Genomic DNA, 70,547 nt, shown 5'->3' with positions numbered 1-70,547 from the left:
CCTGCAGAGCTTATATTTCTGTTTCAGATATAAAGACCCTTTCTCCAGCAGACTGTTTGCTTTGAAGTCTTTCTCTTAAGAAGTAGAGATATAACCTTTTCATTACTTAGGAGATTGCCTGTCCATTCTGTGACTGACCTTTTTAGGTGTGGATGAACTTTGAAAACCTTGAGAAAGGGACTTTTAATACAGTCTACTTTCAAAGCTTTCCTTTAAGGTTGTCTGGATCATTAATTTTCATTCAATGATGACAGTGTTTAGAATGTGTCAGTTAGGGATCATCAGATTTAGAACATCTTTTCTGACCTGAGTTTCTGGTGCCTTATTTAAGGACAAAGTCAATTCAGTTTGGCTCCCCGTGGCACAAGTGGATTCTAGAGGTAGAAAATTAAATAAATAGAAAACAGGGAGCTTACAAGTGACTGATGATTATATCAGTCAACAAAGCAAAAGTTTAGAAATTACACAAATACAGTAAGACTGATAGAATTAGGCACAGGGGAGAAAGACAATAAAAAGGTGGCTGAATATCCATTCTGACAATTTTCACTCATTTTGATTATCATGGAAATCAGTTTTATTTTCATTAACACTTTGATATGCCATTTAAAAAATAAAAGGTGGTGAAGGGCATTGCTGCATTCTTCAGAAGGCCAATGTAACTGAAGTAATAGGAAGGGGCATGCCTGAACAGTATATGTTTCATTTTACTGTTCTACCATATTTACAAGTATTTTATCCATATTTATTTATTCATGCAATACAAAGAGAGCTCTGTTTGTCATATGTGATAGAACATACAGAGAATTATTTGTGCAGAAGATAGCAGAGTCTGTGAAATAAAATGTACTATATGAACATCACTTTCTTCTCTCAGGACTGCAGAATTTCTTCAAAGGCGTTTTGAAGCTCAACAGTACAAGATTAAAGTGGAAAAACAGCTGGTAAGTAAATACCTAATCACAGAATAAAATCTGTAAAAGGAAGTGAATGAAAATCCAAGGATGAACTGATGTCTTTCTAACATCAAACAAACTCTGACAGGTAGAAGGCTTTGCTCTAGTGAATTCCCTGACCTGCTCTGCAATGCTCATCTCGAGGTTTTATTTTCTAATACAAAACTATAACAATGTAAAGTTCTACTGTAACTTTTTCCTCTAAAGAAGTCCACTTGCCCTATACTGCGTTCCTCAGTGGAACAGGGGGAGTGCACCGAGTGAGCACTGAAGGAGAGGATTCTAAATGACAGTTCCTTCTCTCTGGGATTCATTTGTACATCCATAGGGGCTGAGACCATCCTCTGCTGACCCGTGTCATGACAAAATACGGCAGCAGAAAATAAAGGAAGAGGGTCTCAAAAACCATCAGCAGGACATATCTAGAAAGAATGAAATGAAAGAACAGGTAAATGTAGTCTCTTCCTTAGCTGCTTAAAGCTGTCTTTGTACACTCCTTAATAGTAGTAATCTTTGCATATTAATTTGTTTTTTTAATCAGATTCTCTTTTCCATCATTGATTCTTTTCCATTCTTTTTCTATCTTTTTATAGAGAAACAACATACTTTTCTAGTTTTGCTTTTGGGAGACAGAGAAAACAAACTGATACTTATTTCTTATGTGAGCATATGTAAACAAATTTAATCTTTCTGTCTTTGATTTATTAAAAAAATGTCAGAATAAATATGAATATATTAACTTTTACATAATGGTCAGACTTTGGAACATACTCATCATTTACACACTCTCCAGAAACCGTTGCTGTTTAGTTCCACAAATACTGTATTAAATATGCAAAAAAAATATTTTTTTATGGATTTGTCCATTTGTAATGTGGGCAAATTGGGGTAGACTGTCATATAAACAATAACAGAGGTGTCCTTTATAGAAAAATTAAATTTTGGCCAAATTTGAAGTTTTTGCTTCAAAGCATAGGAATGTTAAAGGTCCTTCAAGAAAAGGTTACCAGAGTGTGTTTTGTTATGGGTAGCAAAATGCTATACAACAAATATTACATAATTTTTTTGTCTTCATAATTTCTAGTCCTCTATTTTTGGATTGCAACTTTAGCATCAGCACTCAGACAGTTCTAGGGTTATTCTTAGCTGGTTTAGACATAATTCTAAACCAAAGCATGAAAGAGTCTGGAAAGCTTAAAGTCTGGAAGAGTTTTAACCCCCAAATATCGTCTAACAGAAAGTATCAAGCGTTCTTTAAAACTGTCAATAAAGGACACACGATCCCTTTTTTAATTGTTTATACATGATTTGATAGAATATTTTGTTTAGCTACTGTTATTTTTGTATGTATTTGTAATATATATGTGTTCTACTGTACTGTTCTTTAATAGGAGTATCTGAAACAATTGCAGAAAATTCGGGAAGAATACCACAACCATATAAAAGAATTCAGATTTAGAGCAGGAGTACTCCAGGTAACAAACCTCAAACATAGAGGCAATCATATTTACTTTTTTCTTTTTTATGCTAGAACACATAAGCCAGTGACAGACATTACTACCTTATTGCAGCCGGATTGGCCAAAGCTGCCGTGTCAGTAGGATCCTCTTCAGTGATCCTGGATCTGGCTTTTACTAAAATAAATTTACACCACTTGATGAGATGAAGTGGGTTTTAGGCAGCTGGAGCCACGCTAGGGGAGAAATTATATTCCAAGTGATTTAAGGGGAAATGCATGAAAAGGAAACATTAGATTTTGGACCTGCTTGATGTCACCCTATTTTCTGGGCTCTCCATCTACTGGAGAAACCGCATAGATGTTTTAAAAAGAAAAATCTGTTGTGGTTTTGCCTGAGGTTGAAGACATGCACTAATCACCATAGATCACTGAAGAAGCTGTATGCTGTTCTTTACTTTGCCTTTATCTGTCTGGTCCTAACAGAAGACATAAGAACATGAAAAGGAGTCATTAAATGTATTTAAGGTGTTACCAGAAAACAAAATACTAGGAAACATGGCTATACTTTCTATAGGCATAGGTTTCCACTAAAATCTTGATTTTCAGAACTTCCAAAGTCTTCCGGAATGAAATGACCCTGAGTCATCTTGCATGTGATCATAAAAAAAATAAAACATGTATTATTTATTTCTTGACACAGTACTGTATCTTTCAAACATAGGTTTTTGGAAAATCAGAGGTTTGCACTTTATGCAAGATTTTCTGTTTTTCTTTTTGCCAGGTAAGTCAGAATTGCCAACAAATAGCATATTCTTACAGATATATATACAAGGGAGATTAATGACTATATTTGCTACTTAAACAAGTCTCTTTCTTTACAGAGTATACATATATTGTGGTTACAAAGAGTGTATTTTGAACTGGGGTTTTTTTCTTTCCTTCCAGGACATGGAAGAAAACTTTGAACAAGTCCATCTCCAGGATATGCAAGACCAAAATGTCTTAGAAAAAAAACATAACAGAAAGGTATGCACCCTTACTGTTATTCCTTTTTCCATTTTCTTCTTATATCTGTGCATTTCAAATTATTGTGTTATTATGGTAGCTCTGGAAATCAAGTTATTTGAGAGTCAATTCAGAGAGCTGGTCTACTGTTTGTTAATAGTTTATATGGGAAAACAGAATCACTAAGAAAATAAATGAGTTTTTCTGACCGTTTGAGGGAGACTCTCTTTAGATATTCCTACACAGTAATCAATCCCTACCTACTCTTCTTTATATCAAAGTGTATTAGTAGTGCATGGGAACTCATGTTTATTAAAAGTTTAAGTGAAGTCAAGTCAGGCTGCTAAGTTTTAAACATTTTGGTATAAAAGATTGTTCTGTGGTGCTTTTTAAATTATAGAAGGAGATAAGAATTGAGTGGAGATGCATATAAGATATCAGGAAGGTTTCTGACCATAAGCTCATTGTGGACTATAGGTATTCTGTGAAATATTGCACGAAAGCAGTACAGTACTCAACTTGTAGCACTGGTTGAGAACCAGCTGTAAGAACCATGGCTGTGTAATGCAAGGATTTGAATGAAATTATTATCAAAGACACTCTTCCTTCAAATTAAAAGTGGATACAATCATTTCAAAAAATCACTAAAATAAAATAATCTATATCTAAGGAAGTCTATTTTTGTCCAGTTTGCTCAACTTTGATCTTGTTAAATAGAAGGAAAATATTATTGAATAAATGTTATTTCCAATAGAAGAATAATTTTCAAATTTGTATTTCAGTATAAACTGTGTACTTTTAATTAAATGTTTTTATTTCATGAGCTAAATTAATGACGTGTGAGTTTTCTTTAGGGAGGAGTAAAGTTTGAAATTAATTTAGATGTTTGTGTTCCTGAAGAAGACAGCATTCAAGAAGCAGAGGTACGTTATAATTATATTCAAAGAATTTACATTAGTTATCTGAAACCATGGCAGCTCCATAATCTAAGATTTGTTTCCATTGCCATCATCCTCTACCTTTGCTATCATTATTACAATATATATACATGTTATATATATAAGCATATATATAAACTTCCTACTGAGGATTTGTTGATATATTGCATATATCTAAACTTCTTCAAGAGGATAATTGCTTAGAAGAAAATTGGGTGATAAGTGGGTCAATCATGGTTAAAGACAAAGGATCGCAGGTATTTATATTTCATAAATTGGACTTGAGAGGAAGAACTTATCTCAAAACAGAGTTAGTCTGCAAATGACAAATTTGATTTGTAAGTTGTTTTGGAACATTTCTGTTTCTTTTCACTGGTATTGTATCCCAAAGCAAGAATAACATTGATAGGAAGCAGCTGTTTTGTATCAAAAGTAGAGGAGAGACTAGAGACAACATTATGTGATTTCATTTATTAGAATGACATTTGTGGCTGATCATCATGTAATAGCTACCTATTAAGTTTTGTATTAGTACATTAATTTTTAAAAAATATTTCTAACAGCAACATAGAAAATACATGGTATTTCTAGTATGTGTATTTTTAATTTATAAAGCACGACTTTGTCATTCTGTTTTTTCACATCTCTGCAGAGCCCCATGCAGCCCTCTGATTCCCAAATCACAATGTGACTTCTGAGATCTGCTGCTTCACTTTTTGTTACACAATTTTCCTGTGCATACGTGAGGTTGTCTGGCAAACAGTAAAATGAGGAGTGATTAGTTATTGTACCATATTTGTTTTCTGTTTCCAGAGTAACCTATGTTTTTTTGCAGATACTAGATAAACTCAGTGAGACTTTAAGTTTTGTGGATGGTGAGAATCTTAAGGAGAAATTGGTGGAAGTTCATGAAAATCATATGGACAGAGCTTTGGAAGAACTGTCTGGATACCAAACAGGTATTTCTTGGGGGAATGCAATGCTGAATATTAATACTCAAATGTAATGAAAATTACATAGGAGTTAGGTAAATTCAGTAACTTAAGGCTATAGAAAGTTTATCTGATGAGTGCTCTCTTTACGTCACATAATATTATAATCACATTGAAATCTACTTAAAAAAAAATTAAATAACTTTGCCTCCTCTTTTTCTACCCCTTAAGAGTCTAATGACGTAGATGATACAAAAAAACCCAGAAAACATTGGCAAGCTGGAGCCCCTCAGACACTACTGAATTTTTTAGCTGATGCTGATGTCACATCTCTATGTCCTACTATGGCTGAAGATGAACTTGGTAAGAAAGTTTTGTGTTTCAGTGAAAGTAGTGAGCTCCTAAAATGGAACTCATCCACACCTGAATGTTCACATTATCTGACATGCTTTTAGTTGCAGGACATCATAATAAGAGAGGTTATTGTACATATTAAGCCACAGAATACAGTCATCACTTTCCCCTCTATCATTGTAATCATGCTGTGCTGCTTTTACTTATTAAGGGTGCATTTTATGAATTACTCTGTGGCCTGGGTAACAACGGCTAAAAATGTCAGTCTATGCAATTAATCAACACTACTTTCTTTGGCCTTGAGCTGATGACAAGCAAGAACTAGGGCAGTGAGTGTGGTGGAGTTCTGTTTTCCCCCTGCACACAGTGTTGCTACCCAGGCAAAAGTATAGGCTCACCCAGGGGTGGCTGCACTGACACTCCATTAAAAGCATTAAAACTGGTGTTAGACATCGTCCAAACTATTTTTTCTGTGCAATATCAATCAGATCAAGTACTTATAAAAAAATTCAGGAATTTTTTTTTTTCATAAAGGAAAAAAATATATATAGGTTCCAGAATTAAAAAAAAAAAAAGGAAGAAATCTGTGTTAGGACTAAAAAGTCTGACTCTGACAAAAGACAGTGCCAAGCCACAGTCATGCTTTAGTGACCCAAGAACCTTTCTGTTCTTCAGTGGACCATGCTATTCTGCCTGAAGACATCCCAGAAAGCAGGAAGCAGTGGAAACAAACACCACCAGAGACTCTTCTGAACATCTTAGCAGAAGCAGAGCTGTCTAGTGATTCCTTTATCTGTCCTGAACAAGAAATAGGTGGGATGTTTTTTTACTGTAAATTCTGCACGTCCTTCTTTAGTGTATTATTTCTTCTATAATTGGCGAGGGGGTCTATGATGAAAACTAACATCTTCAAGCAGCTGGCAAACTAGAAATACCTGGGTGGAGCCTGTGCTCTGTCCTGAAGCATTGAAAGACCTCTTTCAGTGTTGCTGTTTTTCAATAGCAGGGAAAAGGGCAAGCCCTACTTACTGTCTGTTGCTTTCATGTGTTTGTTTGCCTGGGTAGTCAGAGGTAAGTTGGCAGGTACCACAAACCTGGATCCAGCCCCTGCAACTGTTGAGGTTGAAGAACCCCGTAAAAAGCATTTATACAAACACATGTGTTTCTGTAAATTGTAGTATATGGTGACTTAAATGACAGTGGTGACTTACTTTGCAACATGATCCATGTTGACACTGAAATGGATTCAAACTCACTTATTCTGCAGTGCACTTTTCTAAAGTAAGAGACTGCTTTAAAAATTTCATTTACTTTTCATCCAAATTCTTCACTATAAGGCCAGAGTATTATCCACAGAAAGAAGCCTGGAGACGCTTCTTCCAGAAACTGGAAATTGTGGGTTTATGCACAGTTGCCAATCTACTGAATGTACAGTTGGATGACCGGACTTCTGAGCAAGTAAATTGTGCATCTAAGTTTCAACAATTTTAATGTATTGTCAGAAATATCTTTCATTTGCAACTGTGCAGTCAGCCCTTTCCTGCTAATTATAGCTTACAAACCTTTTATCTCATAGCACAACAAGCTCTTTTAAAACTGCCCCATCTTGGGGGCAAAACCAGCTAATTGTGCTAGCTAAATCCCTCTCCTAAGACTAGCTTTATTGCTTACACATCTTAAAAAAAAAAAGGCAAAATAAAACTCAAACCACTTTTCACTGTTAGCAGTTCACAGGGTTGAAGAAGAGTAAGTCACATGGGTATTCTAATTGCTGTTGTTTTTATCCATTACATTTCTTCAGAAATGGCACTCAATACCCAGTTCTGCCCTTTCACTCAAGCTGACATTGTGGAGCAGAGTGTTACCCAAACAGTCAGATTTCTGTCGCATCACATTTTAGTCTTTATGCTAAAGTAACAACATTGTTCTCACACCTTCAGGTCACATTTGCCCTTCAGCCTTTGGAAGGAAGCATTTTTAGGTAACCATCCAAGTTACATCCAAGTAGTAATTTTCAGATTTTCCCAAACACTAGTCCCCTAAGTAGTTTTCCACTGAAAAGAGAGATCCCTATATTGGGAACTTAAACCTAACAACACCAGATTGCCTTTCTTAAGTTCCTTGCCTATGGTCTACAAACCCACTAGGCTCCATGAATCAGAAGTTACAAACCACTGACTAAAACTTGTGATCAACAGAAGCATGGTATTTACATTGCTGTGATTTGAACAACAACAAAACAATTCAACCATTTACTTATTTGCTTTTACTTTAAACACTTTTACAGTTTTCTATTACACAACTGAAGGAAAATTACTTTTCCTTTCCAGAAGGAAAGTTAACTCTGTTGCCTCCAAAAGAAAACAAGACAGATGATTCAGAAACATGCTCTCCTGTTGCTGTTGATGAAGGCAGACTTGAGCCAAGATCAGATGATGAAGACACGTAAGTCAAGTACATCAGAAGAAAAATCCACACAACTGAACAGTTTTCATGAAATGGCAGCTTGCATTGCCTAAAGCTTTTTTTGGTGTTATTTAAAATTAATAAATGAAAAAGCTTACTTACAGAGTCTGCTAATTTAACTTTTAATTCTGTAATTCAATATGCCAGAGCCAATGCTGTCATTAAAAATTACATTATGCAAAAACATTAATTATTAATGGTTTTGCAGCTCCTTTCTCTTGTGATATAAGCACAGGTAAATAATCTCACAAGGAGAAAAGAAACAGTTCATATTATATGTGTTGCATGTATATTCTTTATAAAGTGTTTTAAAAAAATCTAAAACACCTTGAAAGGAGAAAGGTTTGTAACAAAGTTATATTTACTTAATATAATTATTTTGTTTTCATTTGCAGAAATTTTGAAGATTCTGAAGATGAACTCAGACATGAGCTGGAGGAATCTCTGGAAAAATTGGCAGCTTCTCCAGCAGAGAGAACCACGGAGTCTCCCTTCTTTTCAATAAATAAAGGTCAAACAGATGAAGAAAAGATGAGTTTACCTCACCAACTACTTGGAAAATCTGATGACGATTTAGAAAATACTCATGGCTAATTTAGTGTTCACACACATCATGAAAAATGCAAGCAGGAAGCAAGAGCTACTTAGAACAGTAGGGTTACTGTCACAAAATTTTAACTTGCTTGAAATTTCAGCCACATCAGTAACAAAATTTAAGGATAGCTGACAATAAATGCTAAGTAAATGATCTGCTTTTCAACAGCATTAAACACTCAAATAAAATGGATAGAAGGCTGTTATTTTGTTTAAAAGGAAAAAAAAAATCAGTTGTTGAAAAATCCTCATCCAGACTGAAATGCACTTTCATCTATTATTCTAAACTACCTAGACATCTCTGACAATGCTTTTTTGAGCAAATTTCTGATAGCATACTCGGTTTAACCATTTTTGTATCATGTAAGAAAGACTCCTAGTTTGTGTATTTTATTTCCCTAACTCAATCAGCTCCTAGTTTTAAGAATCTCTTCCATCTTTTCATCATCTCTTTGTACTGCCAGTAGAGTTTTGTAATCCACAGTTTCATTTACAAAGTACTGACCCTACATAGTATCATCAGCTGCTCAGCAGTTTAATATAGTAGCTGTAAAAGGGTTTATTAGCACCCTGAGTTCCAGATAGGCTGGTCTTATTCCCTGCCAGCTCGTCTTTTAGCACATGGGTACAGCCTGTTCCTGCACCTTTAGGATTTCCTTCTTGAAGAAAGTCCAGCCTTCCTGGACTCTTTTGCCCTTCAGGACTACTGCCCTGACTGTGTCAACCAGCCTCCTAAAGAGGCCAAGGTCTGCCCTCCAGAAGTCCAAGGTGGCAGTTCTGCTGACACTGTTCCTTATCTAAGAATTTAAAACTTTATCATTTCATGATCACTGTGCCAAAAATGGTCTCTAATTATCACATCACCCACCGGTCCTTCTCTGTTCACAAACAGGAGGTCCAGTGAGGCACTGTCCCTGGTTGGCTCACTGACCAGCTCTGTCTGTTGTCTTCCACACAGCCCAGGAACCCCCTAGGCGATCTTTTCTCTGCTGTACTATATATACAGCACAAATCTGCTTAGTGTAAGTTTTGCACTTATTTTAACTTGCAAAAATATAAAATATTGCTTTGATGGCTAAAAAAAAGGGCTATGTGTTTTTTCCATATTCATACAAAAGCAAATGTTGAATTCTCGAACATATAATTTGTACTGTTGTCAGTTTTATAACAAGCAGTCACTTAGAGCTTTAACATTCATGTTTGCGTAGCTTTTAATAATGCCCTCTAATCTAGACCTTTCTATTCCCTAGGAACAGAAAACCTTTCAATCGAGTAGGGTTAGAAAAATACCATTAAGTTGTTATACCATGAAAGGACATGAGGAAATACCTAATAAAAGGATCACAGAAAAGTGCAATTATTACACTTATAAAAAGCATTCTACTACATGCTTATCCTAAAGGAATCACTGGAGGTAAAGATCTTCAGAACCGCAATTAAAATTCTATGTAACAGAATTTTGCCACACAACAGGGAAGATCAAATTGAAAATGTGCTACAGATTCTGGGGAAAAAAAATTACCGTATAGAAAGGGTGTAAAACAAAAGTGTGGGCTTCAAAAAGTGTAACTGTGGGTAGAGAGCCATAAAATGGGTGATGACTGAAAGTATTCAATAAATAAAAGAGCTTCCTGATAATAGTTCTTTTACCAAAGCAATATCATGATTTGTGAATCCAGAGGGTTTTGAAGTCCACCACACTGTGATGAAGTCAACATAGAAGCATTTCTTTCCCAGTACAAAAAAAAAAAACCCTGTTACATACAGCAGAAAGAAAAAAAAACTCTTTATTGAATAGGACAAAGGGATCATAGATCAGATATATTTACAGGTGCCACATAGTCAAATACAAAAAGTTAATTTTAGTCATATAAACTTTTATTTATATACATTTATTTAAATAATGGCTCCACGGATAACAGGAATGTGGATTCAAAATGCTGGTTTGAAAACCTGCGCACAGAGCGACGAGCGTTTTCTCTGATCTCCAATCTTTTTTCAGGAGACAAGGAGAGGATATAAGCCATCGTCTCGGCATAACTGTCCTCGTCGTCTGCTAGGAAGCCTGTAACGTGTCCTTCATAGGGTACCACAATGTCTAATTTGGGGCCTCCAGAGTTGTGAGCCAGGATAACTGTGCCAGCTGCCATGCATTCAACTACTCCTGTAAAAGATACAAAACACGATGATAGGAATGCGCACATCATGTACTTTGGCTCTCTATAAAATACTGGAAAGTTAAACAGCAGTAAAACTCACCCAGAACTGTAAGTTACTACAGACTGCCATTCTAGCTAAGTTGGAAAAATACAGTGAAAATGGTCTCATAAGAAACACAAATTTAAGTTTTTACAGATCTAAGGATTGAAACTATAGTTTCTCCTAAACACATAAAATTGGAATTAGAAATCAAATATAATTGGTTAAGTTGTGGTTATTATAATACATCTGATTTACCTGAGACAGATTCTACCACCATTATATATCTGGGGGGGAAAACCCTAAAAATTGAAATAAATGTAAAGATAAGCATCTTAGGTAGCTTTGTGACAGAACACTATGTAATTCTGTGACAGAACACTGCAACACTGGTTTTATGGTGTGGTGACAGCTGCAAAAAAAAATTAGAAGTTATAGCTGAATGTGACTTTATTTTTTCATTCACACTGAAGATTTTAAACATATTGAAAGATACTGAAAAAGAAGCCCACTGAGCACATTTCAATCAGATAATACTCAGAAGTTCAGTATTTTGCAGATTAACAAATCTTACAGCTTTTGACAACTCAGCAAGACATCAGTAAAAATTGCTATCACTACACCTGTACTTTTGATGGAAGACCTTTTAATGAAATGGGAATCAGTAAGCTTTTCTCAGCCAAAAGCAGTGGCATAGTAAGAGTACATAATGTCTATAACAACTTAATTATCCTTCATGGTTCCAGAACAGACATCAGAAATCACTTTAATTGCTGATTCTACTCAGTTCTGATTTGATTTCTGTAAGTTTCCACAGCTCAAGCATTGACCACTATAAATAATGCTTTTGGAACACGTTTTTTGCAGGCAAAAAGCCCTTGAGATGAAGGTGAAATAATGCTCAAATTCAAAATCACAGCGTGATTGTGTCACTTTTTTTATAAATTTAACCAAACAGTTTTATGGGAGGAAAAAATACGAGAACGTGTTATTTTGCTGTTGCTTCTGGGAAACACTTCAGTGTATATTTTTTATACCAAGTTTCTACAGACCATTAACTACTACTCCTGATACTTAAATTGTACCCTGATAGGCTGAAGACACTGCCTGCAGTTTAGTCACATTATAGCCAAGTATGGCATCCATCTGCTTGGTTGCTAACTTAGCCTCTTGTAGATTTATGCCAGATGGGCAATCTCTCAAGGTCAGGACTCAACTAATCCAAACAAACTGAGCCCCATACCTTAATTCTGTATGAGAGCACATTGCAAACCGGGACCCAGCTCCTCTTTGGCATTCTGCTGCATGCTGCACTGATTGATTTAAGGATTTGATTTATTTGCTTCAGCACAGGTGCACAGTGCAATGAGATGGCCCAGGGTACCTGGTGGCAACTACACGGGGCTCATTTATAACAGACAAGATCTGTGGGAGACTCACACCTTTGAAACAGCAGCTTGAGCTCCATGACATACACTGCACATTTCAAACAGTATTTTAGGCAGGTGAAATATGACCAAAATCTCTACACATGGACATCTACACATGAACTGTGTCTAAGCTCCTCCTGCAGTCTGTGGAGAACAACCTAAGCTGCTTAATCAGACGTACCTGCTGCCTTTTGAGGCTCTGGAAGGCCTCTGTGTGAGGCTGGTAAACCTAACACAAGAACCATGAGGAGACCCACGACCTTGCAGGGCGACAGCTGGAGGTCAGCAGGACATCCTGGGCAGCACACATGGGACTAGCTGTCTGTTTAGGTGACCAGGGGATGCCCAGGATTAACAGTCTACAACTACAGCACTTCAGCTTGCACTACAGTAGCACCTAGTGGCTAGACATCTGCATCGGTCCTGTAGGCTTTACTGCAGCTACAGTGGCTCCAATGGGGATGGGAGCTGGACACCTGCTTGGCATGCAGACCTCTATGCCTACACACTGAGGGACAAACGGCTGAACTGAGGAAAGGTACTGACCGATCCCGAAGTGCTCATTCCACATTGTATGCAGGCCGATGGTGGCCTCGGCCAGGTGTCTCTTGAGCTCCTCAAAGGGAATGTTTATCCTGAACACCACATCGTCACCAACTCCAAGCTCTTCGCAAAGACGTTTCAGGTTATTGACACGCTCTTCATCTTGCTGGTTACGGCAGCCTCCAATTAAGATCAGCTTCAACGACGGCTGCTGCCCCACTCGCTTCTCTTTCAGCAGCTTAGCGAAGGCTCTGATTTGCAAAGGGTGATCTTTCTCAGGCCTGAACTGGCTGACAGAAACAATGGAATATTCACTGGTGCTCTTTTCCACTTCCAGTGGAATATCCAGGAAAGTCTGGACATCGCACGGTGGATACACAACACTAGTGCATGCCCCAGCTCTCCAGAGGGAAAGGATGTGATTTAGTGTCCAAGAGGAATTAACCATTACCACATCACTGCAAGAACCAACCAACCCGTACATGAAAGCAAAGAAGCAGTAGTAGACAAGCTTAAATTTGCTGAAGAAAGGGCTGTTTGTAATGAAGGCTGCGTTGTTAAACCTGGTATCCTGATTCCTGACGACAGAAAGCATATCGGTGCTGATAGTGGGATAATGGACGTAGCATCCAACGCGACAACCTCCTAAATATTTAAAGAGGGGAAGTGTGAAGGCATAACCCATTGAGTCAATATAAATATCAGGAACACACTTTAGAAGAGCTTCCCAGCCAAGGAACACTGATCCCAAACTTTGTCCCAGCAAAGTGAAGTGAGGATAAAGAGAAGCTTCCACAAGGTAGCGTTTTTTTAGGAATACAAACTTCACAGGGTGAATTAATTTAATGTTGAATCTTCTGAAAGCACCTTCTACTATTTCTTCTCCAGTGGCATCTCTGTCACCAGTGTAAACAACACACGTTACATTTCCGTACCTGTAAGAAAGGAGAAAAAGAATTTCACACATTCTTCTGTTCAGAATTATTCCAGAAGAACGTGAGAACAAATGTCTGACATAGCTATGCAATTACTTTAATTAAATTATACTTTTCCTAATACTTCCATATTTTGTTCCTGATTTGCAGAAAACCATATGGCTGAAGACTTGGGGAATATTATTTTGGAGTAAAAGAAGCTCAGTATTATCCTACAGATCTAAGAACACCCTGCCCCATAGATGTCTGTTTATTGCATAGCAGGAGGAAAATGCAGGCAACTGTGCAAATCAGGGGATGTGCCAATGTTAAATCCACTTCAGATATTAACTTGTCTTCCCTCCTGCACCAAGAGGCAAGTATCAAGATTATCAGTTATCTACCGATGAGTTATGGCTATTCAAAGTTCCATACCAGAGGTGGAAAACTGAGGAGGAAGGAGGGGTTCTCTCAAGGAGATACAGAAAAAAGTGAGAGATGCCACAGCAGAAAAGATCAAAATCTGGGTAAAGGGATGAAGTGGAATGGTGCAACCACATGGAACTCAGATGTAAAATAAAATGTAGGACTGGTAGATAAATAATACCTACTTAAGTAAAATGCATAAGTAATACCATCAGAAGCTAAGAATGAAATATGATGTTTGATAAATGTATATGCTTACTTTTTCTGGAGCGTTCTTATAGCACACCACAAGACTCTCTCCCCTCCACCTCCCGCATTGCAATACGGGTGAAAAAAAGCCACCAGCAATGGCCGCTTCCCATCTCTTCCTGCTGAGTTTAACTGCTCTTTCCTTCGTTGTATCCAGAGCCGTATTCCCCACAGCAGCACCACCAAGCAGATGCACAAAATTCCACTTAGAAATAATGCAGGAATTAACAATGAGCACAGCAATCTGAAACAAGCCGGAAATTTTAAAATACATAACTGCTTTAAAGAAATACTATATATGAAGTTGAGCAAGAAGGTCTTACAGGGAGAGCTACAGGAGCTCAACAAATATTTGAGTTCTTCTAATGACAGAAATCATCAGTATCTGTGTATCATTTCATCAATCACAGAAATAAAACCACTACTCTACACAGTTTAGCTAAAGATCACTTTTTTCCCCTCCTGTTACCTTGCAATCATTTATTATTGTTTACTGTTTACATATACCTGTATCTATCTCCATGTGCTCTACATACTAAAAACTGAAGCTGCATGCCCCCAGCAATCGGGCAATGCACAACTACCGGCGTGATTTCCAAATAAATTTACTGTAAGAGTTTTATTCAGTCCAAGCTCCTGTACGGCCTGCCTTATTGTTGCTTCGGAGCCAATTTACTGGGGCCAGCCATTTCCCACTGCATCCCATTCCCCTGAGATGTGAAGAGCTATATCAGCTCTCCAGAAAAGCTCCGTGCAGTGTCTCTGAGTAAGAAACCCGGAGACACTGACAGGAGTACTCCCTTCGCTCTCCACAGCCTCTCGGCTCTCCTACCACACCGACGGGTTAGGAGAAACTCCTGTTTCTCACAGGAGTGTCTTAGGATAAAACAGCGTTTACTCGGCGCCAAAGAAATTGCCCAGGGCGACCCACGCGTCACGACTGACACGTCAGGAAACACTTCCACTCTCGGCAGGGAGCAGCGGAAAAGCACATTAACCCATGCGGGGCCGGCGGCACGGCGAGGAGCCGGGCGGCATCCATCCCGCCTCGCTCTGCCCGGGCGGGCTCGGGGGGATGCGGGAGCGGGGCTGGGAAGGGGCTGCCTCCTCCCTTCCCTCTCCGCTGCCAGGACGCGCCACCCCCGCGCCCCGGTACCTGATGAGCCCACACAGGCACAACCCTCCCGCCACCATCTTGGACGGCGCCGCGCCGCCTTCCCGACGGAAAGGGCGGCTCCCGGCCGGCAGGGGAGGGACCAGCCTGGCAGCGGCTCCCGGATGGCACCGCCCCCGGAGGGGCGGGAGCGGCCCCGTCCCTGCCTCCGCCGCCTTTTCCTTCTGTTCCTGCAGTTGTTCTGTCTTCTTCTCCGCCTCCACTTCCTTTTCCTACTGCTCCTTCTCCTCATCCCCACCGCCGCACCCCAGCGAGCGCAGAGCCCCGTACCCCCGTGAGAGAAGTGAGGTGCAGTAGGTTGTTGGGAGCGCTGCATAAACCACCTTCCCGGGAATGCCGGTAGAGGGTGGAAAGCAGCACAGCACTGACGCAGCTCAGTCAGACACAACACTTGCCGCTCAATGCAATACAATGACTTCCTTCAATTCTGCGGGGTGGATGGAAGGGAGAGGATGGTGAGGAGGCAGAGGCCTCCCGGGGACAGTTTTTTTGTTTTGTTTTGTTTTGTTTTGTTTTGTTTTGTTTTGTTTTGTTTTTCTGCAATCCACCACATCCAGGTTTTGCCCTTTCTTCAACCAGGAGAGGATGGTGCTCCATGTCCTGGCTTCCAGCCTAGCCTTAACCTCCTGATTATAAGTGAATCCCTCTTTACAGCAAGAGACCTCCTTGCGACCTTGTGCAAGTTATCGCTGTGAGGCCGAGGGCAGGATGTCCAGCACACCCTGTGCCTGGCACTGTCTCTAAAGGGATCCCATGAACACACTCACTGGGGAGTTTCCATTGGAAGATGTCCAGGTTGTCTCTGGCTAATATGTTTTGTCTCCTATTTTGTCGTGATTGGGGAATATATGCATGGACCAGAGGATTAGTGTAGTGATAAGACTGAACAGGGCTGTTTTTTTAAATGCTACTAATGATGTGTTAGTCTTCATCAAGGCTATGTATTTCTAAAAAGGCCTTCTTAGAACAATGTAAGGAACTCGTCCGGCTCCCAGATACTGGGAAGCGTTGAGTGAAACTAGCAGACTGTAGGTCAGGAGGAGCTTAGGCAGAACGGTCCAAAATATTTCTGATCTCCTGTCATATTGCTGAATGCTTTTTTCCCCCACCACATTCTCCATTTTAAAATCAAAAAATGCTTTATGTGGCAAATTTGATTCAGATAACTCATTCTCCAGTCTCTTGCAGAGTTGAGGTTGTCCAAAATTTGAGCAGATTTTAAACCCTGTTTCTTTGAACAACACTTTTACAGAACCTCTGATCTTTCAGCCTCTTTGAGGTCGGCATGATCTGTTTCATATCTTAGCCACCTGTGCATTTAGAGGTCTTGAAGGTCATAGGGATTTTTGTGAACATTATCCGGTGTCTTCCTAATCAGAAAAATGCTGGTTGGAAAGTTCTGAATCGTTAGTTTATGCAGCCATTGCTACAACCTGAAGCAGAGAGACAAAGTCTCTACTATAGTGGGAGAAGAGTTCAGCTTAGGTAGTGGTTATTTGGTTCTGACCTGCCTGGATTGAGTTTTCCACTTTGAGGGACTCACCTTGTGGGAGTGAAACTGGAAACATGTCAAACCCTCAAAGTTTTATTGGCTATTTTACTAGTGGTTTTATTTAAATATTTTGACTGTCCTAAATACCACTGACTGTAGATTTTACCAGAGCATCTCTACATTTATGTAAGCAGGTAAATTGGAAGAGTTCTTTTGGGAGGTCCAGTGAGCATGGCCTTACATTTCATTTCTGAACCAACAGCTCTCAGGAGGGTGCCACAGGCATTGTTTTCTCTCTCTTAATCTTTTTGCTCTTCCCTGACAGAGCAGTTCCCTGAAAAGCCTGTGGTGTGTTTACAGAAGTGATTTCTGTGGATCACATCTCTCAACTCAAGACACCTCAGCATTTGAAGATTATTGCCTGGGTTCAGAGAAGAGGCGAGTTTTTCCAGGGAACAAGAAGTCCAGTCTATTACAGATGATGAAATTTGTGTGTCTTCCCATGGACTTGAAAAGGAGCTCATGGTCACTCCCTTGGAAGGTATGAATCTCAAACTAAGTGTCTTTATGAAGCTGAAGGACCACAGGTTAGCAATGGTTTAATTAGGACAAGACTTAAGTAATAATGGTGAAGAGTTCCAGGAAGCAAGATGACTAATGAGGGAGCACCTGCCTATTTGGCTCTTGAATTTCACTTCCATGTTGTAGGGAGAAATCTACATGATGATGAGAGTATCAAGTAGTTTTCTCAGTTCTAATAATTTATAGTTGATAGAATCACAGAATGGCTGAGCTTGGGTGAAATTGATTGGATGGATGGATGGATGGATGGATGGATGGATGGATGGATGGATGGATGGATGCAGCCAGAGAGTTGTGGTCAGTGGCTCAATGTCTAGGTGCTGCACCTGGGTCCATGCAATCCCAAACATGAGTACAGACTGGGAGAAGAACTCTTTGAGAGCAGCCCTGCAGATTCTCAAGGGTTCTCATGCATGAAAAGCTGGACATGACCCAGCAATGAGCACTTGCAGCCCAGAAGGCTAATTGCATCCTAAGTGCATCAAAAACAGTGTGACCAGCAAGTCAAGGGAGGTGATTCTGCCCCTCAGCTCTGCTCTGAGACCCCACCTGGAGTGCTGCATCCAGCTCTGGAGTCCTCAGCACACTTGGAGCACATCCAGAAGAGGGCCACTAAGATGAGAGAGACCTAACTGCAGCCTTTGAGTTCTTTAAGCAGGCTTCCAAAAAAGATGGAGAGTGACTTTTTACACAGACAGATAGGACACGGGGCAACAGTTTAAAAGAGGAGAGATTTAGATTAGATGTTAGGAAAAATTCTTTACTGTGAAGATGATGAGGTACTGGAATAGGCTACCCAGAGAAGTTCTGGATTCCGCACCCCTGGAAGTGTTCAAGGCCTGGTTGAACAAAGCCCTGAGCAACCTGATCTAATGGGTGGCAGCCTTGACCAGTCAGAGGGGTTGTAACGAAATGATCTTTAATGTCCCTTTCAACCCAAACCTTTCTATGATTCTATGACCTCTGGAGGTCATTCTCCAGCCCTGCTGCCCAAACCGAGTCATCTAGAGCTGTTGCTCAGGACTGAGTCCAGTTTTGAATACCGGCAAGAATGGACACTGCACAGCCTCCCTGGATAACCTGTGCTTGGTCACCCTCACAGTGAAAAAGTGTTTCCTGATGTTCAGAGGGAACCTCCTGTGTTTCGGTTTGTGCCCATCGCCTTTGGTCCTGTCACTGGGCACCGCTGATAGATCTGGCTCCATCCTTCATGTATTTATACACATTGATGAGATCCCTCTTAGGCTTCTCTTCTCTAGGCTGAACAGTCCCAGCTCCCTCAGCCTTTCATTATAGAAGAGATGCTCCAGTCTCTTAATCATCTCAGTTTATTGTTTTTCTTAGTCCCTCTAGTGGTAATTAAAAGCAGATTTATTGTTTTTAACAGTTCTTTTGGTAACTTTTCATTAATCACAGGGTATTCAGCTCTGATGTTGCTGACAGACTTACAGACTGCAAGGCTTACCTTTAGTGTGCAAATGTCCAACACAGACTAATTGAGCCATCGCCACTTAATGACTTCCCCACCTTAATGCCCGTGTGGCAGGTGATACTGTGTGCATGCATTTAGGGTATTTGCAGTAACTTCAGCAAGAGCAGCACTGAGCTCTCTGTGCTGTTCCCACTCCGGCAGTGAGAACACTATTCAAAACCTTGTCTGTAGAAAATTCCATGAGGCTGACATGCCAACGAAATTAAACTAGTCTTGCCATGAAGTCAGCTTTGTTTTCTTCTTCCCAGAGATGTACCAAGCCTTTAATCTTTTGTTGCCTCTGTAAGCATTTTTGTCCTGTTTTAATTGCTTTCCTTATTAAGGTCCTTACTCTGAAAGAAAGCCCATGCAAACAGGCCTTCTGAAGTGAGTGGTATTCAGAATAAATAGCAGAATCCACTCACTTTGTGTTCTCCCCAAACCTATGAGACATTTGAGACAGTTTTAAAGAATATTTTTGTAGCTCTCATTCTTGCTGAGTACTCCACATATGAGTACCTAGTAAGACAAAACCACTGGCAAGTAATAATAGAAAGAAGCTGGATTAATATTGTCTAAGGATATTCATATGACAGTCATGTGGTCTTTTATATTTTCTTGTACAGTCAGTTACTTTCTTTCAGAAACATTCACTATGTAGCTCCAAGTCTCTTGTTCAGGGCTGCTGTCTTAGCTACCAAAATGCTTGGGACTGTTTTTAGCAGAAGGAATCTTAGGTCATTCATATACACAGTAAGTTTTTGATTTTTATACGTGTCTTGTGATAGTCTGCTAAATGTTACAGTACATTTATTCTTCATTGCATAGTAACAGAAGGCAGAAATAAAGTTACACCAGTTCTATGCTAAATATTTTTGAAGCAAAACCCAAGCATTGGAAATACATTGTGTCAATGATATATCTAGGGAAAAATGCTATGGGGTTGTGTTTACTGATATGCTGTAATAATAAAGTTGCTAAATACAAGCAATTCTAGTAAAAAATTTTTTTCACTCTCATGCTTAATTTTGAGTTTCATGTTTTTAGGGCATGGGTGCTTGCACCATGTATCTGTGAGCAGAAGCTGGCCTTATTTTTTACTTTTTTTTATTTTTGGCAGAAACAATGAAGAATTAAATAGCTTGGATTTATGCAGAATTTTTGCAGGAATGCCTATAAAGCATGTTTATTTGCATCATCAGGCAATTTAAGCAGATTGAACCCATAGCTTTTGATTAACAGAAGATAATTTTCACACAAATTGTTGCAGTTTGGCAAGGACCGTTTAGGAAAACAAATCAGTTCCACTGTTGGAGTTTAATCCTGTAGATCAGGCGAGTGTTTTAACCTTCCATGAACTCTTAATGTCTGCCATTTTTAGGGTGAGGGGAGGAAATGTTTTCAAGCAGCTTAGAGCACAGGCAGAAATGAGATGGCAAATGATGTACCCCTACTGGTAATATCACTGAGCTTGGAAAATAACATGTAGACTCACTTTAAATCTCGGCTTTTTTAGGTGGAATTTTGGAATTCTCAAGGAGCTGGTGATCATTTTTGGCTGTGATAGCAGATCCAAACCCTTCTTGCTTTTCATTCTTCCTTATGCAGATAGTAATATGTCTGGGGCCATCTGTACCTAATTATGTGCATGAAGGGGACCATGAAGGACCACCTCTTTCACAGTCGTACCTTAACACCCGTTTAAATCAAATATGAAACTACTCAGGAAGCTGCAAAACTTCACTGTGAATTTTTTTACTGAGTGAGGTGCTTCCATCATCAAATTTTAAAGGTTGTTCAAGGTGCATTTGTGCATGTGTTTGTGTGTGCCTCTCTGCCTGTTTCAGGAAGCAAGGGAGAGTGCTATTCAGAAGAAAATCCAAACTGCTTCACATGAAGCCAGGACGAGGCAGGATTTGCATTCTGTGCTCACGTCTGGCTCCTTGGCACTGCTTAAGAAAGAGAAAGGAACAAGAAACTGCCTGCAGAGCAGGACAGAAGGGAGTTAAAATTATTAGAGGGGACTGTTTGGCTAGTCCAGACATGCAGACACTGTGCCTTGTCACCTCCTCTGACTTATTTGTATTCTGAGGATGAGGAAAGCTTGAAAGGTCGATGATTTTCCCATGGGGTAGATTCAGTCAAAGATTCTCTTTTGGGTGGTAAACCAGGGCTGCTTAAAAGTAATACCCTTCCACACTACCTTTTCTTTCAGCAAGCAGAGGTACCAGGCAGGAATGATAAATTAACTGAACTTGAATTTCCATGGCTTAACATCTCTGCTTTCCAGGAATTGAGGGCAGTAAATAAGTCTCGGAAGGTTGCTCAGCAACTCTCAGGATGGTTACCATGCTTTATACTGAGCAGCAGAATGCAGTGGTTTTTCCTTGGAAGAAACATTCTTTGCCTAGAGAACAGACTGAGGTGAACTCTGGAAATGAGAGTATTGCTGAGAGCTCAAAAAAACTTCAATTTCAGAGTTAGTAGGCTTTTTTTTTTTTGTTTTCCTTTTCTACAATTGCAGGGTCACAGGAACTCTTTCTTTAGGAGTCAAATGTCTCCAGTTTCCTCTGTGTCTTCATGCAAAAAACAAACACTGTTTTTACAGTGAGGTTGAGTCATGATGAGCCAGTATGCTTGTCACAGGAAACAATCTGAGAAAACTTATCTGCATTTTAAACTAGGACTTTAACTGTGTATTTCAATCCAGGTGTTAAATATTTCAGATATAAATACTTGTAAACAGAAAGAGTTTTACTCTGTATTGCCATTTCACTTAGATGGTTTTCAAAGCAACTGTTTTTATAGAAGAGATTGCAGAGCAGTAGTAACAGTTTCCTGTGTTGATAGTTTCAGTTCTTACCTGAATTGTTGTAGGCTGCTCCTGTTATTTTATTTAATAGGGAATTATTATTAAGAATTCCAGAAAAAGAAAGAAAGAAAAACGGCAGCAAATATATTTTCCTCCTAATTTTTTATTTCTCTTCTTAGTTTCTATAAGGCTCTGCGGTGAATCAGTATGACTCAATCCAGACAAACTCCACTTATTTTCACGGTCACTTGAAGTATGTTTTTTCCACTGATAAAAACTGACACCTCCCTGCCTTTGGCTCTTGCCTGAGAATTAACTGTAAGTTCATGCAAGATATTAGACCTGGACACTGCAGTGCTGTATAGTTCTTAGCTTTGAAGAGCAAATAATTGACAGGAGTTTTGTGGAAACACAACTAGTGACCAGTCACTAGTGGGGTTCCCCAGGGCTCCGTCTTATGCCCTGTGCTCTGAAACATTTTCGTAAATGACTTGGATGCAGGACTGGAAGGGATACTAAGCAAGTTTGCAGATGACACAAAACTGGGATGAGCTGTTGAGTCCCTCAGAGGCAGGGAGGCCCTGCAGAGAGATCTCAGCAAATCAGTGGGCTGGGCAATCACCAACCACATGAAGTTCAACAAGGAGAAGTGCTGGATTCTGCAGTTGGGAGGGGGCAACCCTGGATATTTGTACAGACTGGGGAATGAGATGCTGGAAAGCAGTGCCACAGAAAGGAACCTGGGGAGTCCTAATTGACAACAAGTTGAATCTGAGTCAGCAGTGCCCTGGTAGCCAAAAGGGCCAACCATGTCTTGGGGGGCATCAGGCAAAGCATTGCCAGCCTGTTGAGGGAGGGGGTTGTCCTGCTCTGCTCTGCACTGGTTTGGCCTCACCTTGAATACTGTGTGCAGTTTTTATAGAAAAGGTATTAGGCTGTTAGAGAACATGCAAAGGAAGACAACAAAGATAGTGAAGGGCCTTGAGGGGAAGCTGTATGAGGAGTGGCTGAGGTCACTTGGTCTGTTCAACCTGGAGAAGAGGAGACTGAAGGGAGACCTCACTGCAGTCCACAGCTTCCTCGTGAGGTGAAGAGGAGGGGCAGGCACTGATCTCTTCTCTGTGGTGACCAGTGATAGGAACTGAGGGAATGACCTGAAGTTGTGTCAGAGTAGGTTTAGGTTGGATATTAGAAAAAGGTTCTTCAGCCAGAGGGTGGGCACATGGAACAGGCTCCCCAGGGCAGTGGTCACAGCACCAAGCCTGACAAAATTCAAAAAGAGTTTGGATGATACTCTCAGGCACATGGTGTGACTCTTGGGAACGGTCTTGTGCAAGGCTAAGGGTTGGACTCAATGATCCTTGTGGGTCCTTTCCAACTCAGCATATTCTGTGATTCTGTGATACATTTCATCTTGATCTCTGGCAGCTAGAAACAGCAAAGCCTCTACTCCATGGGCCTGTAGTGTTCTCCTCAGAGGTTTCCCTCCTCACTTCTTGCCTGCTGTGGCAGAGTAGGTCAGCCACAGAGCTAGCAGATCTTCACTCACCTCCAAATTGGGAAGAAAAATGCATTTAAGGACAGTACTATATTTAGGGAGGCCCCTGCTTCTGCCCCTCCTGTTCCCTTCGGTCCCACCATGAGTACAGTGATGGCATATGATCAGAGACGCATGAGCAGGCTCAGGTTTGTTCGCTCCTGGAAGGAGCTCATGCCTTGCCTTGGCAGTATGCGGCAGGGTCCAAAAGGCCAAGGAGTAGAGGGCAGGTGAGAAGGGCCCTTGTGTCACCCTGCCTGGGCTGTGTCTGAGCCTTGTGACAGGGTCACCTGAGAGATTACACTCTCTGTAAGAGTCAGGTCACAGAGAGGGCCCTATCACCCTCATGCCTTTTTCTACCCACTAACTGCAACCAGTTGACAGAGAGAGGAGGGAAAAAAAGAAGTAAAAGAACTGAGCAGATGATGTAGAAAATGGAAACCCTTTTTCGAAGACAGACTTTAGCCTGTATCACCAAGAAAGCAGATAGGACTTTGCTCAGGGCTCTGTGTTGGAGGAGCCCAGGTGCTGTGGCGAGTTCTGCTTTCAGGCTTACTTAGGGATTTTGGAATTCCTCTTCCCTTTGTGTATATAGGTAGTTCCTGCCAGAGTAAGATAGAAATAGCTGTTAAAAGAAACTACCTTTAATATGTAACCTGCCCTAACAAAGGCAATGTGTTTGTATTTTAGACATGGCATTTGTAATGCAAACACAAGATGCTGGTTTGCCTTTCTTTTTTTTTTTTTTTTTTTTTTTTTTTTTTTTTTTTTTTTTTTTTTTTTTTTTTTTTTTTTTTTTTTTTTTTTTTTTTTTTTTTTTTTTTTTTTTTTGTCTTGAAATGAAGGTGATTTCAGAGGCTGAGCAGTTTGGCTTGGGATTAAACACTGACCACAGAGCCAGAAATACAGGCATGAGAGTGTTCTTAAAACTAACAGTAAAGGTAGATGGTGTGGACTCTACAGTTGGGAACAGTTTAGAGGATATCTATTATATATGGAGGCCATTTACGACATAGGCTTGCATTTCTGATCTGTATAGGGGAAAATTTAATTGCAGGTTTGTTAGGGCATTTGGTATCTGCTCTTAGTTTGCCTGCTACAGGGTGAATGGCAGTGTATTTCAGGAAAAAAATAATAATTTAGAAAATCAATACTCTCATTTCTTTAAATCACAGTTCAGAGACTTATCACTCATTTTTTTTCCCAAACAAGTGTAAGAGATATTTTTTAAATGCCACAAAAAATACTAAGAAATTTACAAAATAAAAATTGAATCAAGACTTTAATTATTTCTTATTTCTAAATATGGATAGCAAATGTTAATTCACAAGTAATAGGTTTTTCTGTCTTCTCAAATTAGCCTTTTAAAATAGTTACTTTTGTACTATTACTACTTCTCAAGTTATATTTGAAATATTGCAGTTAAAATGGGTAAAGCATGGGTCCTTTTTCTCTGCATGGAATTCTAAAAAGCTTTTACTTGAGCTTCAGAAGCCAAAACCAGCTCTGAGCAAGAGAAAATCATGGACGACATTAGAAAATTTAAGTTGGAATCACAGAATTAAAATTACTGGTTTCACTGTGGCACTGCCTGACAAGTTCTGCCAGCCTTCTTAACCTGCTTGGTGAACGAGCATTAGTGGAAATCTTGCTTTGAATTAATTCATGCAGGTTGCAATTGCTCTTTGCACTTAAACCTTGACCCACAAGGTGTGCCTTTTTCTGTGGTAATATGATCAGCCTAATAGTTTCCAGGCCCTTGAAAACAAATTTCTGCAGTATAAACAGATAACAGAAATTATCATAATGAAACCAACACTGCTAAGACCAGACAAAGTACCAAGTCCACATAATTTGCACTCATACAAAAAGCTGTGGAATTAAAAAAATCAGTACATGTTTTTGGGCCCTGTTATAAAAGAGGTGCTTCGTTGAGTTTTGCTGGTTTCGAGCAAACAAACCTTTTTTAAATATTTAGAGAAGATTGAGTCTGCTTCCTGAAAAACTGAAGCCAAAGTCTGAGCTGATTGGATTTGAAATGAGGTCATCAACTCTTAAGCAATTTTGTTCATAGCGGGTAGGAATCTGATTCCTTGTATTTCAGATTTCTGTATGTTTTCCCTTCTTCTTACAATTTAAAAAATAGTAATACTTATGGTCATGCTTCTTCATGTCTTTCAAGAAATATGTATCCCATTCATGCTATAGAAACACTTGTGTGTCTGGTTGCTGCCAGTTTTCTTAGAACCATGGCCAAAGAGTTCTTTCTGATTTCATGGCTCAAAACTAAGAACATACATATTTAAAGAGAGAGTTTTGTTGCCTCTCCATACAGAAAGGTATGGCCTTTTTTTTATGTTCAGTAATAGATATGTCAGTTAGTTTGGAGAGGTCAGGGACATAGTTATGACCGAGCTTCCACTGAACTTTCAGCTGCAACTGATTGATTCATGTGGGAAACGTGAGGCTTGTGTTGCCTGTTGTAGGACTGCAAAATAATTGCTGAGCAAGTGCAGAGATTTATTTGAAGAAAAAGTGAATGTCTTTAGTAACCACTTCTCTTTTGGCTTAAAGAGGGCACTGACAGGGAGAAATAATTGTTTCACACAAGGGCTGGGTGTTCATGGGTTCCCTTTTAAGCAATGTTGTTGACAACTTGTTGATAACTGTGAGTTACCAGCACTGGTTTTTTTTTATATTACTACAAGCTTTGCAATACTTTGCTTTCCTCTCCCCACTTTTTTTTAACTTAATGCTCCATTTCCTGCAGTTGCATGTGTAGAAACCAAAAACAATCTAACTCTGTTAAGGTGTGTGGGGGAAATTTCAGACATTTTAGCTGACTGCATCCTGAAGACAAATTAAGAATAACTCCAAATACTGTCAAGTGGGAAATTACTCACGGTTAACCCTTATATCATTGTTTATATGCCTCAGGATGGATTGTATTTTGGTAGTTTAGAATGATATCTGAGGAGAAGAGTAGAAAAATGATCAACATTCAAAGGCAGACCGGATTTTGAGAGTGATGTATTAATACTAATACATCCCTCTTTGCATTGACACAAAGTGCAAGTATCTGAACTGATTCCTCTTGTCTGTCTGTCAAATTGTCAAATTAAGAGTAAGTCTAACCTTTCTGTTGTGTTAAGAGAAGGAGATTTGGCAGAAAATAACCCCCTTGTGTTCCAGGTGGATCTCAGATGTCAGGGTCTCAGAGAGGGTGGGCTTAGATTCTGAGTGACAGCCAACTCAGCTCTAGAAAACAGAAATGCAGAGCCAGTGCAGCACTGTAAGTCCAGCTGAGTTCAGTAAGAAGTGCCATGGTTACAGTTGCACAAATACTGCAATACACTGCAAGTCTGGTTGCGCCCAATGAGCTCTCATGGCCAGATTGGAAGTCTGGTTGTGTTCAGTAACTCTCATGGCCAAGTGCAAGATGATGTTGTTTATTGAGCAACAGAAATGCAGATTGTTACTGGATTGCTGGTGATAAATACATCATCTGCAGGAGCACGTGTGAATACATAAGTAATGTATAAATAAATTAATAATACACATAATAATAACCTGTGACAAATACGTTGAATTGCCAGATTACTATATAGTGCTAAAAATATAGTCACAAGCACAACCTTGCTTTCCAAATCTCCCAAAGAAGCACTAGATATTGCAGAGTGTTCGAGTCTTACCCTATAGGCATCCCTCTGGGGAATGAGATAGGTAGTACATCCCATCAAACATCCCAGGATACAAAAGCAGAATCTCCTCTAGACTCCTTCCCCACTTAAGCTACATTTATATTGTTTTCTTTAAGGGAGGGGAAAAAGGAAAAGTTAAAGTTGATATCATTTCATGTTTAGGTGTAGTCTGAGTGACTTTAATCATACATGTAAAGCATGTACAGGTTTCAGTTTGTTAGCATACACAAAGGCATGAAAAGTAATGTGTATTTTTGAGTTAAGGAAGCAAAGTTCAGCTTTTGGTCACCATTTGGGTGATTCCTATGGCTTAGTTCATGTTAACTGCATCATTTTAAACAGAGCATGACCCTGACACCTCCATGTAGCTGCACCCTTTTTTTCATGCCTCTCTTAAGGGTGGTACACCAAGCTCCTTCAGTGTTCCTGGTCCTAAGGTGTGCAGACAGTTTGTTCCTGGTGAACTGTAGCCAACTCATGCTCTCCTTCTCGTTGAACTTTGTTTTTCTTGGTTTTTTCCCCACAGAGATTAAAGCAATATGACCCTCCTACCTCCAGCTCCCCATTTTTTTCCCTGAATGAAGCATCTCATCTTTCAAGGCATTGTTAACACTATTCTAAGATGCTTTCTTTGGGCAAGGAACCAGAGGGATTAGATGCAGGCCAGAACATCCTATAAAGCCAAAGATGAACCCAGGAAACTTAATTTAACTGAAAAGAAGTATTTCTTGTGTATTTATCATATAGTCTGATTGTAGCAGGTAATATGAAGGGGAAAACTTGAGTTTTACTAGCTGTTGAGGCTTTAAGTCAAAGGGATTTAATTTTTTCGTAATGTTCTGCATTTTCTGATGTGAAAATGCAAACATCTTTACCCAATACTAGCAGAGAGCTGTGAAGGCAGCAGGCATATTTTCTATTTGCCATCTGAATCTCATGCTACCAAGCCTGAGTGATTCTTCCTGGTGAAACTCCTAGGCTGTGCAAAATCTAGCCTTAACCCGGGGAATGGTACTGCTATCAGATGAGATGGGTAACACTGACTTTCCTATTTCAGCCTTAACTAAAACACCCTCAATTTGCAGCTGGCACAATTAGCCTCAACTCCAAAGGGGGCAATTAATTTAAAGTATATACTTTAGGCATGGCCAGAAACTGAAATTTCTGTTCACTAAGAAAATCTAGAATTTGAAATTTCCATTATTTGGAATTAGAACACAGAGCTCAATTTCTGAATATCTTTGTTTTGGGATGAGATAATTGTTTTGTTTTAGAAAGACAAAGATTAGTTTTTAACTTTATATACATGTATTTAGTATTTAGATGTAGGTTTAGTACTTAAAGACATTGTACTGGATTTTTTCACATAAATAAAATTGCATGATTTTCAGTTGCTCATTTCAAAATGAGTTTAAATCAGTAATTCCTGAAAGTATTTCACCTTTAACACAATTTGCATTTTCAGCACAGCATTCAAGCTGAAGTCAGATGTAGCTCTAGTTGGTTTCACTGATAAACACAGATCAAACACAGATACTTTACTCTTTGTAGTGACACTCTCTAGAGGAGCCATTTCTCAAGATGTTTTCAAAATAACCCTTTTTAAAAATTTAATATTATCACCGATCTTGTATATTAAGACAATGATACAAAATAGTGCTATAGCAGTAATTTGAGTTTCACTTTGTTGTCGGAAGACCTTCTTTTTCCAAAAATGGTCCTTAACTCTGGAGTCAAGAACTGGATGGAGTGAGCAGAGCTGAGGATCTATCTTTGTGGAGAAGGTATGACAGAAAGACAAGCTAGCATGCTAATGTCCTGCATGGTGACTTTATGGACCAATGTCAATGTGGCAGGAGTGAGAGGGATGTTCCTCTGCTTTTGGAAGTAAAAAGAATCTGACATTGTCCTCCCAAACAGGTGGAGTGTCTTTCATCTATCCCTTAGGTTTTCATGAGGTGACAGAGATATGCTGACATTTTCACCCTCTGTGCAAACCTCTGCATAGGAGTAAATCTGTGCTCTTGTTTTCAACAAGTCCAAGAGATTCTGATTAAAACAATTATTTTAAGGCTTGCATGTGCACTGATGTCACTGCACAACCAAGGAGTGTGTAACTTCCTAACACATCAATTATATTTTATAAATTCCCTGTATAGCCATTCTTAAGGTGTCCCTGTTCAGGGCTGCCTTCAGAAGTAGATTGTGCTACTGTGGGCTTAGGGAACTGGAGGTCCCACTTGGTGTATTAGCACAGTGCTGTGCATTTTCTATGGGCAATCTCAAAGAAATATATTCAGGCTTGGCTCAAGGCACTTCTAGTGATGGTACCTACCGTGTATGGCTGTCTAAATTAGATGTTCCTGGTTTTGCCCATAGGATCTAAGGGGAAATTAATTTGCCAGAGAGCATATGTTTTTTTTCCCCTTTACTTTCTGGCACTAATTGCTCATTTAATTTTGTTGGTTCATTGTTTCTTAGTAAAGCTTGCTGATGGTAAAGAGGCACGTTTTAGAAAGTATAAATATTGTACTCACTCTTTTGTTTTCCCTCTTGGAACAAAGAATGAGTGTTCTCATGCCCTGAGTGAGTGAAAGACCTTTAGTCTAGGAGCCTTATCTAATTATGTACATTATCTAATTAGGCACATTTTCAGTGTTAGAAGGGACCACATTTAATCCCTGCAATTTCACAGAAGGAAATGGAGTAGCGTTGCCCTCTGTAGGAGCTGTGATTGTGCTCATGGCCACATGCCTGTCTGGCCGGGCTGGTTATGCACTTGCTTGCTGCACACAGGTCATGTTTGACTAGGTTGTGAGAGCAGCCTTGGCTGAGCCTGCTGCGACGCCGTGTGCAGAGATTAGCAGTGCCGAACGCAGTTTGGAAAGCACGAGGGATGCCAATTGGTGGGAAACATTTAAACTGGCAAGGAGAGCAGGTAGCTGAGTGCAGCGAGCAGTGTACACAAGGATCACAGGTTACATTTGGGATTTTGTGATGAATGCCTAATGAGCGTGTTGATTAGGCAGGCAGAACTCTTCAGGCTGTTGTAAATGTAGCTGAAGGAAACGTGGCTGATACGACACCGAATAACTGCTCTTGTAAAGCTTTCTTTTGGCACTGCAGTATTTAAAATCCAGAAAGATAATGGAGAGGAAACGGGACAGTAAAACGAAAAGGGAGCTGTCCTACTTAGCTACTTTAAACGACAGAAACATAACCCTGGTGTCTATTCGTAAGCAGCAGGCAGCTCATGATGTGCCTGAACTACTGATTATTGGTGAAAAGTCCAAGATGGGATCTCCGGTAAAAACAAGCAGTAACTTGCAGAAAGAAGAGAAACTTTTGCAGAGTTACTCCATGGGAATGCCAGAAGTCAATACAGTTGAAAGACAGGTCAGTGAGCTGGTGTGTGTGTGCGTTTTGGGAGGGAAGTAGTGTTTCTGATCTGGAGAATTTAAAACAAAGCATGTTGGACGCAGGTTGTATATTAAAGGAGGTTAAACCTTCTTTATCTAAATTGTCTCAATCCCCATCAGGGATGCCAGCCCCATAACAAGCAGTACACAAATGCAAAGTCCTCGGAAAGTAATCTTTGAAAGCACATGTTAATGATGAGTTATGCGGTAGAAACTAATGAGCATTGTTTCAGCTCCGCCTCTAATAATGCAGAGTGGTGATTCTTAGGAAGGAAACATAGTATTTCTCTTTTTGAACTGCAATTGCTTGAGCAGTTTGACAGAAGCTCGTACCAGTTTATTCTCTTGAATAACAGAAATTGAAGAAACATTAAAAGGTCCTTGTAGGTAAGTAGTTTATTTATTTCTACTAAGTGGGTGCTAGTGAAAGTTTGTGATAAATGTATCTGTGGCGACTTTTTTTTTAATTCAGTGTTGTATATAACTACGGTATTTTTGTAGATTAACTGCTGGGAAAAAGAGGCTTAGGAAGATCAGCGCTGATAAAAACATGATGAGGTTTATTATTTTTAAAAGAGTTTTTGCTGTTTAAAAGGTATGTAAACTGCAGTAATGTAGTTTGGGTCAGTGGATATTGGGAACATTCAAGGAAAAGAAACTCTCAGAAAAAATGTTGTGTTCTTTAAAACTGTGTATGCTTAGAATGGCTTGAATAATTAGTGGCAGACTAGAATGAAATAACAGCCAGGACAGACCAAATATACCTGAAGGTTTTTTCTACCTTGAGTTATTTCTTGTTTGCTAGAAAATAATCATGACAAAAATGACTTTGTTCTGCCAAAGGACCTCTTCTCTGTGTTCACTTCACTGGAATATATGTGTTGCTTTTACTGGAACTGTGAAGAACATCACAGAGAGTTTTGCATTGTTTCAATTCTAAATTAGAAACATTGCATTTACAACAAGGCTTTCCCCTTTCCCATAAAGCAAATGTGGTTTACATAACTCCCTTTAATTTAAAAGTACCTGTTAAGGCCTCTAAGGTTTGTTAAATTGCACTGCAGGTGTGATTTCAGTAAGACTAGCTGTGACTGCCTAAATCTTGCCCCATCATCTATACTGATCTGTACTGATCCTAAATGGGGAATAGCAGTCTCTTTGAAGAAGCATTAAGGTAATTAAATTGGTATTTTGTAAACAAAAGCCCCATAAAGGCTGCTTTATAATAGTATTTTCATTGAATCTTGATATCCAGGTTTAGAAGGTGCTCTTTCCCTCTTTTAAGACTCGGAAACTGTTTGAAAAATAACAAATTGTGTTACAAATAGTTACTGAAAATAGTAGCTACTGACATATGTTAATCTCAGTTTGGGGAAAGAGGGAAGGAAGAACAACCAGTTAAGATCTAATACATTTAAAGAATATTAACTAATGATATGGATGGACAAGTTGCACTGAAAATTAAGGAGGATGAGGACTGAATGTCTGTCCTCTCAGAAGTGCTGTTGTTGTAGGCACGAAATTGAAGACTTATGACCTTTGATATTCTTGTGACTGCTCTGCCCTCATTTTGTTATTCACTGCCTGCCTATAATAAACTGAGACATCTGAAGCATTTAATTAATAGAATGTGGCTTTTCAGTTGTGTTTTGCTGCCTGCCTGAATCCAAAGCCATGAATCAGAGGGTTATGAAAGAAGGAAGCAGGAAAGGTAAAGCACAGATAAAGATAAGATAATTCTTTGGTAGTTGTGTGCTCAAAGGTAAGAGGGCAATAACCGGTTTCAACTCGCAGAGATACAGGGAAAAGAGCAGCCTAAAACCTCTGGAGATAGTGTGTGAGAGGTTCAGTGGGAGATAGTGTGTGAGAGGTTCAGTGAGCTCTGGTATTTATGAATGAGTGGGTGGGGAGAGGCAGAGGGGGAGGTCCTCTATGGGCTTGGCCCCATCTCCTCAGCGGCTGACTGCCTGGCATCATGGTGAGTAGTCTGGTGCTTGAATTTCAGGATGTGAAAATTGGTATCCCTGCAGGCCAGATGCAGGAGGGCAGGAAAGCAGTGCCAGCCATGGGGGGAGAACCTTGCTGGGTGAGCAGAGAGGAGCAGCGTTGTGCCAGATCTTGGTATGGGTGATGCTCACATCAGGGAGTTGTGGGGTTTGCCTGCCACGACCTCAGCCTTGTGCTGCAGAGGACAGGAGTGTTACACTGGCATTTTGGAGGTGGCTGCACCTCTTGGGAAGGGAAAATGGGTAGAGGGATGGCTTTCTTGATGACAAGCCACCCCACAGGGTGACCCATGGAACATGGTGGAGGAGGCATCATGGAGACCCTGCCAAGGGTGGCTGGTGGCTGGTGGCCATGAAGCCAAGGAGAGCACAAACTCTGTTGAGTTCACAGCCATGGAACTGCATCCATTCTCAAGATATCAGTCACTGTATGTGTGTAGGTGAGGGTCTCACCCAGTGCCGTGGTTTCCTCATCTTTGGGTTTTTATCTGAGTTCATTTGTTTTTCTCACATTTATTAGGTATCCCTTCACTGCTCTGTTAAACTCCTAGACTTTGTGCATCTGAATGGGAATGTCCAAAAGAATAGCCCATTTTACCATATTCCTGCACATCAACAGTTTCAACTGCTACTCATCTTGGGTCTCTCTGCTATTTTCCTCTGGTCTAGGAACACCCATCTTGCAAATACACGCCTAGAAGCATTTATGTGCATTCAGTTTTGGTTTTTTTTTTTTTTTTTAAGCTGTTAAACAATACTGAAGGCTTTGTAAATACTTTATTTGTTCCTGTGCACATTTCTTGGTTTTGGGGGGAAATTCTTCAGTGATTTTGCATTTATGTATTTGGTGGAGGGGTTTTAAGGGAAATAAGCTTTCCACATTCCCTCTCTATTTTTTCCTTGTCATTTAAAAATTTATGTGCAAGAATTTTTCTCCTACAGACCATAAACATCTGGTTTTGTAAAGTAGCAAACAAAATATTTTTTGACAATTCACTGAATGTTGATAATGGCCTTTTATGCAAAATATAAAGCAGCAGCCAAGTTTTGATGTTTCTATGGCTTACAATGCATTGAAATAGTAGAACCGGTCCTTGCTTTTATGCTTTTCAAAAGACTGGAGGATAAGAAATACCCTTTAATCTTTTTTTTTCTATTTAATTTGAAATGCTTTTATATCACTGGGTACTTGGGAAAGCTGAGACAGCTGGTGAGAATGGGGGTGGAGGGAACACAGTGGAGTACGTAAGTCCACTGATGGTTCTTGAGTTTCATCTGCAAGTGGCTGCCAGAAACACAGTGAAGGGAAGCAGGAGGGCAGAGCATGTTTGTCTCGCCCATTTCTCACGCTCTGTTTCACCAAAGGATGCAGAAGGCAAATGCCTTTGTCATATGAGCCAAAATAAACGCACTGGGTGAGCTTCTGTAACTCTCATGTGGATTTTTGCTTCACTGAGCATTTGTGATAAGAAGAGGAGGCCACAGCAAGCAAAGTGTCCTTGAGAGACTGAGGATAAGGGAGAGGAGATGAGGTACAATATTCAAATAATATTTCTTGAGGCAGATTTTACAATAAATGAAAGTTTGAGCTGTCTGAGCATTTGAAGTGTGGTGGGTGAGAGACTGTATTCAGATGGGCGTCTTTTCCTTATACAAGGCCAGGTTATTATTTCAAATTGTGGGAAGTCACACATAGGAGGAAATAAGAATATGGGCATCTTGGTCATCTTTGTGCCTAAACAGGGAATCATCTTTGCAGGGAAGTCTGATTAACTAACTGTTAATGTTTTTTTTTGAAAGGAGGGGCTGGTTGCACATTTTGACATATGTTGGGGATTTCAGTAACTTTTGGGAAGGGCAGTGCAAGGAGAGGCGTATGGGTCCTAGGTGCTGCCAGGACTGTGGGAGGAGGAAGCAAAAGGGGAAATTGGGACTAAAATATTCCTGTGAGTCTTCTTCCCCAGCTTGCTGTTGGGGTTGGGATAGTGAGGGGCTGCACCATAATTGCAGAAGAGTTGAAGTCACTCATTCCTCCTCCTTTTATAACAAATACAGTACAGAAAAAGCTGAAAGAAAATGTCTTGTGTTAAATTTTTGCTCTCTTGGTTGTGACCTCGGACCTCATTATTCCCAAGCTGTCTAAGCATGAAACAAAATCAAGTTAATGAATTTTGAATTCTACATCAAATGAACTGGGTGCATTCTAGTGTTAATAAGCAGCCTAAATGCTTCTCATCCATGCTGTGGTATTGAGGAGGGAGTTTTCTTGTGGGTCATAGGAACAAGACTTGGGGTACTGAGCTTGATCTTTTGGCTCTTTCTTCAGGTCCTCTCTGCAGTAACACCCAACATCAGGTGTTTTATTGAATGCTGGAGATCTCCCAGCTTTGAAGGCAAGAGAATAGATTTATCATAGTAGCTTTCATCTAGATCTTTAGTATTTAAAGCTGCCTTAAGTAATGGACATCAATTTTTATGTTCTTTCCATGAAATCTGACAATCTGGGACTTGTCCATCTCCTTCTCAGTCTTCCCCATCACATGGTGCCAGTAACTGGAGACAGAGTCTATGCTCTGAATACCTGTTCTGTGAGAAGCATTGCTGTTATTTTTATCTTTTTAATACTTCATTTTCAAATGAGTGCATTCAACTGTGGAGTTTCAGTACTGCAGAGCCCGTGATCTGACTGAGAGATAGTTCACTTCTGGCTGATCTATTTCATTTCTTGCTGTCTTGAAAATCAGTGTTGGATCAAACCAGTGAGTAGCTCAATTTATAGTCTTTCTTAGGTGCCTCACAAGTAGGTAAATGAAACTAAACCATAGTGGAATATCTGCATATAGTTCTGTGTCTTTTAAGATCTTTGTCAGATATAGATTTTAACTTAAAAGATCTATATATTATATGCAGAGACCCCATGCCTTTGTGTGATGCATATAGCTCTCCAAATGTCATGCAGCTGGTCCTCCCTGCACCAGCTTGTTTCAAGCTTCTGGGATATTCATGATTCTGTTTTCTTGGGCTTTTTGGTTTGGTGTGGTTTGGTTTGATTGGAACTCCTGATGAGCAGTAGCAGATTGGCCAAACTGAGCCAGCTGAGGGCACTGGTGGAGAGGCAGTCAGCATATTCTCTCCTGTGACCCATTGTGCCAGTGACAGTGTACTCTGAAGAGCAGGCCTCAGGCTCTGTGATGGAAGTGCCCTGTGGCTGCAGAGAGCTCAAGTTTTAAATTATTTGGTTGGGGTAGGAATACTGAGTCAATTCTGCTTTTACATCCCTAGTGAATATTTTTTGAATTGCTGCTCAAGAAATGTGTTGCAGGCCTGATTCATCATCGTGGGTTAACACTGTGAAGTGTTTCAGCAGTGTAGACTGACTTGAGAACACTTCTAGCATGTGCTTCAGAGCATATGCAGACCATTGCAGCTTTTACAGGGCTGAAGATACAGGCATTTATTTTTACTCTTCCTCTTTCTCCTTAGGCTTTGTCAAACATCGATTCTCCTCCTGACTGTGAGCTGGAGCCTACAATGAAACATAATTTTGCTTTTGACAACATGGGCTACGAGGAGAGCTTTGAAACCACGCCCTCTTCATCTTCCCAAGAACGTACTGTGACAGTCAACATTGTGGGAATGACTTGCCAATCATGTGTGCAGGCAATAGAAGGCCAAATTTCCAAGGTGAAGGGCATTGTGAGTATTAAAGTCTCCCGTGAACAGAACAATGCTGTTATCAAGTATCTGCAGTCGGAAATAAGTCCGGACCAGATTTGCCTGGAAATTCAGGATATGGGCTTTGATGCCAACATAGCAGAAGAGAAGTTGACAACAGTGACCAAAAATCTGTCGAGCTTGAAAGAAGCAGTAGTTAAGCTTCGGGTAGAAGGCATGACATGCCAGTCCTGTGTCACCAGCATTGAAGGAAAGATTAGGAAACTGCACGGTGTAGCAAAAATCAAGGTGTCACTTGATAACCAGGAAGCAATTATTGCTTACTATCCTTACATCATTCAGCCTGATGACCTCAAGAGACACATCAATAACCTGGGGTATGAGTGCACCATTAAAAGTAAGCCAGCCCCTTTGAAGCTGGGTGTCCTTGACCTCCAGCGCTTGCAGAATGCAAACCCCAAGGAGACATCAGCAAGTTTTGAGGGTGATGGGTTGGATCCAGTGGTTGCTGAGATGAGTAGCACAGCTACAGTGACTGTACGGATAGAAGGCATGCATTGCAAGTCCTGTGTCAGAAACATTGAAGGAAATATATCAGCTCTTCCTGGAATAAAAAGTATTGAAGTGTCTTTGGAGCAAAAATGTGCTGTGGTAGAGTATAGCCCAAATTTAATTACCCTGTCAGCTCTCCTGCAAGCTATTGAATCTCTTCCACCTGGAAACTTTAAAGTGTGCCTCCTTAATGGTTCAGAAGCAAATAAAGGAGCATCTCCATCACCTGCTTTCACGGGTGATCTCATCAAACAGCCTCGGCAAGACCAGACATGCACAGCTGTTATTAAGATTAATGGCATGACCTGCAATTCTTGTGCACAGTCCATAGAAGGGACCATATCAGAGAGACAAGGAGTGCAACAGGTAGCAGTTTCTCTAGCTGGTGGTACTGGAACCATACATTATGATCCAGCTGTCGCTAACAGCGAAGAGTTAAGAGCTGCCATAGAAGAAATGGGATTTGATGCTTCGGTGCTGACAGGTAAGTGTTTTTTCTTCTGTGGGTAGCATGCCAGACTGGGCTGTGTGACACCTGCTTTGAAACTCTTCTAGAGAGAAACTCTTAAAGCATCACATTGGCATTGTCTTTTCTGAATGACTGGCCTGATCTGACCTCACTTAGCAAGGGAGAGAGGTTTCAGCTGTAAAGCACCTTGTTTCAGGCCTTCATAACTGCGCTACTGGGTGTAAGAGTTGAGTTGCGTTATAAAGCCAAAATGTTTGAGAGTTGGTACGAGGTCTTTCAAACAGCTTATCTCCTTACCTACTGAAGTAGGTTTCCTACTATATCTGCAGGCTGCTGTAAGTAGGTCTGTCAAACCAAATGTTTTATGTTCCAGAATACTAAAACCTACAAAGTTAATGAAATCTCTTTCATTTAGAACCGCTTTTTACCTAGGTAAAACCTCTTTTTAGTGTCTTAATCCTTTGACCTTTAGTTCTTGAGTATTTTTACCTGCCTTACTTCACTAAACCTTGCTTTAAACATGGTAAGTGGCAAGATGCAGATACTCTATGGTGGGAACAGCTGCTTTTACGTGTCAGCTGCAGCAGTGCATTTGTTTTGTACACGTACTCAGTGTTTAAGAAGTTGCTTTGATGCACAATCTCCTCTCTAACAAATTTCAAATGTAGCAGTTTTTACCTGCTTCAGCTGAACAGATTTGATTTGAAATAGTTATGTAGTTTACCTGAAATTAATTAGTTCGATCACAACAGACCACATCCTATTGACTTTTTTCATGGGTCCAAACCCTCTGAATCTGCGCTACTACTACAAGTGAGGCAGGGCAGGTATGTGGTGTTTAATTATGATTTGTTTGGTTTGTAATTTGTTGGTACAAGACCTCCCAATCTGTCTGTGGAAAAGGAGGGGATCCTTTCCTGGTGAGCGTGTAGTTTTATAAGCATAGGAACAAATGTACATTATTTCCATGTAGAGACCAGGGTTACTGGGTCACCTTTCAAACTACTGTGAGGCCTTGCATGATTGATACGTTCGACTTGTTTGAACTTTTGCATCATCCAATAACACTGTAAATAGTGTTTGTTCAGTGTATTTGTGCGTTTATTCAAGATACAACCACCACTGCAGAATGTGGGCACCAGCCCGATGCCAGCAAAGCTGCCGTGCAGCCTCGAGCTCCAGAGACTCCTCACCAAGGCTTGGATGCTCTTCGGGACAGTCCTCACCTTGATGGGTCAAACCAGCTCAGTGGAGCAACAGCTCAAAAGTGCTTTTTGCAAATCACAGGCATGACCTGTGCATCGTGTGTGTCTACCATTGAAAGAAATCTGCTGAAAGAAGACGGTAATAAATTTAAGATTCCTATAATGGGTCAATAAGGATCTGTGGGATGGAAAAGGTGTTCTATGTGATTCTATGGAAGAGGCTGTGGTACAGCGTCTGAAGATAAATAGACTAAATGCTCTTTCTTAGTGCTAATATAACTGTCACTGTTTAACTGTCCTGCTGCACTGGTGGACAAACCTAATGAAATTACTTGTATTGTAACAATAGGTTGTTGCAATGTGATAATAATTTAAAGTAAGCGTCAAGACAAGAGCAGAGAAATGATTCTCATTTAGTTTTCAGGGCCTTGTTGCTTTACAGAGCAATCCATCTCCTTCAGAGCTGTTGAGAGCTCTGGCACGTTTCTGATGTGAAACTTACCCTTCAGGGCACATTTGCACAAGCAGGTACGAACAAATGCAAAGTTCCAGTGCCAGGCTAAACTTAGTCAGAGCACTAGAAGTCTACAGGCTGGAGCTGTCTTTCCTCTGGCCATATAGAAGATGAACAGCTAAGCCTTGGCAGTTTCTGATTTCATTTGTGTCAGCATGCCTATGGAGGGTTTTGTTTATTGATTACTGCGTCCCCCATCTCACAGTGATGGTCTCACTGCCTTGATTTAAAAATCCGAGAAAACATTAGCACTTCAAAACAATTTTTTTTACCTATGATTTTTATGTTTTGCTCTTCAATTCTAAATGTAGATTTCTGTGGGGGTTTTATTTATTAAAAAAATGGGGAGATGGGAAACAAGAAAATAAAAAAGTCTAGCATTGTGCTGTGGGGTTTGTTTGGCTCTTTCCAAAGTAAGAGAGTCCAGGATAGAGCTTGCAGCAATAAGTGCAAAGATTGTTTCTGAACATCCTTTTTGTCTCATTAGATCATAACAAAACTCACCTCCCTTCATGTATAAATCTTGCAGTTCCTCTAATTGCTAAAGGGAACCACAATGTGGCTGGATCACAGTAAAAACTTTGCTGTTGTGACTAGAGAACAACGCTAGAAGGAGGCAGAGGGAAATCATTAGGCTTACAGTGTCTCAGAGTTGTTACAGTCCTCACTGACAGTCACTTGTAATATTTTGTTTTTCTTTCCCTCAAAGGGCCTACATTATCTAATATTTTTTTTTTATTATACCACTGCAGGAATTGTTTCAGTGTTGGTAGCGCTGATGGCAGGTAAAGCAGAGATAAAATACAAGCCAGAATTCATACAGCCTCCTGAAATAGCACAGCTGATCCAGAATTTGGGCTTTGAAGCTATCGTCATAGAAGATCATGCAGAAACAGAAGGGCATGTGGAGCTTCTTGTAAGTCATGTGTATTTGGTTTAGGAATAGTCAGGTCTGGAAGAATCATTTTCTTGAAAATACCTTTGCTTAAACACTTACACCTTCAGCAGCTCAGTTCTGGCTTGTGGCTCTATTGTTTCCTAATAACTGAAAAGACAAGATCTGCTTGTCCTAGAAGAACCTATCCAAATGCACTGAAATAAAATGTGATAGTTCTATGTACAGATTGGATTTTTCTTAGCAAGCAGGAATTAAACAGAAGTTTTTTTGTCTACAGTACAGATTCTGAATAACAGAAAATGTGTCACCAAATATGTACTGCCAATGTTGGGGGCTTTTTATAGAGGTCTAAGAACTTTGGATAAACTTAATAAATTGTTTATATGAAGGACAGATTCTTCAAATGTCAGTTTTTATTCTCTGACAGATACCTATTTCAAGACAGATAGCAGTCTGCAGTTGTGTTAATAGATCAGAAGTAATCAGAATAATGCCTTGTTGAAACCACAGGGAAATTTAAGTAAGCAAGGTGAAGTTATATGTGGAGAATTTGGCTTCGCTGGTGTTAATGCAGCTGTTCATAGAACTATATTAGTTATACTATTGCAGTTAATACAATGTCTGAGTGCTGCTATACAAGTACATAGCTGTGACTGTAACAGCTGGTTGCAGAATTTTATATAAAGGGGGATAGTTATATTCTCAGCTTTGTATCATTTAAGACAGCCCTATAAAATCTTTATGCTGAGGCCTTGGGTCAATACCAGAAGAGCTTGAATAGTCATATAGAATTAGTACCTCTGTGAGATCAGGAGGCCTTGTTTCAAATTCATGTGCAAATATTGGGCGAATATGTGGGATTGCTAACTACCTAAATTTGTCTTTTCTTTAGGTTACAGGGATGACTTGTGCTTCTTGTGTTCACAATATTGAATCCAAACTCATGAGAACAAATGGCATATTTTATGCCTCAGTTGCGCTTGCAACTTGCAAAGCTCACATCCAGTTTGATCCTGAAATTATTGGGCCTCGAGACATTATACAAATAATCAAGGTAGGATTTGAGAGTTTTTTTATGTATGGACAATTATAAGGTGAAATTGAAAAGGAAATAGAGCAGCTGATAATTGAGAGTTTTTACCGACTTTTGCAGATGACATAGTTATTATCACATGTTTGTATGGTCTTATGGTGAAGCTGCTGTGCTCCACAGTCGTGTGTAGTCTCACAGGTTGTTACTCTAAAAATACATGCTAAAAAAATACAAAAAGAAACCTTTTTATATCTATATCTGGTAAAAGTGTGATATATTTATTCTTTGCAGTTCTGTGTGTACAATCATGTGTCTCTCATTTCCAGTCATTTTAGTGAAGAGTTAATATTTCAGAAAGAAAATACTAGTTTATTTTGACAGTGAAAGGCTGTAAAAGAAGTTTTGCCCCAGCTCATACCACAAGTATTGCACATCTCTGCACTTACATTTATTCCCACATCAATAGAGAGGAATTTTTTAAACTGGAAAAGCTTGTGATACAGCCACTAAATAAAAAAAAAAAATCCTGGCCTACCAGTAGTCACATAGATCATAAAATGTGCTGTTACCACGGCCCAGATGTGGTCAAAAACTTTTTTTTTTGCCCACCAGAAGGGAAGAGAACATACTGTGTGAGGTGCATGCAGTGAGTAGTCAGGAGGACAGCAGAGAGCATTTGCCCTCTGTGCTCTAGAGTATTTGTTCAGAAAAAAAATCCTAGACCACAGGATTGATGGAGCAGCAGTTATTAACATGTTAACTAGTAGACTATTCAGGATGGCGGAGTAGATATGTAAAACATATATTGCCACAGAAGCATTTCATGATGAAGGTAGGAAGTTTAGATGTATTGTTCTTGCAAGCATGCTTTGGGTTTTTAGGGTTTTTGTCAGGGTGGCATATTTCTAGCCCTAACAATACAATTGCAATCACAACCTAATGTCCTGAGTCAAGACACGGGGAGGTTTGGGTTAGACATCAGGAAGAATTTCTTCACAGAAAGGGTGATTAGATATTGGAACGGGCTACCCAGAGAGGTGGTGGAGTCTCCGTCCATGGGGGTGTTTAGGAAAAGACTGGATGTGGCACTTAGTGCCATGGTCTAGTTAACATGGTGATTTTTGGTGATAGGTTGGACTTGATGATCTCAGAGGTCTTTTCCAACCTAATTGATTCTGTGACTCTTCTGCATTAACTCACTGAAGTATCAGTCAAAGCTGGCTTTCTACTTATATTTGTTTCTGGGATGCCTTACCCTGTAGTCTACATGTTTAAATGGATTTTAGACACTCATTTTTAACTTCAGGTGTGTCTGCTAAACTGTCCCATCTCTCATAATTATTCCAGTAGAGGTGAAAGGGCAGGCATACATTTTCCTTGAGGAGATACACAGCAGAATTCCACCTGTCAGTGGGCGCTTCCTGTACCTAAGAAAATTTGGACACTTACTACATCTATACATTATGTTCATGTATATGTTCATGTTCAGAAATCCTTAGCAGTCCAAATTTTGAGTACTGACTGAAATATCCTCTCGTTTTGGCAGGATCTAAAAATAAATAAGAAGTTGGCATTTATTAAATATGGAACAGTGTCCTTTTCTGGCATTTCTTCTAAAAGTAGTGTCATTTGAGTATGTTATAAGGTAATAGGGTTAGTTTAATCAAAACTAACTGATCTTTCCTCTTTTGTCAATAAAAAGGAAATTGGCTTTCATGCTTCTGTGGCAAGAAGAGATCCAAATGCACATAACCTGGATCATAAAAAGGAAATACAGCAGTAAGCATTTCTTTTTCTCTCTCACTAATGAACATGTCTAGATCATATCTTGTAATTCACCTCTTCCCAGCACTCTTCCCAGTTAATTAGCTTATTCTTGTGTAGAACATATTTAATTTTACTATTCACCACTTGGTTCAAATACTTTTATTACTTTCACTAGTTTTCATTTTTAACTGCTAGAAGTCTATACAGTTAAACATGTGGGAGACACTGAAACTGTCCCTAAATGTTGGATCTTTACAAATATCCCAAAGCTGTGCATTAGAACAGTAGTAATAACCCCAGCTCTGCCCTGTGAGCACACTGTTTGACCCTAATACTGCAGGGTGTAAAACAACCAAAGATTTACAGTTTCTCCTTTTCAGGTGGAAGAAATCTTTCTTATGCAGCCTACTGTTTGGTATTCCTGTCTTAATAATAATGATTTATATGCAAATACCCAGTGGTGACCACCATGGGTCTATGGTGCTGGAACGGAACCTCATTCCTGGATTATCTATTTTGAATCTTCTCTTCTTTATCTTGTGCACTTTTGTTCAGGTATGTCCAGAGTACTCTCTAGGGGTTTTCTTTCTATTCATTTCATATTTCATTTATGTAATGTGATGTGATAAAGACAGGAGACTGGAAAGGTTTAGTGGATTAAGCCTTCTCCCTTGTCTGTACCACCTATGCAGAACTAAGTGGCACTTTTCTGCAAATTGTCTATTCTTATTTACTCACAGTACTTACTGCTGCCAAAGTTGCATCAGATAGTTTTCTGAGTGGGGAAGGTACTGTCAAAATGAAAAAAGACCTGATCATCTGCTAACTAACTGGGTAGCTATAGCTAAATCCTTTCATCTTCTGTGCCTTGTTTACTTTGCATTGCTGAAGAAGAGGATGATATTTAGCTCATTTTGAAAATAAGGAAGGGCAAATGAGAGATGTAAATGGAGTCAGTCTCCCAGGAGACCTGAAGTTATATCAGCACAAAATTTGCATAGGACAGTGATGCTTTCCCTTATCTACTATGTTTTTTAAATTCTACTCTGGGCAGTATTATGTACTGCCTCTGCATTCGCTGCCATGGTTGCTACTGCAGTCCTAATACAAGTCTGTCTGTGCTTACACCAACAGTTTCTTGGCGGATGGTATTTTTACGTACAAGCTTACAAATCGCTGAAGCACAGGATGGCCAATATGGACGTGCTCATCGTACTGGCCACGACAATTGCTTATGTGTATTCCTGTGTGATCCTGATAGTGGCAATAATTGAAAAGGCAGAGGAAAGCCCTGTCACTTTCTTTGACACTCCTCCGATGTTGTTTGTGTTCATTGCACTTGGCAGATGGCTGGAACACATAGCAAAGGTAACTCATCTTCACGCCAGTTATTGTTTATTTATGATAGGAGTAGAATAAAACTATTCAGAGGAATTTTGAGTCAGATATTTCTGATGTAGCCTAGACTATACAAGGTCATTTAGAGTTCATTGGGTTAAGTAGACATTAGCATTTATATATCTCAATATATCTTAAACATTAATCTCTGTTTCTTAGAGTAAGACCTCGGAAGCTCTTGCTAAACTTATGTCTCTTCAAGCCACAGAAGCCACTGTGGTGACTCTTGGACCTGACCACTCTATTGTCAGGTACTTATTTATGAACCAAAATCGCTTCAGCCTGCCTGGGTCACAGACTATGCTTGATCCAGTTAACGTGAAAGATGAGAGCATAAATAATCTGTCTGCTTTACTTGTGTCTTTTGTAGGGAGGAACAGGTAGCTGTTGAACTGGTTCAAAGGGGTGATATCATAAAAGTTGTTCCTGGTGGAAAGTTCCCAGTGGATGGAAAGGTCATTGAAGGCAGTTCTATGGCAGATGAGTCTCTCATTACTGGTAACTCCCCTTACCTTATGGAAAGAAGTGAAAGCTTCTAGAACTCTTTATTACAAGAAAAGAGAGCAGACCCAATGCAAACACTGCTGTCTGAATAACCTCCCACCTTAATGGATACTGTGGTTTGCCTTCATGAGCTTCCTGTGTCTTCAACACCCTAAAAAGCTGAAGAATTTCCGCTCAGTTTGATCACTTACTAGTGTACTGATGGGATGGGTAGAGTCTAAACACTACTGTCATTATTCCAGCGATCTGGTGGGAGTTTCCTCTGGAATGTATTTGTAGAGATGGTACCTTCTCAGAAATAACTTCTAAGGGGTAATGGGGATTGCTGAGATGCCAGGGTATGTATGACAGGACTCTCCCAGTGACCAAGTAAAGGGAAAGAAAGCTTCACAGCTTGACAGTTATTCAGGGTCATGGGACTTTTTCACAGCTTCTGAAATTTTAATTTCATTTTGTAAATAAAGTAAGGATTCAATGTATTGTGCAATTCTTATAAATAAGGTAAAGTATAGAAAAAGTTTACATTGGCATTGGCTTATTTGTTTTAGTTATATATTTACTTGGGAACAGGGACACCCTTAGCTTAAGAGAACAAGTTGTTATCACTAACCCTAAAAATACAGAAAATACAGATTTTCTAGAGCTACTGTTCTCAGAGTGGAAGCATAACAGGAGCTTTTCCACAGAGAAAACTTTTCTAGTCTTTGAAAGCTGAGGATTGTAGAAATAAAGACAGATTGCTCAAACTCCCATGACAATGCAAAGTGTTAGTGGAGAAGTTCCTAGAAGTTCCTTTTTCAACCAATTTGCTCCTTGCCCTGTTGAGGGATGGGATACTGAAAAGTTAAGACCAAGGAAACAGCATTTCCTTTGAAATTAAACCCAGAAAAAGGTTTATGGAAGTGTGATGCTACTTTTACATGTCTTCGCCAGACAGAGATACACAATAGATGATTTCTGGTCATCATTGCTTGGCATACCGAGTTTGCTAACAATGAGCTGAGTGCTAATGGACTGTGTTATTAGGGGTATTGGCTCATTTATTCTTACCTTTTTTTTCTAGGGGAACCTATGCCAGTCACTAAAAAGCCTGGGAGCACAGTGATTGCTGGTTCTATAAATGCACATGGCTCAGTTCTTATTAATGCTACTCATGTTGGTGGTGATACCACCCTGGCACAGATTGTGAAATTGGTGGAAGAAGCTCAAATGTCAAAGGTAAAAACAGTAGAGAAGAAAACCTCATTCACATATTTTGATTAAATAATAAAAAGATTTTATATTTTCAGCAAACTATGTTTTTCCAGACTTCAAAAAAGAATTAGATAAAGACTGCTGCATATTTTCATGAACTCTGCATATTTATTTGTTTTGACCATAAACATGCAAATAACTGGTTTTCTTTTTTATAGGCACCCATCCAGCAACTGGCAGATAAGTTTAGTGGATACTTTGTTCCATTTATCATCATCATTTCAACAGTGACATTGATAGTGTGGATCACAATTGGTTTTATAAATGTTGATGTTATTAAAAAATATTTTCCTGTAAGTAATTTTATTAAGAGTTGGATTTTTTTTCTTAGAATACCTTACAGTGTGCTTAACATACTTCCTGTGCGTAGGTTTTATGTTACAACCTGGCAAATATTTTTGTGCAATGTGGTGTTTTCTACACAGAGCAGATAATTACACTAATTAAAATCTCTCTGCAGGTATAAATATACCTTTGCATTTCCCCCTTAGTTATGCATGGGGTTCTTACAAATGGAAATTATTGGCAGTCTGTCTGGACTAAACATGATCTATAGCTGCATTACAAGGAGCTGAGCCATTCCTATCATGTCTGAAATATTTGTGGACATTCCTGTTCCTGATGGCAGATAGTGGTTTTGGCTTTAGAAAGAAGATGAGCTTCTGCTATCTTTAGGATGTATATTTGCTATGCTCAGGAGCTGTGGGGATCTGTGTACCTGGAAAGAGAGTTCTCCTTTGCTAAGCTATAAAGGAAATTCCATCAAGTTATATTGTCTCCTGGGAGCCTGAGAGCAGAGTCAAACATATGTGTGCTTGAGCAGCAAAAAAATCCAGAAAATACTGTCATAAACAATTCATAACATTGACCTTTCTTTAGCATTACAGTAACAATAACAGATTGCTTTCCTATACTGGAGGCTTCCAAACAAATGTGTGATATTACTATGATTGATTGTACATCTGTATTATCTTCTGTCAGCAATCTTACATATCTAATGTTTTCCCCTTTCTCTTCCTTCTTCTTGCAGAATCAGAGCAAACACATTTCGAAAGCTGAACTAATACTGAGGTTTGCATTTCAAACCTCAATCACTGTGCTGAGCATTGCATGCCCTTGCTCTTTAGGCCTGGCTACCCCCACAGCTGTAATGGTGGGCACAGGAGTGGCTGCACAGAACGGTATTCTCATCAAAGGTGGAAAACCCCTGGAAATGGCACACAAGGTTAATAGTTCATTCTGTACTTTTGTATCTTACCCAGCTGTTGCTGCATGAAATATAATTTCCCAGGAAATCTTGCAGGTCCAAGAAAGACCACAGAAAGTTGTTCTTTTTTTTTTTTTTTTTTTAATTCATTGCTGCTCATTAAGGTGAAGAAGACAAATCTGACCTTTTATCTTCAAAGCAGTCACAGCAAAGTGTTGAGAGCCAACAGATCTTACAGTCTCATGACTATGAGGCTGCTAATCTTCTGCATGGCCTCAGAGGTTTCTGACTTTTGCACTTTCTTTGCCTCTTTTGCAAAAGAGCCCAGTAATCCAATAGATTTTTTTCTTTCCTCAGAGAGCTGTTGTGAAATGCATATTGTTCATGATCAGCAGCTTAAAATGTAGGATGCAAGAGAAAAACCAAATTGTTTGAAGTTGTTTCAGTGTATAGAAAAAAAAGAGAGAAGGGAGGAAGAAAAAACCCTTCAAAGACACAAAAATTATGAAAATAGGAGGAAGAGTTTGAAGGAGGAAGAGGTTTGACATGTCCACAAAGAATGTGAATTGAAACCATGCTATGATAGACTGTATTAGACATATGCAGAACATTTAAGGGAAAAGGATGGTAAGAGCAGTTTAGTCAGACTAATAACTCTTGTTCATATTGGACCACAAGTTCCAAGGCTTTGAAACAAAAAAAAAAAAGACTGCTAAATAATGCTGGGACTTTTTACCTTTTGGATCTAAGCAAGGCTAGGGACAGGGCTTTGAGATTTGTGATTCTGCAAGGCTGATGTGTTGGAATAGCTGGGAATGGAAGAAATGCCTACTTTGGTAAGTTTTCTGGTTCTTATGTTTCTCTCTGCTGTGTTTATTTTCAGCTTTAGAATTAACTTTAGCTTTGGTTTTCATTATATGTTGGGCTCTGTTTTTTGTTTCATTCAAGAACAGTTGGGCTGGCTAACAAGTGACTGCTGGGTTTGGTGAATAGCATGACGTTGATTTTGCTTAGGTTCTTGAATTTCTTTTAGCTTCTTGTACTCTCTGTACCTTCTCTATCACCAAACCACTTCCTGAGTCCTCTTTCCTTAGTGCTATTGTTAATTGTTTAGAACAGCATTCATAAAAGCCCCCTTTGCATCACATGCCTTGTGGTAAAAGTGATTAAGGTGCCATTGCAAGTCTTGCATGTGAATACCTGTACTGTCCTTTGTGTGTGCATCTAAGTCCTACAGTGACGCTGTTGTCTGAGATCCTGATGTAGGTACAGGATGATGTTGTAGCTTGAGTGAAAACACTGTGTGGGGAATGAATAAGAAAGTATAAGGAGACCTACTGTACAGATAGTTTAAGGTACATACAGGAATCCCTACTTTTGTAGGATTATTCTGTCTTCTTGTGGATATAGTCAACTGTTTCTTAAGCTCTTGACTGCATTTGTATTCCAAAAACATACGAGCATCCCTTCGCTCACAGGGCTTAGGGAGTAACTGTGGTTTATTTCTTGCAGATCAAGACTGTGATGTTTGATAAAACTGGTACCATCACCTACGGAGTTCCTAAAGTCATGAGGGTGCTGTTGTTGGGAGACACAGCTGTGCTCTCCCTGAAGAAGGTACTGGCGGTTATTGGCACTGCGGAAGCCAGCAGTGAGCATCCTTTAGGAGTGGCAGTCACTAAATATTGCAAAGAGGTACTTAGCCTTCCTATTTCATTTAAGGCCTGAAGGCATCTGTGCAAATGCAGAAATGTTGTATAAAATGATCAAGTTCCAGAGGGACAGGCCTGCCTGAAAAGTAACAGGCTGAAAAGCTGGGAGGTGGAAGGCAGGGAGGTCCTGCAAAGAGATCTCAGCAAATTGGAGGGCTGAGCAATCACCAACCACATTGAAGTTCAGCAAGGGAAAGTACTGGATTCTGTACATGGGGTGGGGCAACCCAGGATGTATGGACAGAACGGGGAATGAGATGTTGGAAAGCAGTGCCATGGAAAGGGACCTGGGGATCCTGGTCAATGGCAGGTTGAATATGAGTCAGCAGTGCCCTGGCAGCCAGGAGAGCCAACCGTGTCCTGGGGGGCATCAGGCACAGAATTGCCAGCTGGTTGAGGGAGGGGATTATCCTGCTTTGCTCTGCATCCTCACCTCTGGTGCAGCCTCACCATGAATATTGTGTGCAGTTTTGGGCACCACAATATAGGAAAGATATTAAACTATTAGAGAGCGTCCAAAGGAGGACAACAAAGATTGAGAAGAAGCCCTATGAGGAGCTGCTGAGGGCACTTGGTCTGTTCAGCCTGGAGAAGAGGAGACTGAGGGGAGACTTCATTGCAGTTACAACTTCCTCGTGAGGTGAAGAGGAGGGGCAGGCACTGATCTCTTCTCTGTGGTGACCAGTGATAGGAACTGAGGGAATGGCCTGAAGTTGTGTCAGGGCAGGTTTAGGTTGGATATTAGAAAAAGGTTCTTCCCCAGAGGATGGTTGGTCACAGGAACAGGCTCCCCAGGGCAGTGGTCACAGCACCAAGCCTGACAGAGTTCAAGAAGTGTTTGGACAATATCTCAGGCACATGGTGTGGCTCTTGGAAATGGTCCTGTGCAGAGCCAGGAGTTAGACTTGATGATCCTTGTGGGTCCCTTCCAACTCAGCATATTCTGTGATTCTGTGATTTTATGGTTGTGCATCTTAGTCGGTACATTACCAGAAGGTATATTTAAACTGTGCTTTTCTGGTAACAATGTGGAGTTCTCAAGCAAGAGTTTTCTTGAACTAATAGGAAAATAAGGATTGTGGAATGTGTGCAGGAGGAATAATTATACTTAAAATAGCATCATGAAGCAAATGTAGTGACATTACATGTGTTACCTGACTCTCGTCACTTCGGTTAGTCACTTGCTCATTTCAATAAATTAGGCAAAGAGATTTAAAACTTGAATATTAAACTGTAATGTTTGTGAGTTTCACAAATTAATTAATGGATTACTCAAATGTTTGCAAATTTAACAAATCCTCAGAGGTCATGTGTATATTGTGTTTATCAAATGTTTCAGAAAGATTGAAAGCACAAATCATAATGAAAATAGGAAGCCTGTTTAAATAAATGATTTATTTCATGCTAAGAAAAGTCATTAATCGATTTAGGGAAAAATAATTGGACATAATATATCAAATTCATTAGTGATAGATCTTTCACTGATTAAATTTAGAATTGAACACAGTTCTCTTAGTACCCTGATACTTCTATAGTTATCCCTTGCACCAGTTATTAATGGTTCAAAGCTTATATGAATTGTAATGCTATACTGTTTGCTAATATTTTTACCACCTGTCTTATCATCCCTGTGTTTTAAGAAGGTCACTGAAAAATACATATAGTTCTAACTTCTAGAAACAACCCAGAATAACTTGTTTATGGAAATATCTTTTCTCCATTCTTTTTGAAACTGATTGGGTCCTAGTAATCCCTTTTCTTATCTTGAAGGTACTCACTAGCTTCTCTCTCTAACTCAACAGGAAAACTCTGTTCCTTATCATCCAGCTAGATCACTCCAGGGATTAGAAACAGGTTTTCACTATACTTTTACATATATGTATACATATATATATATGTGTGTGTCTGTGTGTGTATGTATGAAAGGTCTGATCCACCGCAGCCCGTTGTCTATGAGGTTAATTAGAAGCTGCATCTTTTCAGAAGGTGTGTGGCTTAATGTTATATTATTTCTCTTCAGTTCCTGGTCTTGGCTGAAGTCGTGAACCACCAATCTAACTTTTTCATCCTTCAGCTACCAGGAAAAGCTTTTCTTTATAGTGTACTGGTGCTAGGGCTGAGACCTGGGTGTGATCTGTATGGTTGTGCCTTTCTAGAAGTCTAAGCCACAGCACATCCAAAACATGCTTATTTTTAGTCCTCTGCTACTAATGCTCCATCCTAGTTTTCGGTTGGTCAGTCATTGTCAAGAGGAGTGAGGCCTCTTTTTGGCAGGAGTTAACTAATGTTTGTACCCTAAGTGGTCAGCACAGACTGGTGATAACCTCTGGTTACATCTGCAGGAGCTTGGCACTCAGAGCCTGGGATACTGCACCGACTTCCAGGCAGTCCCAGGCTGTGGTATCAGCTGCAAAGTTGGAGGAGTTGAGGCCATCCTCAGCATAGCCAACGAGGGTCCTGATAATCTGGATGCTAACGCAAGTGGGGAAAGCAGGGCTCTTCTGGGAGATGACACGGTGATCACGCTCTTGGAATCACGTGGTAAGTCTGCCCCTGAGGAGACCACCAGTGGTAATGTGAGAGAGAATGCATCCACAGTGCTGACCATTGTAAACCAATCCTACTGGACTAGGAACAACAGGAAAGTGGATTTGTGGCAGAAGGATGCAAAGAACAAGGGGACAAAATTGTGGCTTAGCAAAAATTGAAGCTCTTTCTGCAACTCAGAAATCTAAATGAGAATTTAGATGCTACAGCGATGGATACTTGAAAATTCCATACAATGCTTATGCAATAAGGCACACCCAGCAATATTCCTTTTGGATAGAAGAATGGTCCAGCAGACGGCAAAGTTTGCTGATTAGTAGTATCTTCCCATTTAGAACAATCACCTTTAACATATATTTCTTAGTGCAACTTTTTATATACTACCCTTTAGTTCGTTATTAACTTTGACCTTTTGTTTTCTGTTCATATACCTCTCAGGGCATTTAATTTTAAAGAAAAAATTCAGCAGATGGACAATAAAGCACTTCATATCTGAAAACAGAGTTTCAGTGTGTGATATTTTTGATTAGGCCAATACACTTGGGTTTGTTCCAGACTCTCTGGAAGCCACTTTGGTCTTTAGGAGAGAAAGAAAAGGTATTTAAAACCTTCTTTAAGAAGCTCATCAGTTCTCTTCAGAAGGCTGTGGTGCTCCTGACCTTTTTGAGAAAGCTATTAGAAGAATTAAATAGAACCAGAACTTTAACCATCAAAACTGTGCCATTTGTAAATGGTGTTAATGTAATATTTTCTCACCTTCCCATACGGCTCTTGTGAAGTTGGGTTGAATTCATAATGAGGTTCATTGTTTATTAGAACAAAACTACTTTTTTCTTGTCAGAAATAGCCTTTATATTTGAAAGAAGTCATTAGGTGTGAGAACAAAGGAGGGTGGCATTTACTAAACATGCACACTGCACTTATTCAGAAAATCAGTGCCAACTGACAAAGGCAAATACAGGCAAATACCTCCATTAAATTCATGACGCAGTTCTGTATGTAAACAGTCACTGATTGAGTCTTTAGGGAGAAAGGTTTCATTAGGCTGTCTTTAAGCACTGCCTATGCCCAACTAGTCATCCTCGAACATCTCTGCTTGTGTACACTAATTTTGAGTTGCTAATTTCTCTTTTTGTCTGTGCACAAAGGTCCATCACCGTCTCATACATACTCAGTGTTGATCGGAAATCGTGAGTGGATGCGACGCAATGGCTTGACTATTGCAAATGATGTGAATGATGCAATGACAGACCATGAAATGAAAGGACAGACTGCCATACTAGTGGCTATAGATGGTAATTACTGTTCCTTGGTTGATCTTACTGATCAGTTGAAGGGATAAAAACAAACTCTGGAGCAGATGATCACTGGCTTAGTGGCAAGAAACTACTAAGCTTTTGGTGTAGACCTGCTTGTGAACTGCAAAGTATCAAGCTATTCTTAAAAGAAGACTTCATCATAGAGCAGTGTTTACAAGATTTTGTTGTGTAGTTTTTAATGTAAGTAATAATTTCTGAAACCCCTGTTGTCTAGGAATGTTTTTCAAAAAAGCAGTACCAGTGCAGTGCCATGTCCAAGCCCAGTTTAAATTACCTAGGGGTCACAGGCCAACCTATTGCATGACTGATTTCAAAACATGTAATAAATAAATGTGATGATTCATTAGATCGGTCAAGTATAGATTAGACTCAATGAGTTTTGCCAGTGAGGTTCTGTTCTGTGCTATGCAGAAAGAGATCCCAGACAATACCTTGATATAAGAAATGGTTGTAATGGTCATAGATTGCCAGTGCATCTGTGATCTTGAAATGAGGCCTGTGATTCATTTACTGTACAAATATTCTTGGTGCTCCTATGGAGCAATTTTGAGAGGCATGTGCACATGAAGGAAATATGGATACAATATAAAGTCAACAGGTTGGAAGGCAGATGCAACACTTCTTTGTGAAAGGAATTAATTCTAATAGAGATCCAACCCTGAAAGAGTAAGGGACATAAAACCAGACACTCTATGTGCTTCTTCTTGGAGGATTGGCTTTAATATCTCTCCTGGGCACAAATTCCAAAATTTTCTCTGGCCCACTATCATATTTATTCATACCATAAAACATAGGAGTCAGACATGTTTAAAAGCTACCCTCCTCCCCTTCCTCCTGGTCCTTAAATATCAAAGATGTTTATTGTTTGATCTGAAACAGATAAATGAGAAAAGAGACCATAAATGAGAAAGCTACAGACAGTTATGCAGGCAATATTGCCCAGAATGTGTTGGAGTGATAGAGGGGAAGCCCTTTCTCTTGCTGCCACTTTGCCTGCTACAGCTCTCTCTAACAGAGGATGTTTCTTTGTGCAGGTGTGTTGTGTGGAATGATTGCAATAGCAGACACTGTCAAGCAGGAGGCAGCCCTTGCCGTGCACACGCTGAAAAGCATGGGAATAGATGTGGTGCTGATAACGGGGGACAACAGAAAAACTGCAAAAGCCATTGCTACTCAGGTATCTGCTTCTTTGTGTTTCAAAAAAATACACAGTGAGGTTTTAAAACTCTGTTTTGCCCCAGTGAATTTGAAGCAGGACTTCAGTTTCCCTGGAATCTCAGTTTCCCTGGATATGTTAAATAAAGATTAACATTTCTTGAACTGGACTGAAAATTGAGTCAGGTCCTGTGGCATAGTAAAGGCCAGTGGCTGCTGAAGACATGCAGTCAGTACTTCGCCAGAGGTATAGAGTTTCTTGCAGTAATCAGCTGCTGAACTGAAGCCTCCTGCTTCCCTTCACTGAAGGGCAGTCCTGTTTGGATAGTGATGAAGCTTCCTTGGAGGTCCAGTCCTGTTCACAACAAGGGAAGTGGGGATTTGTCAGTTTCTTCAAGGGTAACATAGTAGTAACAATATGAATTATTGTTAAGAAGCATAGCAGTCTAAAGGATGTTGGGTTTATAGGAGATTCCCCTCATCTCAAATTATAAATGCAAAATGAGGAATGGCTGAGGAACTGGGGTTGTTTAGTCTGGAGAAACAGAGGCTCAGTGGGAACCTTATAACTCTCTAAAATTACCTTAAAGAAGGTTGTAGCCAGGTAGGGGTTGATCTCTCCTACCAAGTAACAAACAATAGGACAAGAGAAAATATCTGCCTGGGGAAGTGGTGGAGTAACCATCCATGGAGATATTTAAAAGATGTGGTACTTATGGACATGGTTTAATGGTGGACTTGGCAGTGCTGGGTTAACAGCTCAACTTGATGATCTTGGAGGTCTTTTCCAACCTAACCTATTCTGTGAATCTGTGATTTTTACTGAAACTTTTATTGGTGCATCATGCAGCATGATTAGCTGAAAACTGCCTCTTGTAACCATCAAACCCTTATTGCTAGGGTAGTGGAGCTTCAGAAGCCCTGCAGGGCATGATGCTTAGGGCAGAGCATCGTTTGCCTGCATCTCTGCAGTAAAGATGGGGAGGCTATCATCAGGCCTTTTCTTGGGCCAAAGGCATAGCACTCCTTAGCTTTCTGTGTAGCTTGCAAGTGTTGCCTTCACTGGAATCAGTTTGGTTGATATTCCTGTGTTTCCCCTTCACCCAGAATAGCAAATGGCTCTCCTTTCAACATGAATCATATCACCGACTGGGTGTCTTTCTTTCTTTGTACGTAGGTTGGGATCAAAAAAGTCTTTGCCGAGGTTCTTCCTTCTCACAAGGTTGCCAAGGTCCAGGAACTCCAAAGTGGGAGGAGGAAGGTTGCAATGGTTGGTGATGGAGTCAATGATTCCCCTGCACTAGCCAGGGCTGACGTTGGAATTGCAATTGGAACAGGCACCGATGTTGCCATTGAAGCAGCAGATGTTGTTCTTATCCGAGTGAGCACTACAGTTTTAACCTGTCCTCTTTTATCCCTGCCACTTTTGTTTTGGTGTTCTGAAGACTGCATGTGGAAAACACTCAATGCTCTTCTGTCTTGCAGAATGACTTGCTGGATGTAGTTGCCAGTATTCATTTATCGAAGAGAACAGTTCGGAGAATACGAATAAATCTAATTCTTGCCTTAATTTATAATCTGCTTGGAATACCCATAGCAGCAGGTACGTGATGACCAGAGCTCAGCTTGTTGAAGGGAGCAGTAGAGTTGAGCTCTGTGGTGCATCTTGTAGGATTCCCTGCTCAAGGAACCAAAGAGAGAGGTCCCTAGATTATTTAAAACTTGGTAGAAAGAGGACAAAATAAATACTGATTTTTTTGTTCATATGAACAAAAATATTGTTCACCAAATTTTAAACTCTTAGGAATACAAAGTTGTAGATGAAATTGAAACCATGCTCTTACTTCACACAGCAGTACTTGGGCATTTGTTTCTGTGTAATCAAACCCAGCTCTAATCAGATACACCATCCCATTTCTGGGTGCTCCCTCTTTTATTCACCCTGAATCTCACATTTTCTCTCCTACTACTTGCATTCTCTATACCACATGCTCCAGATTCCTACTCAAACCTTACTTCAAGCATGCCTCATTTTGTTTATGAGCAACTTCTTCCTTTGCCTGTACAATTGCCTAGTCTTTCTGTTGCTTTTGCAGCAACATCTGTGCAGAATAGCTGCAAGGGACAAATATCCTTACCTTGTGGCCACAGTCTTGTAGCCGTATTTGTGCAAAGGTCATCCCTTGCAATGGAATGGTCGTATTTAGAAATAAGCGAGTAAATATATATATTGGTGTAGTTGTGTTTATGGAGGTCTCAGCAAGTCATGCTGTAGAACTGCTGATCTGTTCCATAGTATGCAGGAATGGAAATGCTTGTGTTGGGACAGGCGGCTCTGGCTCATGTCTGTATTTTTTTTTTCTAGGTGTGTTCATGCCTGTTGGCCTTGTGCTTGAGCCTTGGATGGGATCAGCTGCAATGGCAGCTTCTTCTGTGTCTGTCCTACTGTCTTCCCTGCAGCTGAAATGGCAAGTTGTCTTACACTTATCAGTTGGGGAACTGTGGCAACACTGATGACGGGATGCAAGTGCGACATTAGTTTGGGCTTTCTATACCTAGATGCACTTGGTCATGTCGATGTCGTAGCGGGTGCTGCAGTGGCTGCTGTCAGTGCTTTAGCCTGACAGTCCTTTAGCTTGAGCTTGTTCTGTCTTATCCTTGGCTCCAAGAGAGACAGGTGTTGATGTTATGAACTCACCTGGACTAAGACAGAGCATTCTTTAACTAGCAGCTGATGCCATCTAAGCCCATGTGTTGCAGATCTAGTTCAATACCAACTAAGGCAACGATCAGCAGGTTTTGCTGTGGATATCAGGTGAACAAGTCATTTAAAAGATAATTCTTCATGATGTAGCAGTAAATTTTTTAAAAATATTTGTACCTGTTTGGGTTTTATTTTTGTCTATTTGAATTAGGCAGAGAGAAACAGAGAAGCAGTGTATTTATTTTTTTGCACCTTGCTGCAGATATCTTTCTCTGTTTTTTCTGAACTATAACAAGATTTTTCAAAATCTGTTAATTTTTTTAATGCTACATTTTTGCGTGCCCTTTTTGGTAGTTACACTGGACCTGTTCTTAACAGCATAGAGAGCAAACATCTTTCAAAAATAAGACTTTTTATGGTGTCTGAAATTAGTCCAAACCTTCACATATTTTTACTGTGGCTGAGGTCTTTTGTATATTACAGTATAGTACAGTACAGTATAGTATAAAATAATATAGGAAATCTGTTACTGCACCATGTTTCTTATTCTGCAAATGCTCAATGAGACCACAATCTAAAATAAAAACTAAATACATACTCGTGTCTGTTTGCAGAATCAGCCCTACCACTACAGGATTTTGATCCTAAAATCTTTCTGTGCATCGTTATCCAAAGGATGAGAAATTTCTATAAAGGGATTCCTTTATTCTCAGTTTCTTTTGATCTTGTGCAGATTGCATTAAGTATTGCATACCATTGTGGGCAGATATTAAGAACCCCCTCAAAAAAATATTTGGCTTCAGACTTACGGAAGCTGTATTACGGTATATTCTCTAGGACAGTAATCTTTCTTGAAGCTTCGTATCAACTGAACAGAACTTCAGATTCCAAAGAACACAATAGTACATGTATATGTGAAGAAGACCGTGCATATGTGCAATTGCTTTGACTTAGCATACATTAAATCACAAAGTGATTTTTGGGTCAGTCAAGTCCATTCACTTGCAATTATCTACTAATGACCCTTCTCATAGTTCAGCAAACTCGTAATTTTTCTTAAAGAACCTCACTTTGAGTGGCCTTCTCTTTTACTATTGAAATGTTTTAATGCCATGTGACAAGTAGTCTTAGCCATTAACATTGTGTCTGAAGTGCATAGAACCATAGAATCATTTGGGTTGGAAAAGACCTTTAAGACCGTTGAGTCAAACCATTAACTTGACACCACCAAGGCCACCACTAGCCATGTCCCTAAATGCAGCAAAAGTGCTCAACTAATGGTATGTGGCCTTGCATGATTGAAAACTGAGATCAAAAGCATCTCAAGAGGTGTTCTGCCATTTCTCCATCATCCCCCCTTTTGTGCCTATCTTGGCTTGAGAGAATTGGCAGGCTCAAAAATTAAGTAATGATAAAAATTATTATTCTGTAGCTGATTTTTGAGACCATTACATTCTTGACACCAACGTTTTAAATTAATTATTTGTGAGCTATTAGAGAGGAAGCTGTTGATTTAAACATATGTAATTCATCTATAAATTTATTTTTTCTATAGAGATACTTTCAATACAGTTAGGTTATCAGAAGTTTCAGATTTGTTCCAATGCAGAAGATGCTTCTACACATTGACCTCTTGTTATTAAATATCTTTTCTCCTTCTCTTCTTAGTTACAAGAAGCCAGACACAGAAAGTTATGAAGCTCGAGCTCAAGGCCACATGAAGCCACTCACTCCTTCTCAAATCAGTGTTCATATTGGAATGGATGATAGGAGAAGGGATTCTTCCAGATCGGCTCCTTGGGACCAGATTAGCCAAGTGTCTCTCTCATCCTTGGCTTCAGACAAGCTGCCGAGACGTAATGGTTTTGTTGAGGAGGAAGGGGGAAAGTGGTCATTGCTCATGAATGGAGGAGATGAGGAACAGTACATCTGAAGCCATGTATTCTTAGTGCAGAGAAGTGTTTCTCTTCATCAGTGACGGGAGGGACTGACTTTTTTCATCAAGAGCTTTGAGGTTGTAAGTGAAGTTACCCCTTCAGCTCATAAGACAATTGCAGCCCAGCTCAGTGTTGGGTTGTACAGATTGTGGATTTTTTTTTCGGGTCACCAGTTATTTCTAGTTATGGAAATAATCTGTGGCTCTATAATGAACAGGCTTCTTTGCACACTGCAAAGTGAAATAATGTAAAATTTTGATTTTCAGAGTCTAAAAGAGGTTCTTTCTCAGTGACTCTTTGCTAGGCACCAAATTTCATACTTTTCACTCTTTCTAACTTTATTCTTTCAAGAGCACATGAAACAGAAATATTTTCGGAGCTGCCAAATATTTATGTGTTTCTAAGTGAAATTAGCAGTGGCATAAGGAGCTCTGTGGCCTGAAGTTGAATTTTTGCACAGAATCCTAACTAGTCGTGTCACTGTGAGAGCACTTTGTATTTAGGATTCATGTGCATCTCCTTGGACCAAAAATGCTTTGTTATTTCACTGGCTATAACTCTCTGAAGGCTCAGATTTTCACTTGTTTTCAGGTTATCCATCCTTTTAAAGCACATTTCCATTGCTAAACTTGTTCTGTGGTTCCCATTGCTCCCCTAAGATTTTCTTTTGCTCCGTATGAGCCCTTTTTTCTCCTTCCCTTGCACAAGATATCTTCTGTAGTTACTAATATGTATACAGATATTCCTGTTTGGTACAAACAACTTTAAAGGTCACCAGGAACTTTTCCATTCCTACTGAAGTCCACAAAGGCAGAAAAATTCCTGGTCCAAGTTATCCAAGATACTTCCAGGACCCCAGGAAGTTCCTGACAGTTGGGCAGTTATCTGTCCCTTTCCTCTGGCAAATTGAAGAATTTATGCCAGTGTGAGCAAAATTGGTATTTACCGTGGTATGACTGAGAACAGAACTATCACTGGGGGAACTCCAGCACAGCAGAACAGAGTGAATTTATTGCATAAGTTAACCCCAGCTTGCTGGTTGCTTAAAATGGAGTCCAAAGTTTAAATGATAAACGTGGAAAAATGGCCTTAAAGTGTGGGGCTTCTATTTGCTATCATATGTAAATAAATGACAGGAGGACTTGAACTAAGAAGATTAATAGCGAATGTAAATTTGTATTCATGTTTTGAATTGGTTTTAGTTTCCTTCTTTGTTCTATTTTATTGAGAAATCAAGGTGCTGAACAACCCTTTTTTTTTTTTGACCTTAACATCTTTTTCCAAAGCTTGCAGTAACTTTATCCCCATAAATGTCAAATTCATCCCTTCACACTTTTTAGAGTCGAGACAGTAGGAATCAATGGCTTTGGTGCACTGGATCCAGTCCCAGAGTGCTGTGCTGTCCAACCGTGGGACACTGATGTAAGCAGATCAGAGTTTTATAATCTAAAATAAAAACTGAAAGAAGAGGAAATGTTATGCTAAACTGTGTGAAATAACCACTTACTTTCATTGTCTTAAATATAAAGCTGTTTCCAACACGAGTTCAAATCCTGCTTCTTCTAATGTAATAATGAGAAACGAGTAAGAGAGGAAAAGAATTGTGCTTAAAACATTGCCTAGGTTTTAAGGAAGGTCTTCCTACTCTCTCTTCCTCTTATTACTGTATTTGAGCTCTCCTTAGCAAACATTGACAGCACTGTCTTATATATGATTATAAATCAGTTTTAAAACTCTCTATAAATAGAGATTACTTTCACAGCACACACACACTCTTCAAATATACCATAGGTGCTTATACATTTCCCTGTGGGAAAGAGGGTCTGCTGTTTAATTGCTCTATGCTTTCTTACCAGTCCTTGTGGTAAAAATATGGTTTGTTTTTTTAAAACAAAGAAACAAATAAATAACTTTGTGTCTTTGTTATTCTTTTTTTCCTTTTCCTTTCTCTTTTCCTTTTTTTTTTTTTTTGAGAGGTACAGAATAAAAAAAGAGCATAAACAGTGATTGTTGGATTACAGGCTACATATGCACAAGGTTTTGTGACTGTTTTGTGATCTGTTTCAGGCAGGGCTTATGGAGGGAAAACAGAGACAGTATTGTATGTGTTGAGACAGGTGAGGTTTCAAGCATGTTGAAGGGTGGAAATAGGATTCAAAATCATCTTGGGAAATTGGCAGAACTGGCAACCTTTGCAAACAAGAAAGAAAGGAATTAAGGGTTAGCCCAGCAGAAAAAGGTCAGGTAGTTGTCTGGTATTTGTTTTGTGACCTGTTCTAACAAAATAGTAATGCAGCAAAATTAACAGAAACATTGAGGTGTTTGTATCATCCATATGGCATAAAGTACCTCATTCTGTTCTGTTCTGAAGAAACATCAGCTGAAATATCAGGTCTAGTTTTATATGCCATGCTTGTTAGGAAAACAGGTCAGAGAAAAGCAACGAGATTTAACAAAAATCTAGAAAACATGAGAACATAAGTGTATGAGAATGAGAATTATAAAAAGATGGAAGGAGTTGGAGTAGGTTTGCCTACAGAATATACAAAGTAAATACAAGTTTCAAAAATGAAGAGAATTATTTTTTTCTTTCACCTCTTCAGTGTCTTTTATGTTGGTGGTGGCTAGAACAAGAAATAATAGGCTTATTGAATCAAAAAAGTTCTAGATTAGTCACTAGGGAGGAACTGTGTAACAGAAAAGATTGTGGAGGACTGGAAGAGGTTGCAGAGGGGGGTTCTTTGGAAGTGCATGGCAATCAGGCACGTATCTGATGACAATGTGTTAGCCACAGGTGAATCCAGCCTTGGGGCAGGCAGCTGCTCTGGACAAGCTTCTAACCTTGTCCCCAGCTGGGCTTTCTCTTATTTCTATGAAAGTTTGATGAACTGGAAAATTGTTGGAGTAGAGGATTGATCACACTATCATGCTCTCAAGAAGTGCCAAAGAACTGGAAGAAGGATTACCTTTGACTTGTTTAATAACTTTAAATGAACTGGAAAATATGTTAAGGCTTGCTAATTAATGTCTTAGACTGTAAACTGCTGTGAAACTTGCATAAATCTTAGAATCAAAGTGGTTTTGGTTGAAAGGATCCTTTTAGTTCATCTAGTGCAACGCTCCTGCCGTGGACAGGGAGACCTTCCACTAGAGTGGGTTGCTCAGAGCCCCATCCAACCTGACCTTGAACACTTCCATGCATGGGATATCCACAGCTTCTCTGAGCAACCTCTGCCAGTGTCTCACCACCTTTACAAAGAAAATATTTTTTTCATAATATCTAATCCAAATCTACCCTCTTTCAGTTTAAAGCCATTGCTCCTTGTCCTATCACTACATGCCCTTGTCCAAAGTCCCTCTCCAGCTCTACTGTAGCTCCCTTTAGGTACTGGAAGGTGCTATAAGATCTCCCTGGAGCCTTCTCTTTTCCAGGCTCTCAGCCTGTCTACATAGGAGAGGTGTTCTAGCCCTCTGATCATTTTTGTGGTCCTCCTCTGCACTTTTTTCCAACAGGTCTACCTATATCCTTCCTGTGTTGGGAGCCCCAGATGTAGATGCATTACTCCAGGTGGGGTCTCACAAGGGGTGAGTAGAGGGGCAGAATCACCTCCCTCGACCTGCTGGCCATGCTGCTTTTGATGCAGCCTAGGATATGGTTGGTTTTCTGGGCTGCAAGTGCACATTGCTGGGTCGTGTTGAACTTCTTGTCAACCAACACTGCCAAGGTATGAATACCATGAGGAAGTTAGAATAGTTATATGTAGTCAAAAAAAAAAAAATTAGGTGATAGTCCTGACACTTGTGATTGTGTGCATTTGTTAAACTTGAGCTGACTCACTGGAGGGGTGTATGAGGTGGAGCTCAGCATCTGCTTCTCTGCATAACATAATTATGAGCTTTCCTTATCTCCATGGGGATTGTCTGCCTGCAGCCCTCTGGCAGAGTGAGGTGCTGATCTGTGGCTGCTGCTCCTCTGCCCTGTGAGCCAGATCCAGTAAAAGAGCTGGAGGAAGATGCCTGAGAAGAAGGTTCTTGGGGCAATTCCTAAGCTCAGTGCCCCAGCTGCTTCCCACTGTGCCACACTTCTCCTCTTTCCCAGGACTGAGTATTTTCATGGATTAGACAGTGTGGAGGAACTGTTCGAATCCCAGCTTTGATCTTAGGTATCTACATTCTGCATGTTCTCCCAGCATGACTCAGTTGCTGCCTATCTGACCCCTAAATGTTGATATATCCAATGATTTACGTGAGACATCTATTTATTTTGCTCTTAGAAATGTTTGTGAGTCTTTTTCTGTAACTTCTTTTTTTAATTTTTTTTTTTCGATGAACACAGAATATATCTAATGAATCAGATCTTTGACCTTCATGTTATTTTTAGTGCAATAGCTTATGAGCACTCTTTCCTAGGAAGTTTTTCAACTATTTTTCTTCTCATATTATAGTTTTCTGATACATCTTTTTGGTGCCCTAAGTTCACAGGAAAGAAAGGATTCCATTTAGTTTCCTCCTCCTTTCCCCCTTTTTTGAACAAATAAACTGTCTGATTTCTATCCCAGCTGATTACAACCTTTCTCTGACTAAGTATGTGTCCAAGGATTGTATTTTCTCTAAATGCATTTGTCTGCGAACAAAAAAGAAGAGTAGGTGGTGAAATTATACAATGGTGTACAGGGATGTGAAATCAGATAACACTGAAATGTCAGATTTAATTTCCTCTGCTAAAGCACCAACAACAAGCGTGTTGGTTTTCAGTGGGAAATTGTTTGAGAGTCACAACAAAAGAAGTGATGAAGTGCAAAACATTCGGTTCATATGTGAGTCTCAGATATAAGCACAGGGGAAGATATTAATTCCTCTCCTTGTCTCGAGTTAAAAGCACTCAGGCTTTGCTGGCAAGCACAGCCCATCCCCAGGCTCTTCATGCAATGATCTGATTTTCATGATTGGTTTATCTTCATGCTTAAAAGGATGGTTTCTGAAGTTTCCCTTATTGCTGCAGGGGAAGGGATGTGGTAAGAGGAGGTGTGTGTTTGTTTCCCCACTTGGGCATTCTGCCTCCCGAGAGGGAGGTGTGTCCCCTGGGAGGTTTGTGCTGGTCAGCACCGAGCAGTGCTTGTGGTTCAGGGACATCCTGGCATCAGGGTGAGTTTTGGGTCAGGGGGATGTGCCAACCCAAAACTGCAGGTCCGGCCCAAGCCAGAGAAAACCCTAAATCTGTAAAGCATCTGAAGATCCAATATATTCACTGATGGTTAGCAGAAGTTGGAAAAAATGTAAAGGGGGTAGTTTAAGTCATGTCTAAAATTTTGGGCTGACTTAACTTTACAGAGCCCAAGAAACAGGTTTTAGGCTAGCATGTGTTTGCCTTGAACTCTGAATTGGTACTTTGTATTATTTGATGCTTAAGTAAATCCAGAGCTACGCAGATGGTATCCGCTAGAATTACTTTCTTTTTCCTTCGACAAGCTAAGATTCAAGAAGAATAGCTGCACTGAAGGAAGCTGCATGTGTCTCATAATAGATATCAGAAAATAAATTAGGTATAAATCTGAATATTTTAGGCTTCTAAACAATTAGGGAGCTACCAAAATCCATACAACTATATTTAAAATGAATACAAAGACTGGATTTGAAAGAAGTTTGCCAAACTGTTTTTATTCCACTGCCCCCTCCTATTAAGATTGACACCGTGCTCCGTTTTTGTAGAAAGCATCAGTGCTTGAGCCTGTGGATTTCATCAGGCCCCTTGGAGGTCCCAGCAGGGTGTGAACAGGAGCTGGTGCCAAACCTGCTGCTGGGAAAGGCTGGGGGGCAGATTCACTGCACTGGGGGCACTGGGCACCGCTGGCTGTGGCCATTTTGGGTGCACTCATTTTCAGTTTACAGAGTTGTCAAATTCCCTGTGTCAGTGGGCCTGCTTGTGGGGATGAAGCAGGGGACACAGGTAAGGGTCTCATCCAGGTTTGCAGTGAAGGTGTTTTAGTGTACAGGTTCAAGTGAGCTTTCCTGTCAGGTAGGGGATTACTTCATCATGTACACGCAGTGACAGACATGAGTAACTGTCTTTTTTCCTGGAGTGAAAATGTAAAAGGCTTCTCTGCAAAGGAGTGCTGTATTTCAGGTGGCCACATGTCCCCAGAGCAACCAGTGTTACCTCCCCATTGACTGGGATGCACGGGATGTGCCAAGCAGCGTGGGGCAGCTGCATGCTCTTGTGTAAAGAGAGCACTGGCACCACCTCACATGTCCTGCTGTGCCTCCAGCAGTGCCTCTGCACGGACACAGCCGATGGACTACATCTGGTTGCTGTGAAAAGACAAGAAAACCCCTTGGCTTTCCTACAGGACACGGCATCAGACTGTGAAACCTAAATCATTGTGGGCTCAGCCGCTTGTAACCTGCACGCAGTTTGCAAGCAGGTTACATACTGACAATGCTCACATCCACCCCATCCAGCTCACGCTGGCAGAGCTGGCAAAATTTTATTTAAGGCAAATCAAATCTGCACAGGGGCCTTGCTCCAAAGCCTGCCCTTGTGTTCCAGTGGTGCAGGATAGAATGTGCAGTGTCAGGCTCTGCTCCAAGAGATTTGCCTGCATCCCACAGAAAGGGACCTCACTTCCAAGGGTTAATGTTATTTTAAGATAACTCTGCATTGCAGTTGCAAATCTGAGTGGCTGGAAACAACCTGCTGAATAGGAAAGAGCTCATTAAATATATACTGTCACAGATTCATAAGAGAGTGCAGAGACAATATAATTACTATAATTATGTCAGAATCTTGCTGCAGAATTGCCATTTGTGTTGGGAATTTTATCTTCTCTCTATGGCAAGAGGATTTAAAAACCACATACACCTGCCAATATATTTGTGCCACAGGTAACTTAATCAGAAGCTTTTGTTTGATTGCTCTCTTTACAGACCATGGAGCTTGTTAAGTATATCATCATCTTAGAGATGAACAAGAGGTAGGCAAGGCTTTTGGGTAACATGCTGCTTGCTTCATGTCCATGGGGGAAGCAAATTTTGACTGTAAAGGTGACCTGGCCAATGCTATTCTTGCCAAGGCCATGTTGCAGGGAGAAGGTTTATGCCAGTAGCTCATGAGCTTCTGGAAGGGTGGTTTTGGTGGAAGATGCCTACAGTCGCCTGCATCTGCTAGTGCAGGTACCCCCAGCTGGAACAGGTGGGCTGAGAAAGTCAGCAGTGACTGTGAGGTGTAAGTTCTTCTCTGGACACACTCCAGTGCCTCAGTGTGTTTCTTTTAGTGAGGGGCCCAGAACTGAACACAGGATTTGAGGTGAGTCCTCGACAGTGCTGAGTACAGGGGGGGCTATCCCTTCCCTGGTCCTGCTGGCAACACTATTGCTGATACAGGCCAGGATGTCATTGACCTTCTTGCCCAGTTAGACGTGTGTCATGGCTCATGTTCATCCAGCTATTGACCAGCATCCCCAGGTCCTTTCCCACTGGGCCACTTTCCAGCCTCTCTTCCCCCAGCCTGCAGTGTTGCATGGGGCTGTTGTGACCCAAGTGCAGGGTGGAGAGAAACTAGGACATGAGGGTTGGTTTTGTAAGAAGGGAGCACCAGGATTTTGAGGCCATCAGGGCACTTTACTGAAGGATCCCAGAGGGTAAAAACCCTCAGCCATTCAGAGCAGTATCAAGGTCTGACCAGCACCCACCACAGCCTACAGCTGGTGCCAGGAGCACCCCAAAACCTGCAAGTCCAAGGTAGGTTTTACACAGCACCTCTGCACTAAAAGAGGTGTCAAATCAAGACTCCTTTCCCCGAGAAAGCTATTAACCAGTCATTAATGGTTACAGCAATAATTCCTCAAACTTAAATAAAAGGGAGGAAATGGGAATTTGACAGAGTTCTTCTCCCTTCTGAACACACTAAGCTGTAGGAAAAGGTCTTCTTGCTTAAATAATAAGCACGTTGGACAAATATAAGTCAGCAGAAAAATAGGCTTGCTCTCAAGATGTTTTTAAAGTAATAAGAAAAGCAGCTTTGCTCAGAGATTTTGGTCCTAGGATCTTGGGTCAGGAACGGCAGGGGATTGGGGGGAAAAAAGGGTGAGCCCAAAGCAGCCTTTCTGTTTTCCTCCTTCAAAAAGTGATGAATTCTATGGAACAGCACACCTCTGTCATCACTGTTAATAATGTTGTTAAATAACTCCCTGTGTGTTTATTAAATGTAAGCACTGAGATAAAGTTTTACAGTAATAAAACATCGAGCCAATTCCATGCGGTGTTGATTGCATCTTACACAAAGCTGAGCTAAGGAACAGGTGAAGTGACTAGAGCACTGTTTGAACTCAGCAGGGGCGTTTTGCATTTCAGCTCTCCCTTCATCACCGTCTTGCTTTGTTCTCCCAGTCACTTGGCTTGTTTTTAAAAATCCCACAAAAACCAAATAAAATAAAAAGTTGAATTTAAAAGAACTAGCTTCTGGCTTTGCAATAACAAATGAGCAAAAACATAACTTGCCAGCAGACAAGTTATTGGTCTGTGATTCAGACACATATGACTGTTTTCCCAACATCTTTTTCACCCTCCCTATTCTCATCAGCTCTTTCATCATTTCAACGTCTTGTATGAGTAAGTCAGAAAATAAATATGTTGGAAACCCCTGTAATAAGAGACCCGAAGAGTAATGAAATGAGCAGATTTAAAGTTCTGCCAAGGGCATGTGTACTTGTGCATCACATTTACCCATCTATGCTGACGACAGCACTTCCTCTGCATGCTGGCCTTCCACTTGCTTCTTCATCAATTAAAATACATGCTTAGAAATGGCAGTGGGTGTAATGAGGATGACTGCACCTATACCAGTATTAACACACTCCCGTTTATTTTACTGTGCTGCACCTATAAACATTTGGTGCTGTGAGCAGCCACAGCACTTTTGCAACACATGAACTGGCTTCAGCAAAAAATCACCTTTAACACACAAGTACTAAAAAAGCCAGAGGCAGAAATGTCAAACCACAGCAGATGATACATTTTCTTTAATCTGCTGAGTTTTTCAGAGGGATGCTGGGTCACAAAGCAAGACACAATACTCTAAGCAACTGCAGCTCATCATGACACTGTCACTTGTGCACAGGGCAGTACCACAGCAATGCCAAGAAGGTTCTAGCACATTTCCCCAGAGGGTCGTCTCACCTGCATCATCTGCTGTTTTATTCTCTGATATTCTGGGAGAATATTAGTCCTTCTTTTTCTTTTCTTCTGTGTTCTATTGATCCCCCAAGTTCCTGTTTACAGAGCTTTGTGCTTTGATGACCGTGGTTTCTTCTCAGCTGAGGGTCTACTACTGCCTCAGAAAGAGGCCACTCCAAGCTTGTCATTGGCCTGGCAAAAGGATTTACATAGGCCAATTTAATTTGCCACTTGTGACAATACTGTTCTTCTCTGTTTCTCAGCTTCCCTTCAGGTTTGGCTGGTGTCCCATGTAAAATGCTTTGGAATTTGCATGTGGAAATGCAACAGAGGCTGCACACACTGCAGCTCAAGGGCAGAGTGTGGAGAGACTCAGCCTAAGTTGCCAGTCTTATGCTCCCTCTCCTCTTTCACTAACTGAGAGAAGCCTCCTTGATGCCTCTGAAGGTGGATTCCACCATCCCCAGTGGGTGATGTGCAGTTTTAGCATTTTTTTCCCAAATTGTTTCCCCCATCCAGCTGGGAGAGGGGGAGAGAGCAAGTGGCTGTGGGGTGTTTAGCTACCTACCAGGTTAAATCATGACAATCATTCTGGCTAATAGCACCCCACTGTCAAGAGGCATGAAGGCAAGTAGTTTTTTCTTAATAATTTAGTACAGATTATAAGCATGATTTTTTTTCTTTCCGCTTTCTGGTCTTAAAGTTTTAGATCTGTTTGATTGCAGCAAGCTTGTCTGTCTTACCCTCTCCTGTACTCTGACACCCAGCAATTCCACACAACTGATTTAAAAATAAAAGATGTTTCTAATAGAGACTGGATGATTTGGAAAAGAGGAGAATGGCTGAGCTTTCTTGAAATATGGAGGAGACATTGGCAAGTCCTCTGTGTTGTTTGTCTGTGTATGAATGGAAAGGTTTAAGGGACAGTGTTATTAGTGCCTAACAGATGGTGCATATAGTCATTCAGATTATAAAAATGAGGTAGGTTTATTTCTATTCAGCAAAAGCTTAAGAACCTGGCCTGCCAGATAGTAGATATTCATGTGCTAGATGAGCCACACATTTTGATTTTTAATCCAAAATAGAATTAAAAATCTTGGGGGGTGGGGGGGGTGGGGGGGAGAATATACAACAATATACAGACTGCCAATCATCCTAGTCACTAGCAGTGTGCCAACATGGGGATTCTGTCCACCACTCACCTTGCCTTCCATTACGCAGTAGCTCCATATGATCAAGCAGTTCTCACAGCCTTGGCTTATTGCTGCCCTTCCAGCTGGGTGTAGTGTCAAACCCATTAGACCCGCTCATTTTTTTATCCTAAGACCAGTCATGACAGCACAACTTACTTTCTTTATGTTACCTTTCTCCCCATCCTATTTTCCACACTAAGCAAGTTATTTCAGACTAAAAAAAAACTATTTGTCATTCACTTTAATAATATTCTCAAGCTCTGGTTCAGGCTTTTACTTAGTATGGCAGTCTTGCATCTTATTTTAGTTTTGCTTTTAAAATACTAATGCAGGATTTAAGTGATACTGTTTATAGAAGGAATGGAAAACTCAAGTGTGAAAAGTGACTGCAAAGGGCTACAGAAAGACGTATCTGTCTGGTTTTGTGAGCTCCTGTTTCCCTCTGACTTCATTAGTGTTTGGCTGAATCCCAGCTCCTTTTGAAAATAATTAATTGCAGAAAACCTATCCTTTCTAGTGTTATTCAGCCCCAACTGTATTTACCACAAAAGCAATTACCAGGGAGCTGGGAGATGGCTTTCCTACTCAGAAAGACTGGTTTGACTACAAGAACACCCAGGAATCAGCATTTCCCATGGCCTCAGAAAGCGAGGGAATGCACTTCAGCCACAAAAGCCCATGGGGACATCCTGTTTTTCTCTCCACAGCAGATATGCTGTTCCCACTATTGCTGGTCCCGTGTCAAGGATCATGTGGCACTGTGTTGGGAACACACATTTCCCGGAGGCACTTGTGTCACCATACAGGAATGCGCTGCTTGTCCCTGCCTCCAGAAGCTGGGTATTGGAAAGAGGTCACCTTTCTCTATCTCCATTTTTAAGAATGTTTTGGCATGAAAGAGTAATGTGTTAAGAGCACACACTGGTGGGAGCAGCTAGGTTCACACAATCACAGAATGGCTGAGGTTAAGAGGGATCTCCAGACGTCATCTGGGCCAACCTCCCACGCTCAGGCAGGGCTACCTAGATCCAGTTGCTCAGGACCACGTCCAGACAGTTTTTGAATACTGGCAACCTATGTCAGTGCTTGGTGACCCCCCCAGTGGCAGTTTGCTGATGTTCAGAGGGAACAGTTTCGGTTTGTGCCCATTGCCTGTGGTCTTGTCACTGGGCACTGATGGAAAGAGCCTGGCTCCATCCTCTTTGCACTCCACCTTCAGGCATTTATACAGTTGGATGAGATCCACCCTGAGCCTTCTCTACTCCAGACTGAACAGTCCCTTAGCTCTCTGAGCATTTCCTCATAGGAGAGATGCTCCAGTGCCTTCCTCTTCTTCAAGGCCCTTTGTTCAGGTCTCTCCACTATGTCCCTGTCTTTCTTGTACTGGTGCTCAATGTGGAGGAGTAGGAGGTGACTCTGCCATGATGAGTGCTGTAGGTTTTCTCTAACACTCAACAGCAAAGCCAAAAAATGGCTTTAACAGGCTACAAGAAATGGCTTTCACTTTAGAAAGGGATTTCACTGCTATTCCCTTCCTGAATGATTTGATACTTGAAAGCAACAAGAGGGTTATTTTGTCTCTCACTGCTGTTTTCTTCTGACTATCTCTGGAGAAGAAAACCATACCATGGATGATCTCTACCACTGATTGCAATTGCAGCACTGGACATTTAG

General features: G+C 40.3%; 3 protein-coding genes across 9 annotated transcripts in view; 2 read left to right on the top strand and 1 right to left on the bottom strand.

The window, feature by feature from the left end:
• The window catches only part of LOC114059568 (serine/threonine-protein kinase Nek5-like), a 23,442-nt gene extending 14,543 nt beyond the window's left edge, over positions 1–8,899 (top strand). For all 3 annotated transcript variants that reach the window (XM_027888161.1, XM_027888162.1, XM_027888163.1), the window contains 10 exons: positions 878–944; positions 1,285–1,404; positions 2,348–2,431; positions 3,361–3,441; positions 4,275–4,343; positions 5,194–5,317; positions 5,522–5,653; positions 6,320–6,457; positions 7,975–8,089; positions 8,506–8,899. In XM_027888161.1, the coding sequence (XP_027743962.1) occupies positions 878–944; positions 1,285–1,404; positions 2,348–2,431; positions 3,361–3,441; positions 4,275–4,343; positions 5,194–5,317; positions 5,522–5,653; positions 6,320–6,457; positions 7,975–8,089; positions 8,506–8,704 (1,129 nt within the window). In that variant the 3' untranslated portion in view covers positions 8,705–8,899. The remainder of the gene's footprint in view (positions 1–877; positions 945–1,284; positions 1,405–2,347; positions 2,432–3,360; positions 3,442–4,274; positions 4,344–5,193; positions 5,318–5,521; positions 5,654–6,319; positions 6,458–7,974; positions 8,090–8,505) is intronic.
• A 1,576-nt stretch (positions 8,900–10,475) lies between these two features.
• Positions 10,476–15,754, bottom strand: ALG11 (ALG11 alpha-1,2-mannosyltransferase). Of its 3 annotated transcripts, none has more exons than XM_027888156.1 (4): positions 15,622–15,754; positions 14,476–14,709; positions 12,880–13,811; positions 10,476–10,868 (listed from the first exon to the last, which is right to left on the bottom strand). In XM_027888156.1, exons 1-4 carry the CDS (start codon positions 15,657–15,659, stop codon positions 10,597–10,599), a joined length of 1,476 nt encoding a protein of 491 aa, XP_027743957.1. In that variant the 5' UTR covers positions 15,660–15,754; the 3' UTR covers positions 10,476–10,596. The 3 variants fall into 3 exon arrangements, with proteins under 3 accessions (XP_027743957.1, XP_027743958.1, XP_027743959.1); XM_027888157.1 differs by having other exon boundaries at positions 14,476–14,670; positions 15,622–15,752; XM_027888158.1 differs by lacking the exon at positions 14,476–14,709.
• A 14,374-nt stretch (positions 15,755–30,128) lies between these two features.
• ATP7B (ATPase copper transporting beta) lies at positions 30,129–60,552 on the top strand. Of its 3 annotated transcripts, none has more exons than XM_027888136.1 (21): positions 30,129–30,630; positions 36,143–37,370; positions 38,433–38,699; positions 39,827–39,990; positions 40,865–41,026; positions 42,708–42,784; positions 43,153–43,327; positions 43,907–44,140; positions 44,330–44,421; positions 44,541–44,668; positions 45,738–45,892; positions 46,087–46,221; positions 46,959–47,153; positions 48,648–48,830; positions 51,190–51,388; positions 52,543–52,689; positions 53,748–53,890; positions 55,046–55,249; positions 55,354–55,471; positions 56,234–56,336; positions 58,241–60,552. In XM_027888136.1, exons 1-21 carry the CDS (start codon positions 30,382–30,384, stop codon positions 58,503–58,505), a joined length of 4,623 nt encoding a protein of 1,540 aa, XP_027743937.1. In that variant the 5' UTR covers positions 30,129–30,381; the 3' UTR covers positions 58,506–60,552. The 3 variants fall into 3 exon arrangements, with proteins under 3 accessions (XP_027743937.1, XP_027743938.1, XP_027743939.1); XM_027888137.1 differs by having other exon boundaries at positions 30,130–30,630; positions 38,466–38,699; XM_027888138.1 differs by lacking the exon at positions 30,129–30,630 and adding an exon at positions 30,652–31,040.
• The last annotated feature ends 9,995 nt before the right edge of the window (positions 60,553–70,547 follow it).

The sequence above is a fragment of the Empidonax traillii genome, unplaced genomic scaffold (genome assembly GCF_003031625.1).
Source record: "Empidonax traillii isolate 1590-97213 ecotype Southwest subspecies unplaced genomic scaffold, ASM303162v1 scaffold232:size1090087, whole genome shotgun sequence".
Classification (NCBI taxonomy): domain Eukaryota; kingdom Metazoa; phylum Chordata; class Aves; order Passeriformes; family Tyrannidae; genus Empidonax; species Empidonax traillii.
This window is presented reverse-complemented; position numbering and strand designations above follow the sequence as displayed.

Excerpts from the sequence above, each read along its gene's own strand:
- ALG11 (XM_027888156.1), bottom strand. The coding sequence starts at position 15,659 with ATGGTGGCGGGAGGGTTGTGCCTGTGTGGGCTCATCAG. Across the intron at positions 14,710-15,621 it reads TGCCTGTGTGGGCTCATCAG|ATTGCTGTGCTCATTGTTAA; the intron begins GTACCGGGGCGC and ends GGCTTGTTTCAG. Across the intron at positions 13,812-14,475 it reads ATAAGAACGCTCCAGAAAAA|GTACGGAAATGTAACGTGTG; the intron begins GTAAGCATATAC and ends CCTTTCTTACAG.
- ATP7B (XM_027888136.1), top strand. The coding sequence starts at position 30,382 with ATGGAGAGGAAACGGGACAGTAAAACGAAAAGGGAGCTGTCCTACTTA. Across the intron at positions 39,991-40,864 it reads AAGGGCATGTGGAGCTTCTT|GTTACAGGGATGACTTGTGC; the intron begins GTAAGTCATGTG and ends TCTTTTCTTTAG. Across the intron at positions 55,250-55,353 it reads CAGATGTTGTTCTTATCCGA|AATGACTTGCTGGATGTAGT; the intron begins GTGAGCACTACA and ends TCTGTCTTGCAG.